Source organism: Humulus lupulus, chromosome 1 (assembly GCF_963169125.1).
Source record: "Humulus lupulus chromosome 1, drHumLupu1.1, whole genome shotgun sequence".
NCBI lineage: Eukaryota > Viridiplantae > Streptophyta > Magnoliopsida > Rosales > Cannabaceae > Humulus > Humulus lupulus.
In genome coordinates, this window is record NC_084793.1 from 305,868,864 (window position 1) to 305,940,952 (window position 72,089).

Genomic DNA, 72,089 nt, shown 5'->3' on the forward strand with positions numbered 1-72,089 from the left:
ACCCCGGTGACCGTTTGTCACGTGGCTAACGGACGTTGTCCATAGCTTCGACTCTAGAGTCGTGAGGAAGGTTATGTTGGTGACTAATCACCATGCACCTGTCCTGATCAAACATATGAAAGAATCACCTATCAGTTAAGCCCTGGTGATCCTATCGTCACATGGCTAGAAGGAGCGATGCTCATTGTTGTGACTTTTAGCTAATGTCACCTACTTGTTGGACTGATAGTCCTGAATGGTTATTATGATCGTTGTTGATATTACATCATGTTTTATTATGTTTTCTTGCTGGGCCTTGGCTCATGGTGCTATGTGGTGCAGGTAAAGGAAAGGAAAAGCTTGACCAGCCTTGAGTGGAGAGCTTGGGCAATGTGATGTACATACAGGGCCGCTTGACCGCCACGGTCAAGGAGTTCTCAGAGGGACTAGGGGTTTACCCTATTTTTGCCGCTTAGGCCGGCAGGGATTGTAAATTTGGAACTGTAGCGACTCCTTTGTATTACAAACTACTTGTAAACATTTTGAAAGGCTCATGAGCAGGTTATTTACTTAATGAAATGTACCCTTTCCTTTTTGCTGGTTTTTCACCTTAACCTGATATTAACACTTAGATCACGTTTTTAACCAAAGGACTCGGGTAGCGGGTCAAATTTTTGGTTCACCGTTCTCCGTAACCGTTCTGGGGTAACCAGGGCGTTACAAATTTGGTAGCTAAGTGGGTAGAATTGTGGATTATGCTTTATGTGTGCATGAATATTGTGGTTATTTGGACCTGGATCTGATTTGGTTCGGAGTGTGAACCTCAGGGCTGAGGAGTTTAGTCAACAGTGGCGGATGAACTCAGATTATTTGCATCCACAATGGTTAGGTAAACCTGGCATTGTATTACAGGAGGGTTGCAGATGATAGTTGGGGTTGGAAACCTCCATCTGCCTCTAAAATTCGCAGAGATGTTCGCTAGCATGTGAGTAAACGGTGTTGGTTTAATATAAGGATACAGACAGATAAAGAGTATTAAATGGAAGGCCTAAAAGGCGTTATCTTCTGGTGTAAGGAGGAAAGTTTGGGTTTGCCTAAGAATTGTTTAGTGGATGGGAAAAGCTAATTCCATCCTTGGGTTTATGAAGATGAAAGGTCATAAATAAGAAGTTGAGCTAAGTACTTATGGCAGAAGGATGCCAGGAAATGGTATTCAGGCCAAGATATTGGCATGATGGGTTGGAAAGAACTCAGATGGTGATTTGATAAAAAAGGTTATAAATGCATAGTCTGGGCTGCGGAGACTATTAGGCTTCTAAGCTTGATTTAGAATGATAAGGTAACGACAATGTATGTCAGTGATTTTTGTGAGTTGGGTAATTCGGTTTGGAAATTAATATAGGTGGGTGTAGCTAGAGAGGATGACCCATATAAGGATTAAACTCTAGAATGATCCAGGGTGTAGGGCCTCTCCAATGTATGAGATCTTCGTCTGTATTTTGACATCGGAGTGGGCCATGTTATTTGAGATCTGGGAAATGAGGTATAGAGCATGAATGTCGTGGGGCAAGAGATGAAAAAGACGGTGCTTGCAGTGGTAGAATGTAGTAAGGACAGATTCTCGGTTATCGAGGTAAATGAACCCCAAACAATGCTATGGCACCTAGTTTTTGACAGGAAAGGGTCTGATCTACAAGATAGTCGTCAGGTCAGTGAAGGAAACCCAATGAGGTTATTTAGTGTGCACCTAAGGCAGGAGATGCCACCTGGTAGGATGTAACGACCCAAATTTCCTAATAAGGTTTAGGACCTTGATTAGGAGGCCAGGAGGGCCATAATTGATTTATTGTGCTATTTTATGATTATATGCATGATTATGTGGGTCATATTATTATATGATGATAAAGGCATGCATGGGGTTATATACTCTGTTGTGAGGGTATTTTGGTAATTTGGCTCATTGAGAGCGTAATTGCATACTTGTGTGTATATTGGTAGGCTAAAGTTGAGACCACATTATTATGTGGGTATGTTTGCAGCTTGTGTCTCGAGGCAATCCTAACAAGCGGTTTAGCGGGAAAATCACAACAGGGATTTATACCCGGCTCGGGGTAAGCCTGGGGATGTATCTGGGAATTTGGAGAATATATTGGAGACGATTTGATATTGAGAAATATAATTGGTGATTAGTTGGGTATCGAAAAGTAAGCGGTAAATATTAAAGACACTAAAGGAATTAGCGGGAATTGGGAGTAATGACCAAAATGCCCCTAGAGTGATTTAAAGGTTTAGCTATCATTAGGAGGGCAAGGTGGTCATTTGGCTTACTAAAGGATAGGCTATATTCTGCTTTATAATTTTAGTGGAAGTTGTAGATAGACTCAGAAGCTTAAGGAAAAGAAAGAAAAACATGACACTTAGAGTTATATCTCTCTCTCTCTCTTTCGCCTGGGTCATCTCTTCACCATTTTTTGTGAGTTTTGGAGCTGGAATTCCAGAGTAAGCTTAGGATGGAGCTTAGGGCTAAAGACCTTGGTGAAGCTAGAAGAACTAACAGGGTTTAGCCAGTCAATTGAGGTAAGTTTCAAGGTTTCCTGATGTGTTTTTCTGGGTTTTAATGAGATAGTTTCTAAGTTTGAGTTTTGGATGGAATAAAGGGATATGAACCTGAGGAGTTGAAGGGCTTGAGGCTGGTTGGATGTAGGGATAACTTAAGGTCGAAATCCTCCATAGAAGGTAACAAGTTCTGGCTTTGATGTTCTAAGTATCTGAGTTTCTGGTTGAATCTTTCAGTTCTTGGGTTCAATGTCTGTTTTTCTAGTTTGACGATGCATGTGGTTAAGTCTTGTGTTATTGAGTTGCATGGGCTGAGATATAGGTGATGGTAGATTCAATTTGATGTGTAGTTGAGGGTTGGAAGGGTTCCGGTTCGAGGAAAGTCGAAGAAGGGAAAACAAAGTGTTGCTGGTCTGTGACTAGCACTGTAGCGCTAGCCTTTGGGCGCTACAGCGCTAGGCTAGGGCTTTCTGGGCGTTTTGGTTCTGTTTGTAGCGCTATAGCGCCCTCCTTAGAGTGTTGTAGCGCTACCCTGTCTCCATAAAGGGGTTTTTGAGTTTTTCCTTAGGGTTTTTGCCCGGAGGCTCGGGGTTTGATCCCACCACCCCGTTTGGTGGAATTAGGGCTTCTCGGGGGCTCGGGATTGGTCCCGAGGCTAAGTTTTGGATTTGTAGTTTGGTGGTGATTTTGATCTATGACTGTGACTAGGTACGCGCTAAGGTTCAGACGGGATCGTGCTTGAGGATCAATTGAACGAGCTAGCAAGATCTAAAGGTAAGAAAGCTGCACCTGATTATGTGGTTAGGTTGGGACTAAGTGTTCCCTATGTTTGTGTGCATTGTTATGTGAATGTGATTGACCATGTGAACATGATGGGACTAAGAGCCCCTATATTTGTATATCATGTCATAAGGTGGTATTATGCCATGGGACATGCGATTACCGGCCTAAGGGTGTCGGAATAAATATTTGCGCACAGGGCGCGGCTCAGCCACTGGTAGCTGAGGCAGCTAATTTATCACTGAGCTCGGTTAAGCTGGCCGGAGTCAGTGAGTATTACACTGGGGGCGGCCTAAGTGAGCCGAAGATAGTGGGTTAAATAGAGGGTGCGACCTAAGGGCGCCGACCCTGAGTATTACTTGATGGATGTGATAAACTGTTGATTATGAGCGTGAATATTGTGTTATGGATATGATTTGTTGACCGTCTGGATGACAAATTGTTAATCTGTTGAATGTTATCACTGATTGGATAAATGTTATGAAATGCCGAATTCCTGGTTGTGCATTGTGGAATATTTGATTAATGATGTTGGTCTTGCTATGATATCATGCTTTCTTGCTGGGCCTCGGCTCACGAGTGCTACGTGGTGCAGATAAAGGCAAGGGTATGCTGAATCAACCATGAGTTGGAGAGCTCTGGGGGCTGGGGGCGAGGTGTACATTGTCAGCTGCTCGGCTGCCACAGTCGGGGAATTGTACAGGGACGGAAACCTAAAATGTGTATTTTTCCATTAGAATGGCTTGAATTATTTATAACTTTTGAGATTTGCTGTAACTGAGTCATCTAAACCCTGTTTTGAGTTTCCCTGTGTTAAACTGTCATTTTTAATGAAAATAGCCTGTTAGTGACCAAAATCTTTTGTTCCTAATCTGTAGATGACGTTGGATTCACATTTTGTTTAAATGACTTGATTAGCAAGTCTTGCACTATTTTTAAACACACAGTGTAACGGTCTTGGTTATCCAGGACGTTACATAGGATGTCAGGTCAGGGCACGACTTTTACATGGAATGATTCGATGTGTTGGGATGGATTTCCCATGATTAAGGAATGGAAGACTGGAATGCCTTGTTACATTCAAAGCCCGAAGCCGGTTCTTCGAGGATGATAAGTTGACAGGATAGTTCACGTTTCTGGTTATATAACGAGCTGGAAGAGTTCAGAGTGGGGAAATGTCCCAAGAAAGATTTATATATAGAGAACATGCCTCAAGGGTACTGTGCGAGAAATTGAAAATATTAGTATTTGTTGGGGAGGAACTAGAAACTTCTGGCAGAGGAATTGGGATACAAGTAATCGAGAGGTTCGTGGTGAGAGCAATAGAGCTCGTCATATGGAAGCCTCGACATGAGTCAGAGTGAGAGTGAATCTGTTAAGAGACAACCATGGATTGTAGGGGATATCACTTGGAGTACTTCAATCGGACTGAATGGAAACTAAGTTGACCAGTAGAGAATTCAGATGGGTATACAATGAAAGATTGGGTGTGCTTCAAGGTCGGGCTACAGGTAGGTTCGGTATCAGGAACATTTTGGAAGATAGTACTAGTTTGACAGAAAGACTTACTAGAGCAGTTGAAGAAGTTTGACCTCGGATCAGACAGAGCATCATATTGTGGAAATTATTGGTGTCGTCTATTAAGGATGAGGAGTTTTAAATGCCCGGTTACAAGGCAGGACAATGTCTCTAGGAATTGATCTACGATCTGGTTATTACCAGATGGGGATCAAGGAAAGAGACATTTCAAGAATTACTACTTGTACCGAGTAGGGTGTGATGAATTGGTAACAAAAGTTCTTAACTGGTTCAAGCTTCAACAACATAGGTAAGTTTTTCAAGTAGAAAATATAAGAACGGTGTGGACAAGTCTCCTTCAGATTTACGGACGGTATGTTGGATTACTCTCCAGTCAGAAGTCGGAAGTGAGCGAGTATTACGCTGATAATGTTGGTACTGAGGAAGCAGGGTCACAAGTAAGGCTCCATGAAGTGTCAGTTTGGTCTCGCCAGGGGTATTCAAAATAGTGCTACAAGAAGAAGAGTGGTCAGGTATGAAGAAATTTGATTTGAAGCCACAAAGAAGCTACTGAAGAACGTCTGAAGGACAAAAAGCACAACAAGACTGGCAAGCGCGTCATCTACCACATGAGTATTTTTGCAGACAGCTGCACCAGAGATTAGAGAAACAGTAAAACTTGAAGTTAGATTGAATGGATAGTGTTAGATCAGAAGTTCAGAAGACAGGGTAAGAATTGATTAGCACTTGGTGATGCAAGGATATGCGTGTTATGGTTGGATATAGAAGGGTAGCATAAAGAACCTAACTTCTGGTAAAGATATGAAACTGTGAGGGTGCATCACAGGTTGGGGCACGCCCAGACTCAAGCTAATGTGAGGATGGATCAAGTCTCGCGGAAGGTAAAGTGGGAACATGGTCGATATACCTGAAGCGTGTTTGGTATCTTAGGGTGCTTAACCTAGGGTGCTCGAGATCGATCCCACTATTGTGTTTGGTGGGATTCGAGGTCCCGGAGGCTAGAACTTTATCCGGAAACCCTTATACAATTATTGATGGAATCCTTTATCATGGTTGTGACTAGGTGTACGCTTGGGCTCGGGGCAGGATCGTGCTCGGGGGGCCGTCTTTCCTAATTAAAGCACTTGGAATTAGAGGTAAGGAAACTGCACCTGTATATGTGGATAGGATGGGACTAAGTGTTCCCTATATTTTATATGGATTGTTATATGATTGTGATAAACCATATGAATATGTTGGGACTAAGAGTTCCTTATAATTGTATAAATGTCATGGGGTGGTATTATGCCGCTGGGACATGTGATAAACGGCCTAAGAGTGCCGAAATCAATACTTGCGCACAGGGCGCGGCTCGGCCACTAGTAGCTGAGGACAGCTTAATAATCACTGAGCTCGGTTAAGCTGGCCGGAGTCAGTGGGTTTAACACTGGGCTTGGCCTAAGTGAGCCATAGACAGTGGATTAATTAGATGGTGCGGCCTACGGGCGTAAACCCTAGTTATTGCTTGACATGTATTCTGTTGTTAATTGATGTGTATGATGTGCTGAGTATCTGGAACTAGATCATTGGTTGTTGACCGATGAGCTGCCTTGAGTGTATGCTATGGCTTGCTGGGTAATTGATTAATGTCTTGTAAATCATTTGATTATGCTATGTGAGTTACTTAGCTGTTAATACTAGTTATGCTATGATGTTATGTTTTCTTGCTGGGCCTCGGCTCACGGGTGATATGTGGTGCAGGTAAAGGCAAGGGTAGGATGAGTTTACCATGAGTTAGAGAGCTCTGGGGGTGAGGTGTACATTGTCAACTGCTCGGTTGCCATGGTCGAGGGATTATACAGGGACGGGAACCTAAAACGTGTTTTTTTCCATTAGAGTGACTTGGTTATTTATTTGTTTTGGAAAATTCTATAATTACGTTATCTAAACCTTGATTTGGGATCCCATGTACCAAATGTTTGTTTTAATGAAAATTATTAGTTTATAACCAAAATCTTTTAAACCTAACATGTTTGTGTCATTAGATTCACATTTTTATTTAAATGATTTGATTAGCAAATCTTGCACTATTTCAAATACACAGTGTAATGGTCTTGATTATCCAGGGCGGTACAGTGATGGTCCTAACTTCTATTCCGGGATGCCCTTAGGGCTTTACCGAGCTTCGGGCCACCAAAGCTCATTCTGTCTTCGCCTATTGGGCCTGAACTGGGCCTTAAGTCCCTTTAGGGTGGCCCATGGACTCAGAATGCCGATCCGTACTGTTGGGGAGAAACGGGGATAACAGTAATCTATCCATATACCAAAAATACGAAAACATGTTGTTTTTAAGCCTGTTTTACATGCACGTGAAATATATTATTTTGAAATTTTTTTCGGCACTGTAAATTATTCAAAATTTTCTGAAAATTAGTGGGATGTCTATTATAGCTACAGTGTACACCATTATTTTTTTTTAAATTGATTATAATTTCTTAATGCACTAAAAACAGAAACGCCTACTAGTAGGGACAAAAGGCATGCCCCAATTGTAGAATTTTCCCATTTATATAATTCATCATATTCTAAATTATAATGAGAGTGAGATATAATTTGGCGAAGTTTGCACTGCACATCTGTATAATTCTTTTAGAAAATATATTAGTAACACTATAATCATGAATGAATGAATATATATACATTTGATGAGAAGCTGCCTAGGCATACCCACATTTTCATATGCTTAGAGTACTGAGCACTCTCAATGAGTGCTCTACTCCATCATTTAAAATAATTCTCCAAAATACATATTTTTCTATTTTACCTCTAAGTTTTACATTATACCATACATCACATTTTCTATATATTTCTCTACATCATTTAAATATTATATCTTTAAACATATTTTATTAATTAAAGTAAAATAAAATAATTGAAAAAATAATAATAAATATATATGGGAGATTTAAAAATTATAAAGAAAAATAATAACATTAAGATATTATATAAATGATATATAAATGTTATGTAAATGTAAATATAGATTAATTGGAGTTTGTGCATAGCTATTATAAATATATGTATAAAGGAGGTGATGTAAGATGTTTTTGTGAGTTTTAGTTAAGTATTATAGAGAAAGTGTATTACAAAATACATTACCAAAACATATTTTTTTATAATTTACCTCAAACTTTTACATTATACCATACATCAATTTCTTTATTTTTTTTCTACATCATTTAAATATTATATTTTTTAAAATATTTTATTTATTTTAAGAAATAAATAATTAAATATAATAATATTACACTCATATATATATATATATATATATACAAAAATTTATAAAAAAATAATAAAATATTTATAGCTTTATATTCTTTTATATAAAAAAATATATAAATTTACATCACATTGAAATTTTATTTAATCATTTTTTTCTAAATATTATAAAGAATAAGATATATTTCTTCCTTCGTTAAAAGTGCACGTAGCTTTGGACTCTTGTATAAATTATTCCCTTATATATAAGTTTCATAATAATTACTCTTCAAAATCCATTTATTAAGCATGAATTAGTGTACGGTTAATTATTGTAATGTTTGATATATGATTTAGTTGTAATGACAAAAATTGAGAGAAGAAAATAATAAACATTGCTTGTAAATAAAGTAATTCTGATCACAGTACGGCAAGTAGCCAAACAATATAAAAAGAACCATCTTTATCAATCGCTATCAAATTTTCCACGACCGTCGCCAGTAGTCTTCTCCGGCGCCGGTGAAAAAAATGTATCCTTTTAATCAAATGCCGATGTCGGTCTCCTCCTTGTTCTCCGCCTACGCTTCCTTCTCCGCTACCATAATGCTCGTAAAATCAATGGTTAACGAGCACATTCCTGTGGAGCTCGGAGCCTACATCTCCTCCTACATAAGCAACCATTTTAGGAACCCTCTCAACTCCAATCTCACCATAATCATTGATGAATCTTCCGACATGCTTCGCAACCAGGTCTTCGACGCAGCCGAGCTCTATCTCCAGACCAAGATGAGCCCAGCCACGTCCCGGCTTCGAATCAGCAAAGCCCCCAGACAGAAAACCATCACCGCCGCCATCGACATGGGCGAGGAAATTATCGACGTATTCGACGGCATCCGGCTAAAATGGCAGTACAACTGCACCGAGCCAGAATATAAAAGTCCGCATTTTCTGCTGAGCTTTAACAAAAAATATAAAGAGAGAGTGTTGGGGTCTTATCTTCCTACGGTCCTGGCTCGAGCCGAAGCAATTAAAGAGGAGCAGAAGGTCCTCAAGCTGTACAGCCGTGATTGTCCGTCCTCCATGGATGACTATAACTCTCGCGGCGGCGATTGGGGTTCGATGATTCTGGAGCATCCATCGACGTTCGAGACCTTGGCGATGGACCTAAAGATGAAGAAAGCAATCGTAGAAGATTTGGATAGGTTTGTGAGGAGAAGAGAGTTTTATAAGAGAGTGGGGAAAGCTTGGAAACGAGGGTACTTGCTTTACGGTCCGCCTGGAACTGGAAAATCGAGCTTGGTGGCCGCCATGGCTAACCATCTTAAGTTCGACATTTACGATTTGGACCTTGACAGAGTATTCTCCGATTCGGCATTGAGAAGGATATTGTTGTCAATTTCTAATCGCTCCATTTTATTGATAGAAGATATTGATTGCAGCGTTAATTTACAGAACCGCGAATATTACGAGCCTGCCGGAGATAGTTTGGATCGGAAAAAGGTACGTCACGTACTCACTAATTATTAACCTTTTTCATTGAGCATTGATGACGCCTTGTAAAGGAACAAAATCAACCGCTCCCAATTAGGTGTGTACATATCTATTCTATATAATAAGCCTTTGGAAAATTCTTGAATTTAATTATTTTTTTATTAATTTTAACATAATATTCTTTAATGGAATATACATTTAAAAATAAATATTTATCAATTATATTAATATAAATTTGAATATTATAAAACATCATTATAATAATAATAATATATAGATAATTGATAAATGGCACCACTGCTGCCCAACACTACAAGTAGATGACATACAGCTATTGGTAATCTAATATCAAGTTCCACTTATTTGAATTTAATAAGTGTTATGAGATATCACTAACCAATCATGAGGTGACACTTCATATGGTGTTGGACACCTTAAGGTGCCAAATAACAACACTCTAATATATAATACAAGACTCGATATTTAATAACTATATTAATATAAATTTAAATGTTATACAAAATTATTATGATAATAATATATAATACAAAACTAAATATTTAATATTTATATTAATATAAATTTAAATATTATAAAATATAATACATAATCTTAATTTTTATTAAAAAAATTATCAAGATTAGATATTTAATAATTATATTAATATAAATTTAAATATTATAAAATATTATTATGATAATCCTATTTTTTTTACTAATTATATTAATATGAATTCAAATATTATAAAATATTATTATAATAATATTTAATACAAAAATAGCTATTTAATACTTATATCAATATAAATTTAAATATAATAATAATATATAATACATAATCTTAATTTTTATTAAAAAAATTATCATTTATGTTTAAAAAAGTTATCATATTATATATATAAATCGTAAACAATGTTTTGGTTTAATTTTTCATTTAATATGTTTATGCTATTCTTTTATATATAATATTATTTATTTATTTGAAATATTTATATGACAATGATATAAATTTAATAAATATAATTAATAAATTTTATAAATAAAACTAAGCAAACATGTATTGTACGTTGCTTGTATCTAGCATATATATATATATCTTCTATATAATAAGTGTGTAGATACTGAAATTCTTGGTTTTAAGGGTTTTTTATTTTTTTAATGTTAACTTTAACGAAATATTCTTATATTTAACAATAGTTTATAAACATTCAAACTTAAATAAAATAAAATAAATAATTAAAAAAAATTAAAATATGATATTTTTTAGATATTTTACAATGATAGTTATTTAAAAATAATAAATAACTAAACAAATTAAGATATGATGTTTTTCATATATTTTACAATGATAATTATTTTAAAATAATAAATAATTAAAAAATTAAAAATATGATATTTTTGAGATATTTTATAATGATAATTATTTAAAAATAATAAAATCATAAGTTTTATAACTTAAATAAAATTTAATTAAACTTAAACTTACTTATTAGAATAATATCATGTTAAACATATAATATAATCTACTGTGAATTAGCAACAAATTGCTTCTTTAAAAAAACTAGCAAGAAACTTAAATTTAAAATCCACGTATAATATTTAATATTACATTAAACATATAATATATAATCTCTTGTTGTCACTCCCAAATTCAGAAACTAGAACAAACATAAACTTAAACAAAAATAAATAAATTATTTAATTAAAATAGGATATTTATTTCAAAATTTATATGGCATTAATATAAATTGAATAAAAATAATTAATAAATTCTATAAATAAAACTAAGCAAACTTGCATATTGTATGTTGCTTGTATCTAGTATATATATATATATATATAACAAATATTAACATCAATCGACAATGTTAATAGAGTAATGCTAATGAGTGGTGCATGCATAGTGTAATTTAATATCGGGTCTCGCACATTTTAATTTAGTTAGTATTATAGGATATCGCTAACCAATTATTGAAAAAAAATCGGAAAAGAAAAAACAAATAAAAAATCATACCCAAATCTATTCGAAAAGCAATATTTAGTGTCTTAAGTAATACTTGTCTTGAGTTTATGTTAAATCATTTAAAACTATTACGAGTCTCTTTTGTGTAGCTTCTATGGAGAAGTTAAGAGAAAGAGATATGCGATTCAGAGGGGTAGAGGGAGAGGCGGTGTTATGGCTGTCATTTTCATAGAAAACCAAAAGAGAGAGAAAAGAGAATAAGAAGAGATGGGTGCAAAAATAATGAGAAGGGTATTTTCAGAAACAAGGGGAAAATAGCACTAAAATGTAATATGAATACACCAAGGGATTTTTTAAGAATAATTAGCATTTTTGCCCATCGGACTTATAACACTACCAAATTGTACCCCCTAAAATATACAGCATGTTAAAAACTCCCTCTAAAATATATCAGTTACAAAAACCTAGTCATTTCATTAGGTTCCAATCCATTTTGTCGTTTAAACACTGATGTGGCATTGTAAATTTTGATAAATTAACAATTTTGCCCCCGAACTTTGACCATTACCAAATCGTGTCCATTTTTATTAGAAAAATGAACTATTTTTTTTTATAGAGTCTAATTTTTGTATTAATTATTTAAACATCAATTCAAACCTAATAAATTTTATTAAAAAAATTCAAAATTAAAATCAAAATAAAATTAAAATAGTAACATTAAAAAGAAAAACGTTAAATCTTTGAAAAAAAATCTTAGTATTAGTTCAAATTTATAATAATTTAATTTATAAAAATTCAAAGTTAAATGAAATTAAAACCTAAATACCAAACTAAAAAACTAAATATACATATACATTCAAATTCAAATCACATTATAGGTATCTTCTTTCTTAAAAAAAAAAAAGAAAAGAAAAGAAAAGAAAAATTGTAAAAAAATAATAAATCGATTGGAGTCCTGCAACTCAAAATCCAGCATGAAAGAATAATTTCTTTTTCATTTATAACAAAAATAAATAGGTTTCTAATATGAGTCTATTGAATTAATTAAGATTTTATTTATATTTAATTTGTTTATTACATTCATATTTGAAATTTTAATATCTAGAGTGAATTTTAATTTGATACTTGATTTTTTATTTCATTCATATTTGTTAAATATTTGTTTTTTTTTTTAATCTAGAGTGAGTTTTTAAGATTTTATTAGAGTTTAACTAACTTTTATTTAATTTTTTTAAGATTTTAATTAATATTTGATTATTTTTATAAGAATTAATAAAAAATAATTTTTTTAAGTTTAAATTATTTTTTCAATAAAATGGGGCACAATTTTGTAATAATCAAAGTTAAGGGGGCAAAAATGCTAAAAATCAGAGTTTAAATGGAAAAATGGAACGGAAGATAACAGAAGGACTATGTTAACGTAAATGGAAAAGTTCAGGAGGGATTTTTAACATGATGTATATTTTAGGAAGCACAATGTGGTAGTGTCATAAATTTAGGGGGGCAAAAATGCTAATTATTCTTTTTTAATTTGAAGCCCCTATGATGCAAAAATGCAAATTATTCTTTTTTAATTTGAAGCCCCTATGATGCATAAAAACTGTAATTTCTCTTTTCATATTACTTATTAAATTAAAATATATGGAAGCAAACCCTAAAAAAATGTTTCACTCAATATTGAATCACACAAATAACAAAATGACACCATAATGTAGTGTTGGATATCACTAGTGCCTTTTAACAATTCTTTTATAATTAGAAAAAAAAAAGTTTGATACTTACTTTTTTTCATCTTTTACCCCTCTTTAATTGATTATTTACAAATATACCTTTTTCTACAAATTAACATAAATATTTTTATATAATTTTAAAACATAAGATTTATTTCTTAATACACCCCTCTCTAACACATTATGAATTCAAAAAATTGGGTTATCAAAGAAACTAAAATTATAAACAATAGAGCTAATAGAAGAAGAAATTATGGGGGTAGAAGATTGTGATTCCAGTAGTGATTTTAATTATCACGAGGTAATATTTTTTTAAATATTTATTAATTATTAATATTTGCATTTTATTATATATATATATAAATACTCATCAAAAAGATGTTGTGGTTTTTTTTAATGACTTTCATTGTTAAAATTGTTTATTGGATGTGATTAAGTATTTTTTTTCTTTTAGAGATTTGAATTAAATTTTATTAGAATTAATAATAATGTAGAGTGGCGCGAGAAAATAATTTTTTTAATGGATAATTTTGTACTTATTCAAAATTAAGATAATTGTGGCAAAAGTACCCAATGTTTGGGTTTTGTACGCGGCATAGTCTCAAAGTTTATTTTTAGTGGCAAAAGTACCCAAAGTACCAAAAAGTGTTATTCCGTTTGGATTCCTCCGTTAGTTACATCTGAGTGTACACGTGTCACTTCGTGATTGGTCCAACTCAATAATATATTAGGGATATTTACGGCATAAGTACCCAATGTTTGGGTTTTGTACGCGGCATAAGTACCCAATGTTTAAAAATAATTATGATTTGGACCAATAAAAATATGGCACGTGTCTGCTTAACGGAGTCTAACGGAAGAGGCTGACGGAATTACAGTTTTACTTACTTTTGGTACTTTTGCCACTAAAAATAAACTTTGGGTCTATGCCGCGTACAAAACACAAACATTGGGTACTTTTGCCACAATTATCCCTTCAAAATTTAAGAAGGGTTTGAAAAGAAATTTTATAAATTTTATGGGGGTTCAATTAGAAAATAGGCGATGAGTGAAAAAAAAGTACAAATAGAAGCACCATAAAAAATAATAATCAAATGTTAATAATGTATTTTTTTCAACATTTCATTAAGAAAGTATTTTGCTTATATAATTTTTTTAATTCATTTTTTTCCTTAATTGAAACTAATTAGGGAGAATTTACATATATTGAGATATTTTACAATTTATTTTTACTTTTAAAATAAAATAAAAGTAAAAATATTGTGTATTTTAAAATCATTAGAGTCTTTGATTTATTTTACTGTAGATATTTAAGTGTTGTTGATTTCATTAACTATACTTTGTGAAAGATTGTAAACAACATTATGAGCATTAAATCTATAAATAATATTCAATAACAACATTCAATACTCATTCACCAAACTAAGATCACATTTATTTAGAGTATTTATTGTACAATGAAGAAAACATACCTCCTATGTTTCCAATCCCATCTTGAGTCATTTCCACCCTTAGAAATCACAATGCAAAATGTAAGAGAGGATTTATGGATAGCAAACCCTTTTCCACAATACCACTACACACACTCTTGGCAACTATATGCCTTCACACACTTATATATCCACTTACCCTAAGGGGTATTAGTAGGTTAATAAGATTTTGATAGTAGTGGTGGACTATAGTTTAATGGGCCAACATATAGTCATTGGGGTGCCACCATGTGCCTCTGATGCAATTAGAAGTGTGAACCATCCCATTATGATTATTGGTAATTAATAGACACTTTGTTTAGTGGTTGTGATTATGGAATAATGTATATGATTATATTAGTTCATCATAATAATTCTAACACTTTGTTGATATATAACTAAAAATTCTTATTCAAGGATCACACAAATTATTAAAAAAAATAACAGTAAAATTTAGAGTAAGCATTAAACAATTTCCAACCTTCTTTTTTTTTTTTTAAAAAAGAATAAATTCTCTATTTGTATTTTATACTGTATACCAAGAAAAAAGAGAATAAATTTTTTCATTAGCTATACTTTGTTGATATATTACTAAAAATTCTTATTCAAGAATCACACAAATTATTAAAAGAAATAACAGTAAAATTTAGAGTAAGCATTAAACAATCTCCAACCTTCCTTTTAAAAAAAAAAAAAAAAGAGAATAAATTCTCTATTTGTATTTTATACTGCATACCAAGAAAATAGAGAATAAATTTTTATACCCTACTTTTTTCTATTTTATTTTGATACCAAGAAAGAAATTAAAATACTTTTTGAGACTAGAAATAGAAAAGATTTTTTTTTTAAAAAAATTAATACAAAGTAGAGGGGACTTCAACAGGTCTTAAAATGGAAAAAGAACGAAATAAGGAATTGAAATGAGGTGTTCCCAATTTATTACAGTTATACCAGTCATATTTTTTTTGTCGCAAAATTATATGTATTATATTCATGACTTTTAACCACGCAATTATATACAATAAAATTTGATTATCATATAATATTAATTGTTCCTAATTTTTATGAGCTTGCACTATAAATATAAATGGGATTTTTATTGAAAAAAAAAAAATAAGTTTTATCTAACCATTAAAGCATGATCTAATCTAATGGTTCTTTTACTTATTTAAATGTGAAAAGAAGAAAAACCATATAAGTAAAATTTAAATGGGTGGTTGCACACGTGTTAATTTTTTTACACACATGTAAAATATATTACTTGAATTCTGATTTTTTTTTTTTTGGAAAGTCAGTAAGTATTATATTGCTCAAAACCAATTACAAAAAACAACTAACAGCCAAGACCAATTAATTACAAGCTCTATATAGAGCCTCCACCCAATCTTTATCTATCCTAGTCAAGGACTTAGAATTCATATATTGTATTCTATTACAAACAGTATATGATATGTGATTAACCATCGGTAGTTTATGGTCCCAAACAGCACTATTCCTACTCTCCCATATGGAATAAAGCGTGGCTGCCAACACACTAGTATAAACTCTTCTTCTCCCTTTTGATATCTTTTGCTTTTTGAGGCTAGTGATCATTGAATTGAGGTTGCTCCTCTTCACCTTCCAGCCAATCCAGTTGGTAATTTCGACCAAGACTTTCTTGCTAAAACAGCAAGAGAAAAAAAGATGACTTTGGGATTCATCTTCTTCTTCACACAAGGAACAAACTTTATTAACCTTTAGACCAAACCGAAGTAACCTGTCATTAGTTGGGAGTCTTTGCTTCAATGCAAGCCAAATGATGATTCTATGTTTAGGGATACAAAATCTATCCCAAAAAAACTTATATTTCCACTTTCCAAGAGGGGCCTGCTGCATTTTTTGATACAAATCAGCTATAGAAAAATGATATAACTGAAAACCCGTCTCATCAAAAAACCCTTTCAGCTTCTCCTTCACCTGAATAATCCTTTTCCAATACCAACTTGTGTCAAGAGGGGCATCATAGTCCCACCAAGTATGGTTCTTAATATATACCGAGTTCACTCACTTCACCCAAAGGTTATCCTTCTTGGAAGAGAGGGCCCAAACATGTTTCTCTAAAGCACATAGATTCCAAAGAGCAATATCTTTAAATCCTAATCCACCATCATTTTTCAGCAAACACAATTCAGCCCAAGCCACTTTCCCCGGACCATTAAACTCATCTTTCCCTTTCCAAAGAAAAGCTCGACAAATTTGATTAAACTGTTGAATAACTGCTTTCGGAAGAATGACTATTTGAGACCAGTAATTATTTATAGTGAGAAGAACCGAATTGATCAAAGTAACTCTGCCAGCATAAGACAAGTTCCTACTACTCCACACACGAATTCGGCTTGTCATTTTATCCACTAGACTTTCACAATCAGCTTTGCTTATTTTCCTAGAGCAGATTTTCATCCCTAGGTACTTAAAAGGCAGCCTACTACAATTAAAACCAGAAATATCAGCAAGTCTTTGAAGAGAATACGATTCCATACCTGCTCCAAAAAATTCAGATTTCTCCACATTAGCCCGAAGCCCTGAAGTTTTAGAAAAAAGCTTGAAACCTCTCAACAAAAGAGTGGCTGAGATGTAATCTCCTTTGCAAAACAGTAAGAGGTCATTCGCAAAACATAAATGGTTCAGTTTTAACTCCTTACACCTTGGGTGAAAACGAAAATCCGCATCCTCGGCAACTTTAACAAGAATTCGAGATAGGTACTCCATCCCAATGACAAATAAAAGAGGCGATAAAGGGTCGCCTTGCCTAAGCCCCCGATGAGAAGAGAAGAAACCATTTAATGAACCATTCACCATTAGCGAGAATCTAGGAGTGGTAACACAAACCATTATTAGCTCAACAAACTTTGACGGAAAATTTAAAGCCTCAAGCATTTCTCGAATAAAGTCCCACTCTATAGTGTCATAGGCTTTTTGGAGATCAATCTTGAATAAGCAAGCTGATTTAGCCCCTCTTCTATCATACCCTTTAACCATGTCTTGAACTCTGATTTTGATATGGTAAATTATTTAAAAATTCTCAAAAATTGGAGGGATGTCTGTTAGAACTACAATATATATCATCATATAAAAAAATTGAGGTAATAATTTCTCCAAATATCAAAATTAGAAAAGTCCCTGCCGTTAGGGGTAAAAGTGTTACTCTTACTATAGAATTGCTCTAAAATAGTATATATATTAAGAAAAATTCTAAAGGGGGGGCGCCACTTTTGCCCCTACCCGCATGGGTGTCTCTGTTTTCAGCTAGTGGAGAAATTATAACTTAATTTTTTTTTATATGATGGTGTACTTTGTAGTTATAGTAGACATCCTACTAATTTTCGAATATTTTACTGTGTCGGAAAACAAAGTTCAAAATAGGGATTTGCACGCAGATAAAAAAAACAGGCATGCGTACAACTGACTATTTGAACTATGTTTTCAGAAATGTAAATTATTCGAAATTTCTCGAAAGCTGCTATAACTATAATGTACACCGTTGAAAACAAAGACGCTACTGATAGGGGCAAAAGTAGTGCCCCTACTATAGAGTTCCCCTGGATATTTTATATATGGCAAGAAAAGTAGCTCAAATAAAATTGAATTCAATTATAGAAAATGACAAGAAAGAATACACACATATATATTTGGGGAAATTATATTTTATATGAGAATTTTAATAGAGTGTGTGGCTTTTTTTCAATAAAAGTTAATCTATGGCTTTTTTTAAGAATTTTCACTTTTATAGGTTTATTTTCTCATATTTTTGTATAAAAATTAGTTTATGTCATAGTTTTACTCTTAATCAAGTTTTATTAATTTGGAAGGGTGTGTTTGTAACTTGATTGTTATTTTTTTAGCTTATTTATTTTTTATATATTATTTTTATATTACTAATTTTATATTAAATTTTTCTCTAGATGTTTTGTAATTTTTTTTTTTGTAATATGAATTGTGTTTAAAATTATTTTTTATTTATTATAAACATTTTCTTCTTTTTTTTTTAGATTGTATGTTTCCTTTTCCAAATTCTGGGTAAGGTAACCAGTTACTTGATTGATCTTTGACAGTTTTGTAAAAAAAAATCCTAGAGCTAGGTTAAGTAACATGTACCAGGAGGGGTAACCAGTTATCCTGAGAAGAGTAACTTTCTGCCATCTGATTGGTAACCTGTTACCATAAGAGGAGTGACGGGTTACTCATATTAAATATGAAAATAAACATCAAATTTGAAAGAAAAAGAGGAATAACACTTCATTAAAAGAAGAAGAAGAAGTAACTATGATTTTAGTAACATAGGTAACCAGTTACTATAAAGAACCCAGCAATATATACACATATCAGAATGTGAAGGTAACTAGTTACCCCCAGAAATATACACACAAAGAACGTGATGGAAACCAGTTACCCCAAAAAATATACACACAAAGAACGTGAAGGAAACCAGTTATCCCCATAAATATACACACAAAGAACGGGAAGGTAACCAGTTACCAGAGATCTGAAGATAGAAAAAAAAAAATCAGATCCACCCCATTTCCCTTCTCTCCCATCTTCTTCATATATATTTTTTTTCTAGATTAGAATGTTCCCATCAGGATAACTGGTTACCCATTCACGTTTTCATATTTTTATTAGTTTTCTTTCCAAATTTTGGCGTTCCTATAAAAGTTACAGTAAAAAAAGAAAATGCTGAAAAAATTGATTTGAATTTTTTTATATATAGTAGAAAAAACTATAAAAAAAATTACAATAATAAAAGATAATAAATAAAAAAAATAGTTAAATAATTATGTAATGTTAAAATATGTGTGAAAAAAGGAAAAAATGGAATGAGAAAATAATAAGTGCAAAAAATGAAGAAAAAAGAAGGAAAAAAACTTAGGAAAGAAAACTAAAAAAAATATGAAAAAAACAAAACAAAAGAAATGATGAAGGAAAAAAAACAAATGAATGAATAAAAATGAAAAGAAGAAGAAGAAGAAAAATAATGGACAAATGGAAAGAAAAAAAATATGAATGAAAAAATTGGTAGTAAAAAATGAAAAAAAAAATGGAAGAAAAAAAAGAAAGAAAAAAAGCTCATATGTGTGATAAAAGAAAAAAAATGAAAAGAGAAAATAATAAATACAAAAATGAAGAAAAAACAGAAGGAAAATAATGAAAGAAACTGAAAAAATATGAACAAAAAAAACAATACAAATGAAAGAAAAAAATAGATAAATGAATAAAAATAAGAAAAAGAATAATAAAAAAATGGAATGAAAAAAAATGAAAAAAAAAAAAGGGAAAAAATGGAAGAAAAATAAATAAGGAAAAAAAGAACTGAAAAAATAATTAAAAATATAAGAAAAAAAATTGAAAAAAATAAAATAAAATAACCTTCAAAATCAAAGAAAATATAACTATAATAAAAAATGTGGCATTGACATATTTTAGTTAGCAACTAATTGTGTTTAACATACTTCAATTTTTTCTTTAATAAATTTTCCTATACAAATTAAAAAAAGTATAATTTCCATATCTTTTAACATTGATGTTATAAAAGCCATATTTTATAAAAAGTCCCTATATATTTATAAATTTGACCTTTAGTTATGTCAAAATGTTGATTTTGTGCATGCAGTTTACACTTTCGGGAATATTAAACTCCATCGATGGTTTATGGTCAAGTTGTGGGGACGAGCGCGTCATAGTGTTCACAACAAATCACAAAGATAGTCTTGACCCTGCATTGTTGCGTCCCGGTCGAATGGACATGCATATTAACATGTCATATTGCACCATAGATGGCTTCCAAACATTAGCATCCAACTACCTTGGACTCTGTGGTGATCATCCCCTTCATTCTGAAATCGAAGCCCTATTAGCTAGGACGAAAGTGACACCAGCGGAGGTGGCGGAGGAGTTGCTCAAGAGTGATGAAGTTGATGCTGCTCTAGAAGGGTTTGTGAGCTTTTTGAAGCAAAAGGAGGCTAGTCAGACACATGATGAGGCTTGTGAGACACATGAGGTAATGAGCATAGAGCAGAGAATGGTCGATTTACCCAAGCAAAAGAAACATAGTGTTATTAGAAGAACGATGAAAAAGATTACTACCTCTTGAAGAAACGAATGATAAAAAAAGAGAATAATATCATGTGGGTCTAAATTTCTATATCATCTCGTCTCATGTGTGTCGCAATGATAATAAAGTGGCACATGGATTGGCGAAGCGTGCCCTTTAGTTATACAATGAACTTAATTGGATACTATTCCTTTACATATTTGTAATGCCGTATCTTTTCAATCTTAATAGTAATTGTTGTGAAATGTTATATATGTAAGTGTATACAGTCACAAATAAGTAATGAAATGATAAGTATGAGTACCATCTCCACAAGGATTGAAAATTGGAAGCTAATTTACAAAACTAATTACCTATAGAATGGCATCAATGCAAAGCTAAAATGATGAAAACAAGTAAAAAAAAATAACAAACAAAAACTATGTGAAGAAACAAGCTAAAATTACTAAATTTGCCTAATATGCATGTTTGAGAACAATGCTACAAATAAATGCTATAGCAAGAGGGCTTTGTCAACCATGAATTCAAATATGTCATAAGCTTTTTCTAAAGTCATTATGGTCTTGGTTTTTTAATTAAATTAACATATACCTATGCCAAATTGATCAGTTTTTTAATTAAGCTTTTTCTAGTAATTCTTTACTAATTAGTTATATCTCTGGGCATGACCCCATGGACTAAGGGTATCCTAACCGTGTAAAAATCTTCTGTGTTGATTTTTATTTTTCGCACTTTTTAATATTGTCTTGATAATATGATCAGACAACTCTTAGAGTTGCTTCCACATATTCACCATTTTCTCAAACAACTTAAAATCCCTACTGCATATTATTTAAGTTGTGTTTGTTTAATCACTTGGTAAGTATAAAAATTGGAATTTCAAGTATAATTGTATTTTTTTAATTGTAGAATCACATATGAATAAATATTACAAATATTAAAATATATAGAAATATTATTAAAACTAAAAAAATAGGGTAAATAATCATTTGGTACCATGTGTATTATTGAAATACAAACTTGGTACCTTATGTTTTCAATAATGCTTATACAGTATTTTGTAATTTGAAATTGTACATATTTTATACCCTAGAATCAAATGTGATCAATAAAATTTTCTCAATAGGACCAAACTACTCTCAGTTATATCTAATTAAGTAATTAAATTTGAATATGAAACTTATATAATTAAGGGTAGCTTGGTCATATTGAAAAAAATTTATTGATCAAATTTGAGTCTAGGGTACCAAATATGTACGATTTCAAATTATATGGTACCCGAATTATTGAAAACATAGGGTATTAAGTCTACATTTTGATAAAACACAAGGTGCCAAATTAATATTTACCTATATTTAAAATGAATAAAAAATAGAGAAAATGTCATTTTGACCCCTGTGTTTTGCACGAATACTCGATTGACCCCTATGTTTTGTTAAGTGGCAAAAAAGACCATTTGTTTTGCAAAATGGAACAATATGATACCCTGAACCCGATTTTAGTGAAACAATTTTTCAATATGACTAAAATATTCTCTCTTTTTTTTTCCTGTTTTTGTCCCTTTAATGAATTTTCTTTTTTCTAATATATGAAAATAATTTTTCATATTATAACTTTTTATTTGTAAAATAAATTTTAAATAATTTTTCAATGTTAGAATTATATATTTTTATGTTTTTATTAATTAATTAAAATTGAGATAAAATTAGTATAAAATATGACTTTTGCAACTAAAAAATTATTTAACACTTAAGTGTAATATTTCAAATTACTTACTAACTTTTGCCACCAAAAAATCTATTTAATAGTTTAAGTATAATCTTTCAGTCTACTTATTGACTATTGTCGCCACAAAAATTACTTAATGACTTAAGTACAACTTTTTATATTACTTAATGACTTTCGCAGCAAATTTTCATGATGAACAATTGTGGTGAGGCAAATAGATATCTAAATGATGTAAGTGGTCGAACAACAAAAAGTGAACTAAAAATTAGAGTAAGACTAATTGTTCTGAATGTGTAAAATAAATTTGGTCTAATCTAATCATTGGAAGGATTATGAAATTTGTTTTTATTAATGTTACAAAATAAAATATATTTGTTAAATGTTAGTGCCGACCAGAACTGTCAAAATGTCAAAGTCAACACACACGGCTAAATGGCACAATTCCTTGCTGGGAAAGCTTTTCAAAAAAATCAATATAAATTAAAAGTAAAATAAAATAAATTCCAGCTCAGCAAGCTCAACAACACACGGCTAAATGGCACAATTCCTTGCTGGGAAAGCTTTTAAAAAAAATCAATATAAATTAAAAGTAAAATAAAAAGGAAGATTCCTTGCTGGGAAAGCTTAGCAAAAAAATAAATATAAATTAAAAGTAAAATAAAATAAATTCCAGCTCAGCAAGCTCAACGTGTATAAAAGTACCTTAAAATTTCTCATATATTTCAACTCAGTGAAGTAAAAGACCAAAAAAAAAAAAAAAAAATCCACAACCTCGCTGAGCTACTAAGTACTAACTCAGTTCCACTTTCCCTCTCCGGTGGACGGCGGCTCAGCCCAGTTGCCGGAGCAAAACCAAAGATGTTTTCTTCGTTCAAAGAAATGCCCACGTCAGCATCGACCTTGTTCTCGGCGTACGCCTCCGTCGCGGCCTCGATGATGCTGGTGCGGTCCATGGCGAACGAGGTCATCCCAGACGAGCTCCGGTCGTATATATCAATGGCCGTGCGCTACCTCTTCACGCCTCTCTCCTCCGACCTCACACTCGTCATCGAAGAGTTCTCCGGCATGGCTCGAAACCAGGTCTACGACGCGGCCGAGCTCTACCTTCGCACCAAGGTCAGCCCCTCAACCTCCAGACTCCGCGTCAGCAAATCCCCCAGACAGAAGGCCATCTCCATCGCCATCGAGAAGGGCGAACAGGTCTCCGACGAGTTCGAGAAGATCCGTCTCAAGTGGCAGTTCGTCTGCACCGAGCCCAAGAACAACCACTCCGGTGAGGAGCGTTTCTTCGAGCTCACTTTCAACAAGAAGTTCAAAGACCGAGTCCTCGACTCGTACTTGCCTTACGTTCTGTTTCGAGCAAAGTCTATCAGGCAAGAGGAGAGATTCATCAAGCTCTATAGTCGCGAGTGTTCGTACGATGAGGTTGAGGACGGTGGTTGTAGAGGTGGTGGGCTTTGGGGTTCGATCAACCTGGAACACCCGGCGACGTTTGAGACCTTGGCTATGGATCCGGATATGAAGAAGAAGATTATTGACGACTTGGATCGATTCGTTAGACGAAAAGAGTTCTACAAGAAAGTGGGCAAGGCATGGAAAAGAGGGTATTTGCTTTACGGTCCGCCTGGTACTGGTAAATCGAGCTTGATCGCCGCCATGGCTAATTACCTTAAGTTTGATATATATGACTTGGAGCTAACCAGTATTTACTCCAATTCTGATTTGAGAAGAACAATGTTAGCCTCCTCGAATCGTTCCATTTTGGTTATTGAGGATATAGATTGTAGTGTGGATTTGCAGAACCGGCAAAACCAGGACGAGGGATTTGAAGCATCAAACACCAAGGTTAGTACTCTAATTTCTGTTCTTAAAATTAATTTGATTATATATATATATTCATTCATTGAAGTTTTCTCAGAAATAATTTAATTTAATTTCATGAAACCAAATTTATAGACCTATGTTTGGCCTTGTTTGGTTTGGTATTACCAATAGTTCTAGAGGTGATTTTTCAGGTAAAAACAAATAATAATAATAATAATAATAGTGCTTATGCATGAACCAAAAAAGAAAAAGAAAAAGAAAAATTGCTTTATTTGAAACTGCACTTTATTAACTATTAACTATATCACATCAAATCATACTTTGATGATAAATTTTATCACTTTTAACCATAAATAAAAAATAAGTAGGATAGAAAATAGAGTAGACAAAAAGAAGGAAACTGAGACTTTTTTTAGTACTTTTACTTGTTGTTATAAAATTCAGAAGAACTAAATAATGGTAAATTTATATGAATAATAAATTAGAAAAGTTCTTTCATTTTTCTTTCCTATCCATAGATCGATGAGCCAAAAAACAAACAACACCCCTTTAACTTTTTTCTTCCACTTTTTCGGCTACCAATCAAACAACTTTTTATTATTCTTCTGCCTTTGTTTTTTTTTTCTTTCCTCTTGTGTTTTCTGAATACAAAACATACATAGTCATAGTGTGTCTTTATAAAATATAAGACATGCATAGCTCAGTGGTTTTCTATATCGGATTAGCATATATGATCTGAAATCTGAATGGCGTTATATTTAAAGAAGAAAAGAACAATATGAATTATTGTTATTATTATAACAAAAGTAAGCATGTGATAAGAATCGCAATGAGTGCTTTTTTATTAGGTTCAATCAATGATAAGAATATGGATGACTACAATTACAGATGACACTTTCGGGGCTTTTGAACTTCATTGATGGCCTATGGTCAAGCTGTGGAGACGAAAGAATCATTGTTTTCACCACAAATCATAAAGATCGACTTGACCCAGCATTGCTTCGTCCTGGTCGAATGGACATGCATATCAACATGTCTTACTGCACCAGAGATGGGTTTAGAACCTTAGCCTCAAACTACCTTGGCATCCATGGCAATGGTCATCGCCTTTGCTCTGAAATTGAGGACTTAATGGCCAACACCGAGGTGACCCCAGCCGAGGTTGCGGAGGAGCTAATGAAGAGTGACGATGCCGATGTTGCTCTCCAGGAACTTGTTAACTTCCTCAAACGTAAGAAGATTGAGATTGTTGAGAAGAAGAAAAAAGAAGAAGAAGAAGAAGAAGCAACTAATAATAATGTCAATAAGGAGAAGGAAGAGGAAGAAGAAGAACCAGAGGCAGTTGATCCACCATTGCCGAAGCGGATTAAGCTAACTGATCATAACAATGTAAAGAGAGTTTCGTCGGTAAACATTAGGAGAAGAGTTGTAAGAGGAAGAAGAGCCTTTTAAGTTTGCCTACTTATTTACGGTGGTTCAATAAAAACTTATCAGCATATATATATACATACATACATATATATATATATATATGTTTCTGTATATATTGTTATTTTGGTGTAATATTGGCACTTTTTATTAGTGCCTAGATTTTCTTGAAAGTGCTATTAATTTTTGCAATCAATAAACTCCTGAATTTACATTCAGCTGGCAAAATGGCTGATCAATTGAATGTATTTTTGTAATTTTAATTTGTTTTTAAAATTATTTAAAAGTAATTACAACATTAATCTTTGGGAAAATAATTAAAAGAGAGAAGAAAGAAATTAAAACATTATATATGGATGAGTTTCTCCTATAATTAATATTTTTGATTCATGGCCCACCAAATATATTCTTTTGTCCTTTTTTAAAAAATTGAAAAAAAATATAAGTGGTATAAAAAATTCATGGCCCACCAAGTCTTTGGAGTCATATTGCTACCCAACGTCCTAATTTATATTATATATTTAATTAGTTCATCAATTTGTGAGTTCAATAATGTTTAGTATTCTCTTTTTGAGATCTCACCTTATATCACCCTAATATTGCTAGATTAGTCTACCTTTCCAGGTACTATCTTTCAAAGTTTCCATTTACTTCTTCCTTGTGAAACTGCATTCATACTCTAATATTAATCATGGTTGTGATCTCACATATTACAAGTCTAGTTTTAGTATTTTTTTTTAGTGATTTTCTTATTTCTTAGAAGAGTAGGAAACAAATTATGGTCTCTCAATCTTCTATTGAAGCAGAATACTGTGCCATGTCATCGACCACCAAAGAAATTATTTGGTTATGTTGGTTACTTGTAGAAATGAGTGTTATTTTGTCTTTCATAACTTAGTCTTTCATAAGTGTACCAAACATATAGAGATAGATTGTCATTGTCCTCGTCACCACCTCAAGCATGACATCATTATTTTTCCTTTTGTTCCTTTTTCTTTGCAAATTTCGTATTTCTTTACCAAGTCACATCCCAACTTAGTTTTTTAGTTGGCAAACTCTTAATACTTAGGGCAACTCCGATCATGAACACTAAAATAGTATTGAACCAACATCAAAATGAGGTAATTTTAACACCATATTTTTTTCCAATCCAACCATAACACTAAAAATTACAACAAAAAATATATTCAACATTATTATATTATCCACAAAGTACACATTATATTATTATATTATTTTATCTTACAAATTAAATAGTATACATATATTTATATATATAAAATATTAATATAAAACACAAAAGCAAAAAAAAATTTGCCGTGGTGAACAGTGCCACATCAATAATGACGTGACACTGTTCATGTACACCATTTTGCAGTCTCATTTAGAGTCCTATTAGAGTGATAAATGATGTAGGATCAACACTAAATTAGTGTTTTGCAGTACCATTGTAGTTGATCTTAGCATTATGAAATTGAGGGAGATGTCAAAGTAAATATTATTATTTTATAAGACTAGTTTAGTCTTACAAAGTAATTTTAGTCATTTTAATGTTATGACTTAAATATAAATAGCTTGTTTTTCCTTTTATTGTATTATAACCTTATTTTTGCAATAAAGAGTTATCATTTTTCATCTCTTTGTCTTTTCTGTTTTTGTTGGAGTTTTATCAATAATGACAACAGATTGCAATTTTTTTTTATGAAATTACATTGAATAAGTAAATTATCAAATCTAGATGATGATGAGCCAGATCATATGGTTACTAGTTCTTTGTTGATGGACCCATGTGCTGACATTTGAAGTAATGAACCTTTTGATTTTTTTCGAAGTAGAAGAGGTTTTTAAGTTTGTTTTCAGAAGTTGCTTTTCATCTTTTTTGTTGTTCTTTTTTTACTTCTTTTGTAAATGGCATGTTGACCTACTTTGATTTAATTATGTGATGGTATATTTTCTGTCAACCTAGAATAGACAGCTTTATCAATACTCGAAGGCAGTATTGAATGATTAGATTTATATGTTCAAGTTGCATATAAAATTAATAATTGTTCAAGGAAAAGCTTTTCTTCTACATACAAAACTAGTATTTTAAGTTATAATTACAAAATTGAAGCCTCTAAATAAAATAAAACTCTGTATATATGTTTCTCTGAAATAATAATAATAATAATATTTTGCAAAGAGAATGAATAAGCTCTTTGAAACTAAAGCGGTTTTTATTTTTTTATTTTTATGTAAATTAAATAATAAAAGAATCATCAGTAAGCCTATTACAAGTATTCTCCAATTTACAAACTATATATGCAAGTAAAAGAAGAACATGTCTATGTTAAACAGGGTAGTTGACTCTGGTTGTTATAACAGAGTTTAGTTTAATTAGTGGTTAAGTTATCGTTAACTTTGTTTTGATTTCCCGCTCTTTTGTTCTGTTGTAATCTTTGCTATGTAAATAATAAAGTTCTCAGATGTTGATTGATTTTGAAGATGGATTTGCTACTCTAATGACTAATTCAAATTACTTGTGGAAATGAAAGAATCTTAAACTCTATGAATGTAAGCATTAAACTAAAGTATCATCAATTTTAATGCTTCAAGTAGATTTATTATAGATCTGAAAGTATACAAGAAATGTTTACAAAAACTCCATACAATCTATAGTGTAGAATATAGTATGATTGTACAATACAATCAAGAAACATACAAGAATCAGTGAAAGAACAATATTAAAAGCAAAACTTCGGCAGAGCACACTCTTTGAACTCCCTTCAAAGACTTGACTGAAATCACTTCAGTTGTTGTCTGATCCAAGCTTATGCTTCCCTTCTGATCTTCAAAAACCCAAAAGTGATCTCCAGCTTCTACATCAACCTTTTGCTTGCCCCTGCAACACAAAGTCAAGACCAAGAACCAAGATCTAGGGTTTTTCTATCAGAATTAGTTTATTCTGTTATGCCCAATGATATATTTATAGAAAGAAAGACAGGACTAGGTGACATCACACTGTCACGTGTGAACTGTCAGTTAGAATAAAAAACACTGTTAGTTAAACTAACAACTAACCTGTCAATTCAATGTTAACAACTCATAATATTGAGATAAAACAGATTATATAACCCAGACAGAACAAGATGCATAATTTTTTACAACCAAAAGCAAGAGCTAAAAACTGACATTAACATATTTGATGCTCATTTTCCTCGTTTACATTTTCACTTTAACTTGGTATCATGCCTTATCAATCCTACTTTATTTTCCAAAAAATTTCCCTCCATCTTTCCCCAAAATGTTTCCCTCTTTTCTCAGCTTCGACCTTGAAGGCCAACAATTGAAGGCTCTCAAGGCTCCACCACAGCTCCACCTATTGCAACCTTCTCCGCTCTCACAGCGCAACAACAACAGTCTATGGCGCTCTCTAATGCCCTCAACCATGCTCTCCTAGTGAAGCTTGATAGAATGAATTTTCTTGTATGGCAAGCTCAAATGGAGAATGTCATCCTCGCTAATGGCATTGATGACTTTCTTGATAGCTCCAACGAAGCTCTGCTCAGATGGTCTCTGGTACTACTGGTCTCAATCCAGATTTTGTCCAATGGCATCAGAAAGATCGATTGATTCTCCCATGGATCTATTCCTCTCTCTATGGCCCAGATAGTTGGTCACACAACCAGTGTTACTGCCTGCACTACAACAAATTTACTCGTCTTTCTCCAATGCAAAAATAATGTAGCTCCGCCTGCAACTCCAAACATTCAAGAAAGGTTCTTTAGCGATGATGGATTACATTCTCAAAGTCAAGAATCTCAACTTGCTCGCATATCAAAAAAATTCTTTAATCGAGATCCAAAACTAAGCCAACTTCTTTTGAGCAAGCTTTCAGTCTTCTTATGGCTCATGAATTACGTCTTGAACAACAAAACTCCATTGACTAAGCAAAAATATTGATCTTGTTTTTCGTCCACTATATATATTACCTTATAAATAAGTATTTCAAAGCAATGTGGATTCTTTCTCCGTGAATCAATAAATTTTAAGAATTCATATATATATATATATAAATATATTAGGCGAATTCTTCAATCCCTCACAGGACTCAGTCCTTCAGTGTGGGGTCTAATTTTTTGACAATTGTCCAAATTTTATAAGAGTAAGTCTTTTTTTCACATTTGCTTTTAACTTGCAATGACCGGTTGTGTGAACCGGTTGGAAAGTTGCTGGTGATGTGGGTATAAAAAGTAGGGGCAAAAAAGTAATTCTCTGTCCAAAAATATGTACAGTTGAGGACTTGATCGTAAATTTAATATGAATTTGAGAGATATTTACGATTTTGGTAACGTAAGTATTGTACTTCCGCCAAGTGATTTATATGTTATGTTGAGTGAGATGCAACAATAACCACGTAAGTAAAACTGATATATATTTTGTAGTTGTTTTATAAGATTTTTTAAACTTTTTTCCCTCGAGAAGTTTCATTTATTCAATATTGGGATGAATGAATCACTAACTCAATTAGGTATGGAAAAATGTTATTTAGATGGTTGATTAATTAGGAGAGTCAATACTTACTTGCTTGCTTGATTGTTGGGGAATACATGAAACATCTTGATGGACTGTAGGTCAGACTTAAGGAGAGTGTTCTGGATGTTGGATGCATTGTATCTCCTCTCCCATTCGTTCCGCTCGGTGGCCAGCCTGATGTTGTCATGCATAATTCGGTTAATGTGTTGCATTTGCTCAAGATGATTGTCATCAAACGACGGGAAGTTAACGCTGTTATTCATTGAGAAAGGTGTGGAGTTCATTTTAGAGAGAAAAATAGGATAGACAAGTATACATGTAGGGTGGTGGAGATTGAATTGAGGTCAACACGATCCCTACACACATATATATACATATAGAAAACACAAGCATGGAGGAGTGGATCAAGTAAGTGTAAGGTGAGGTCTTTCTGTAAATGGTGGAGTTGTTAATGCACTGTCACTTATCAAAAATAGGGTTGCACATCACTCAAAATTACATAAAGTATGCTATTATTAGAAACATAAGGAAGCAGTCACGTATTACGTGGGAAGAATTAGAATTTGCGTTTCAGCACGTCATGGTCAAGTGAGTTGTGAGTGGTATTACGTGGGAGGACCTTTCGGAGCACAATACCTGAGAAAAATAAGAATGGAGACGGAATTGACTTCCATTTTGACATTTTTTTTCATGTATTTTAACTTCCATTTTGACGGAATTGATATTATAATTTCTCTCAAACAAAAATTCAAATATGAGGTGGTCACCATTATATATGATCGGGCACTGAATACTCGAGTGCACCATCACAAAAAAAAAATGAAGCCAAACAAAATTTGTTGCCTAAATAGCCAATGCCCAAAACATATTGAGTAAATGTGTTATAAGAACTTACCCGAAGAACTCGACACAAAGATGCAGTGATTTATGCTTTACATCAGAAAAGTGGGCACTCGGTCCTTCAAACTCACGGCAAACAACATCGCATGTAGAATCAAACACCTCCAAACCACGCCGGAAAAAATTACCAAGCTCAATCGAAATCCCCACTACTCCAAACAAAAAAATCTACCCCGAATTCGTCAGGGAGAAGAATGGACAAAATGGGAGGGAATTTTCCTTCCAAACAGTTATTGTTTGGGTTCAGAGGGACTTTTCCTTTTGAAAGGAGAAGAATGGCCTAAACGGGCGAAAACACGAATTAAAAAAAAAGGTGACCAATTACTAAGGGGTGACTAAGGGCATAACGGTACTTTGACACCCAATAAACTCAGCAACTAAATCTGACCATCCATTTTCTAAAACAATAAATCTAAATACTCAAAATCAACATAGGACTAAGACCTTCAAAACAAACCGAGGGATGAAATAATTCCCCATATATATAAGTTCCAACAATATAAATAATAAAGTTTTCGGATGTTGATTGATTTGATCACAACTTATTTTCCTCATTTATATTTTCACTTTAACCGTCTAGACATATGAAGTAATAAAGTTTTCTCTGTTCTTTTGTTTGATGGTCATATTCACCTTACTAATCTTACTTGTCATTTTTAGTTTTGATTTCATGAAAAAAAAAATAAAAGAAAACGTAATCTCATCATATTTTTCGAGCTTCTTCTTATTGATATATATCGTCTTTTTATTGGTCTTTATCAGAAAATTATCAGCAATGAAATTTTGGTCGAAGCAGAAACATAACAAAACCATTACAATGTACATTTCGAGTCTAAACTAACTACTTTTTTGCTAGTTGCACCCAGTTTTTAGTTTTTTTTTTTTAATTTCGAAAGAAAGATTGAAACTTTTAAAACAAAAAATAATTACAGAGTCGGAACAAAAAAATTAAAAAAATATATCTAAAATATGACTCAAGATATGAGGTCTCAAGATTATTTAACACTCACATGCAAAGGCAAAGGGCATACCTTGTATGTGGGAAGATTAACGTCCATTTTCAACTTGATCAAATTAAAAATTTAACAAAATTTTCAAACTAAAAGAATTATTTACCCTGTTATGTTTTGGTAACTGATTTTAGTTTGGAAATGTCTAACTTTTGTGTGTATGTAAATAGAAAAAGGTGAGTTACTTTGTGAGCTTGTTGCATTCACCTCTTGACAAACATGAACTTTAAGAGCACTCCCAATAAATGAGTTAAAATATATTATTCTTTATAATATAGAGAAAAAAAATAGTTAAGTAGTATTCCAATGGATGATGTAAAGTTATATTTTTTTACATAAATGAATATTATTTCTCTATATGTAGTGAAACACTATTCATCAAGTTATAAATATTTTATTATTTTTTTTTATAAACTTTTGTATATATATGAGTATGATACTATTATATTTAATTATTTTATTTATTAAAATGAATAAAATATTTTTAAAAATATAATATATAAATGATGTAGAGAAAAAATAGAGAAACAGATGTATGGTATAATGTAAAAGTTTGAGGTAAATTATAAAAATATATGTTTTGGTAATATATTTTGTAATACACTTTCTCTATAATATTTAGCTAAAACTCATAAAAACATCTTCCATCAGCTCCTTTATACATATATTTATAATAGCTATGCACAAACTCCAATTAATCTATATCTACATTTACATAACATTTACATATCATTTATATAATATTTTAATATTATTATTTTTCTTTATAAGCTTTCTCTCTCCAAAAGATGGAGTAGAGCACTCATTGGGAATGCTAAATTATTTAGGGAAATTTGATAAATTATACTTACATTAGCCAAATAATTAAAATTTGAACTAAAATTTACAACCATATGATACAAATGCTTTTCTTTATCTTAATACCAAAAATACCCCTCTCATAAAAACCTAAACTTTTCCCCATCCATTTCCCTTTCTCTCTCTCTGCCAAAACTCCTCACTCCCACAAAACCATCGAGCAACCCATTCTCACCCTTACCCGACGCATCTGTCTCCCTCACCCACCCTCACCCGACGCATCTCTCTCCCTCACCCGACGGTCAGAAAAACCCAGACCACCGGAGACCAAGCCTCACCCAAACACTAACCCAAACCCAGACACTCACCTAAACCCCAACCACCACCGGAGACGAAGAAAAACCCAGACCCCGTCAGAGACCCAACCACCTCTGTCAAAGTTTTAAGCAAACTATCAAACCGACACCCTTACACAAAAATGCCTAGGGTATGTGTTTTTTTCAATTTCTTTTCCATTGCAAAATGTTATAGTATGTATTGTTTGAATTTGACTGTGTGAAATCTGAGAAACCGTAAAATTTTGATTTTTTTTTTTTGGGTTTTTTGAGAGGTACGATAGTGGGTCGATAGGGGTACGATAGCGTTTGTGTTTTCTCATAACTTCAGGTTGAAGATGACTGTACGATAGTGGTTCGACGTTGGTACGATAGTTTTGTGTTTTCTGATAACTTGAGGTTGAAGATGAAGGTACGATAGGGTACGATATTGGGTACGATGTGTGCCCGATATTGGGAACAAATTGTTTGGTTTGTTGTAGAGGTACGATAGGGTACGACAGTAGGTCGACATTGGTACGATAGTTTATGTATTTTTTCATAAATTGTGATTGAAGATGAATGTACGATAGAGTACGATATTGGGTACGATTCGTGCCTGATGTTTTTTTTTTAAATTTCCAATGGTGTACGATGTGAGGTACGATGGTGCACGATAATGTTATAGTTGTTCCTGTTTTTATTTTTTTTAGTGGTGTTCGATATGGTGCGATAGTGTCCGATAGTTGCTCGATAGTAGATTGCAGAATATAAAATTTGATGTTTTTTTTTTGTTATTCTATTTAATTGGGTATTTATTTGTTTTATGCAGAATTTAAGACCTCCACAACTGATAGTTCCAGTAGAAGAACATTTTACAGGACGTATCACTTGGCGAGGCAGTTGGTACTTTGCAAAGATTAAAGCAAAATTTACTGAGTGTGGTTTATTGGATAGGGTGAAGGAATCCCCTTTCAAATAGTTCTTCATGGCGGAACCATTAAATTTTTTTGGTGTCTTAGTCCATCAGCTGTTGTTGCACAAATTCAGAGGGGAGAAGACTGACGAAGTCCATTTTTATATTGAGAAAAAACGATGTAGATTTAGCCAATTGGAGTTCGCTTTAGTTACTGGTTTAAATTTCGAGGCCGGACCGTCTGAAGCTGAGATTAAAGCGAAGACCACTTCGGATCGGTTGATTTTTGAGCACTTCAATGGTCATTCCCCAGTGAGCATAGGGCAACTGCGCAAAACTTTTGAGAGTTGTCAAATAGTTGATGATGTGTACAAGATGAGTTTGTGTTTATTAGTAGAGGGTGTTTTGAAAGGTCGTGAGGAGAAGTTGATGGTTTGGACTGACATGCTGAAGATGGTAGATGACGTTGACTTCTTTTTCCAGTACCCGTGGGGTAAGATATCATACCAGAAGTTGTTACAAACTTGTCAAAAAGAATTTGTAGAAATGAAGAAGCATTTACAGAAGAAGATTGAGAAAGGAAAGACTCAGAAGGAGGCCAAGTACTCTATTTATGGGTATGTTGCAGCATTGCAGTATTTGGCTTTTTAGTCCATCATTGAGTTGGGTCAGGATTATGTTGTGAGATTAGGCCAAGGCATTCCAAGAATGATCAACTGGCAGAGCAAGGAGAAAGTAGAGATACACAAAGAGCAACTTATTAAATTGTTTGCCAAAAATGTGAGCTTTTACTTTACTTTTTAAATATTTTGAATGTTCTATATTTTTTTTCTAGATATGCAATTCTATGGGTATTGCACAATAGGAATACGATAGGGTACAATTTGAGTACGATTGTGGGGTTATTTTGTGGTTTTTTGTCAATTGTTTGAAAACTGGCTAAGGGTACGATTTGGTACGATGATGGTCCGATGGGGGTACGATATGTATTCTTTTTTAATGTAGTTCTCTATTGTAGAGGTACGATATTGGTACGATGTTGTACGATGATGGTACGATAGTTAGCAAGTAATTCTCCCTTACGTTAGGGGTACGATTTGGGCATGATAATAGTACGATATTAGTTCAATATGGGTACGATATTGTTATGTTATGGGTACGATAATTGCATGATATGGGTACGATATGGGTATGATTGAGGTACGATTGTGGTACGATAGGTTACCATTGTTCACCGATGACAATTACTTATTTTTTATATTGTTTTACTTTCCAATCTAAATATTCATTGTTTTTTGTGGCAGTTGACAGTATACTCCTACCTGTGTGCCTGACCTGCTGAAGAACAGTATGTGAGGACCCTTACAGACAATGAAGCCCCATTGTATGTGGACATGGGGTTAGAGGAACTACAGGTGGGTGCCGATGGACAGCCTACACAGGAAGCCTTATAGAGTCAGGCTGAAAAGCTTGCTGAAAAGTTAGCTGAGCAAGCGGAAGCAGCAAATATTTTTAAGGAGGTTCCACCACCTCCAGCACCTGAGGCACCTGAGGTTCCCCCATCAGCACCTCATGCCAGCACCTCCTCCCAAGCTGAGCAACCAGGCTACTCTATGATTTTGGCCAGGTTGGAAAAGGTTGAAGGGCAACAAAGTGCCCTTATTAAAGGTCAGTCTAAGATCTTGGGTCAATTGCAGAAGCTGATGACAATGATCGAAGATCTTAGTAGGCCAGCTCCAGATCCACACCCTCAGTCCACTGAAGAAGGCCCTTAGTCTCCTATAGATGAAGACATTCTCCCTAACGATTACAGACCTGATGATGTAGATGATCACATTTTTCGCACACCAGAGGATATGCAAATTACTGTAATCGGAGATACTGAAGTACAATTCTTAGACATAGCTCCACCAGCACCGGAGAAGAGGAGAGAAAGAAAGAGGCCTAGGTGATTCGATGAGTACACTGCAATGAAGAAAAGGAATAAGAAATCGAAGACATCAATGAATGTGGATCCATTGAGGGTTGTTGATGGTAAATTACTTATGACCTTTCACAAGTGGTTGCTTGGCACCATTGGGAATAAATATCTGAGGGAATGCTTCTCAAGGACACACGATGCTGCTTGGTTCCTAAAACTGCATACTCCAAGGACATGGCTTTCTGACTCTGTAAGTTTTTTATAACTTCATAATTAAATAATGTTAAAAATTTATTTAAATGTTTCTATATGTAGTGGTACGATATAGGTACGATTGATGTACGATGGTAGTACGATAAATATAAGTGTCAAATTATAAACTGTTTATATTGTCAATGGTACGACGGTATTACGATAGTGGGTACGATAGTGTGCAATACTGTAGTTATTTCCATAATGGGTACGATGATGGTACGACATTAGCACGATAGGGGTACGATAGAATTTGTTAAGTAGTTACTATAACATCGTAATTTTAGAATTTGTAGTGGGACGATATAGGTACGATGGTAGTACGATAATAGTTAGTTTCAAATTGTTAACTTACTTTGTCAATGGTACGATGATGGTACGACAGTGGGACTCTAGTGGGTACGATGGTGTATAATACTGTAGTTTTTGCTATAAAGGTACGATGATGGTACGACATTAGCACGATAGGGGTATGATAGAATTTGTTAAGTAGTTACTATAACATCGTAATTTTAGAATTTGTAGTGGGACGATATTGGTACGATGGTAGTATGATAATAGTTAGTTTCAAATTGTTAACTTACTTTGTCAATGGTACGATGATGGTACGAAAGTGGGACTCTAGTGGGTACGATGGTGTATAATACTGTAGTTTTTGCCATAAAGGTACGATGATGGTACAACATTATCACGATAGGGGTACGATAGAAGGTTTTATTGTTGTTATTTAGTTACTATATTCATGTACGATTGGCGTACGATAGTTACTATATTCATGTCTGATAGTTTTTTGTTTATTTATTTTGGTATGATAATGTGGTTACTGACTTAATTTTCCTTTAATGTAGCATTTAGATGCAGCATTCCATCTCATGAGGAGGCGTCTACAATTTTATCCTGAGGTGTACCCTCAGAACTGTGTTGTTATGCCTACAATTTTTCCCAAATCATTGAAGGCTCGGTGGGACGCTTTTCCAGATTCTGACTACTCTAGCTTTAGTTGGGATGACAGTATATTGGACCTGGTTAGGGGTGATGCAGTCCAGTTCTTACCGAGTTGGCAGAACAAGGAGTTCATTTATTTTGCTCTCTTCTTGAAAGACCAATTTCATTGGGCAGCTGTAGAGGCAGACCTAAATGGGTGGATGTTCAACATCTTTGACTCCAGTATTGGAATAATTTCTTAAAATGATTTGATCAGTTTGATGGTTGACTGGTGTAACATTTTCCCGTCGGTCTTGCGACAGTCCGATTTATTTGAGAACCATGACGTTATACTCGCGCCTCAGTTGACAACATCAGAGAGTCATGTCAGACCCTTCTATTGGAAACTCAGTCCACGTGAAGTCGTACCACAAACAAAATCCAGGTGAACTTTATTAAATATCACATATTAATTATTATTTCTTAATTACAAAACTTTATTAAATTATTGTTTATTTTCTAATGCAGTGGCGATTGCGGATGTTACGTAATTGAGCATATTGAACATAAGCTTCTATAACTACCATTTGATAATATAACTGACAATAATATGAAATTTTTTAGGCAAAGGTGGTGTGTAGACTTATTCTACCAAAACTTAATTTGAACGGTCTTAATTTTTTTGAATTGTATAATTTTTTTGATTGCTCTTTTTGTAATTACTACATTTTAATGTTTTTAATCTTTGCAATCGTACTATCATCGATCACTATCGTACTCTATCGTACCCTCACATGTCTCACAAATTTCACGAAACTGTACTGAAACCATACCATCGTACCACTATCGGACACTATCGTACTAAATAAAAAAAGTTCATTGTCATGACACAATCGGACCAATATCATACATTATCGTACCCTAATGTCGTACATTAACTATCGTACTACATCGAGCAACGTCGTACCATATCGTATGATACATTTAAATAATCATACAACAAACGATATCGTACATTGTCGTACCGGCATCGTGCACTATCGGACCAACACTGGATTATTACATATTTAAGAGTTGCATAATGGAGAAAAAAACAGAAAAAAACCTGCAAAATCCAGCACATAACAAATATTACTAGATCAAGCAGAAATAAAACATAATAGGTCAACTAGAATACAAACAAAACAATTTAACCTCGGTACTTGCAAGACGCTTTGTTGTGCCCTTTACCACCACACTTGCTACAACATTGTTGTATCACAACCTTTTCTCCATTAGAAGGATATCGATTTTTCCTAATTTGTCCGACCTTTTGCTTCTTCGGTCGGCCTACAGGTTTCTTCTCGATCGGTACTCCAACTTGGATGTTCTTAATGTCTTCAGGCAATTCCCAATCATCCTCATCACCAACTGGCATAATTGTCCCCTCATATGTGCTCTTCCAACACTCTCTTGTGTAATATTGAGAGCACAATGCGTACATGCTAATATTTCGTTCTTGAGCAGCAACACATGCATGTGGACAAGGAATCTTCATGATTTGGAATAGGCCGCAACTGCATGTTCGTGCCTCCAAATCAACTATACCACCGCTCTGAACTGTTCCTCCGGGGTGGACATTAAATGTATAAGGTCCAGCTCTATCGACGCTTAAGAACCGAGATTTCTCAAATTGACATGACAAGTCCCCCTCCATAACTGGTGATAGAGTCGTGCTACACTTTTCAGCGTTTTCCTTTCGAGTAGCAAACCATGTTTGAATAGTGAACCTGATGAATTCAACAAAAGCAGTGATCGGGAAGGCTCTTGCGTCCTTAGTTTTGCTGTTGAAACTTACTTGTCATTACATTGTAACGGTCCCCTGGAAAGTACGCACGAACCCATCTTTCAAATCCAATGCCCTCAAGATATAGTGCAACAGCACCATCCATTGCTTTTATCTTCTCAAATTCTCTTTCAAAATATGTCTTCTTATACGAGTATGCACAACTGTAAATATGATTCGTGAAGCAATCAGTCTTGAACTTGCTAGCTGTAGAGTCCCAGAATTTACTTAGCTAGTTAGATAGTAGTAGTAGTAGTAGTAATAGCTAGTATTAGTTATAGTATGTTCATTACTGTGGATTTTGGTTCAAGCCGGGACTTAGTTGGAAACTCCTAGCAATAGTTATGGATTTTATAAGTTTAACCTATAGTTTAAGAATATTAATTATAACATAAGGTTTGATTAATATTGCTGGTTATTAATATGATGATTATTATAACCTAAGGTTTAGATAGAGCCAATAGGATTATGACACTTGTCATATACATGATTATTAAGGAGTCCTTATTTTAATAAAGGAAATATAAGACTTAGTCTTCACCAGAATCTGTTAGGAGCATGATATTTATTTAGATATTTAGACTCACAATTTTATTTATTTGTGATTTAGATATTTTATTTATTGGTGATTTAGATAATTAAATAGATTTTTTTTGTAATTTTAGGATACTGTAACTTCCGACCTAATTAAATAATTTTAGGATATTATTTATTTCAATCTGATTGTTGCTGGTTTGCGTAATGTGCCGCGGCCTGAGTGTGCTTCTGGGCAAGTTTTTGCCTCTGTCTGAGGGTGAGCCGCGGCCCATCAGGGCATTTTTGGCCAGAAATGGGTTTTTGACTTGGGGATGCTATCTTAAGGTCTCGGGGTCGGTCCTACTATCCGGTTAAGTGTGGATTGATGTCCCGGAGGCTAGATATTGATTTGGAAACCTTTGCTTTCATTTTCATTGATGGTATCCTATATTTTTGGTTATGACTAGGTGATCGTTAAAGGACCAAAGGACTGATCGTTCTCAAAGGTTGTTTCTTTTGTTAATTCTTGCTCGAACACAAGGTAAGAAAACTGCACCCCATATGTGACATGCATGGCTATGAATGATGCATGTTGAATGTTTAAATGTAAACATTGATAGCATAATGAATGCTTGGCAATCTTGCCATTTGCATATGATTATTATTGAGACATGCTGGTTGATTAAGTGTGATGCATGTGATGCACAAGAAACATGTGATTAAGGCATGCCATGAATGATGAATATGAGATTGGTCAGAGCTTGAGTCTCTGTGTTTGTGCATGATCATTATTATGCTCGCAATTGTTAATTAAGCATGTTGATTGCCTCATCTTTGGATGTGTGACATATGATACATATTGATACACATTGATAGCATTGCTTACTTGTGCATGGCACTGACTAATTAGTAAGATTTGACAAAGGTGTTAGTATCAACTGTGAAGCTGTGACTCACTAGTCAAGTTCGGCAGTGGTACTGGGCATTGGTCACATTGTGTTGACTCACTAGTCAGGACGACCTTAGCGTGTTCAACGCAAGCCATGTCGATTAGACCTAATCGACCTTCTGCATTGAATGATTCAAAGAGCATTAATGCAGGACCGACCTCAAGTTCGATGAATACAAACAAGCGCTTATCTAGCCAAAGGCTAGTCATTTAGAGCCAGGGCCAGCGAGCCCCATGATTGTTAGGTCACATGGCTATGGGCACCGGCCCCAGTGACATGCTTGTCAGTCACTCATTTGATAAGAGTCATGGCAGGAAAGCCTAGGTAACGGTGTCGTTACACGGCTATGGGCACTGGGCCCCTAGTGACTTGTTTGTCGGTCACTCAGTATGGTTTAACAGGACCTCAAAGTGATATTCACCCATCTGATTAAAGCTATGAGCTCTGTATGATCATTTTGATCATCATATGCATGGCTTTGGGCACTGAGGCCCTAGTGACTTGCTTGTTGGTCACTCAGTATGGTTTACCAGAACCTATTGAAGGTTAGAGGCTTACCCAACAGCCACCCTTCCATTTGAATTGGTGACTCGCTTGTCGGTCACTCAACATGGTTTATCGGAACCTCAAGTGTTGCGACACTCATCTAATTAGGATTGACTTGATAGTCCTCCAATCAGAAGGCCAGGATTTCTTATCCTGGATACCCCAGCAATTGTTTGAATTCATTTGCATGCTGAATAGAGCTATGAACGCTAGGCATGCCAGATATGATTTGATAACATGATATGACTGTTTATGAGCGTATGAGTTTTCTTGCTGGGCCTCGGCTCACGGGTGTTTTGTGGTGCAGGTAAAGGAAAAAGGAAGCTGGACCATCCTTGAGTTGGAGAGCTTAAGTGATGACGTGTACATATACAGCTGCTCAACCAATACTTGGGTGAGGTTTGAAAGTGGAACTAGGGCTGAACCCTACTTTGCCGCTTAGAACGGCCTGTTGTAAACATTTTCTTGTAATAAACTCTAAAATTATATTTTTGGGATCCCAATGTATACAGTAAACGTTCTAGTGAAACGTTATATCTTAACCAAAGTTTTTAACCCCTAAACCGCTAATCATGCTTAGTTACACGTTTATGCCCAAACGACTCGATTAGCGAGTTTAGCACTGTTTGCAATGTGCACTGTAGCGGTCCCTGGAGTTAGGGCGTTACACCAGCTCTGAGTACAAAAGTTCAACAAGTTGTGAGTAAGTTATGTCCTTCTCCAACTCGAACGTTAAATTTTCGGCTCCATTAAAAACCCAATCTCTACCTTCACGCTCCCAAACACCATTATACATTAAGTACGCGAACAAAGTTGACCCTATCATGTACAAAGAAAAAAAAAATCAGTAAATGGCAACAAAATGTCGAAATTCAGTTCGGCATTTTTTAGCATCGTACCAGTATCGGGCCATATCAGGCGGTATCGGGCAAAGTTTTATTTATGTTTTTGATCACTTAAAACAACTAATATCGGGCAAGTATCGGGTACCATCGTACTATTAGGTCCGCAGTAGCTTAAAAACAAAAATCAGACATATATCGGACTATTATCGATCCATTATCGTACTTAAAGGGCGTATAGATTCAAAATAATAATCTGGCAACCATCGGGTAGCCATCGGACCTTTATGACCATCGGGTAACCAAAACTATCGGATTGCCATCGGACCTTCATCCCTAACCTTGAAACTCAACAACTATTGTGCCCGAATCGGGCTTCTATTGGATACTATCGGGCATTTCGAAAAAAACTCAAGGAACAAAAAAAAATGCAGATTTTCACAGAACACGATTTTCACCCAAAAAACAGCAAAAAATACCAGCAAACTACAAATCCAACATCTAAACAGCATTCTAAATCATAAAAACAACCAACAACAACAAGAATCAAAGAAAATCACTTACCTATTTAATCTCTTCACTATGAGCAAAAATAACACAAAGCTTGGTGTTTCTCCTCCAACAATCCACAATGTCCGAATGTGTATCTTTCTTGCAAGATTTTAGTATGAAAATCTTGTGTAATACGTATGGTGAAGAGAGAGTGAGAGAGAATGTATGGTGAAGAGAGAGTGAGAGGTAAAGAGGAAGAGAGAGAATAGAGAGGAAATGTAAGAGATTTTGTTATGAGAGGGGTATTTTTGATATTAAATGAAAGATGAGCATTTATATCATATGGTGGTTAACTTTGATTCAAATTTTAATTATTAAGCTAATGTAAGCATTGTTTATCAAATTTCCCAATATTTACAACTCCATTATAAAAAAAACTCAACTTTAAACAACAATGGCGAAACACAGCTTTAGTGTGTCGTTTGCAAAAGCTGCTAAGAAAGTAATGGGAAAACTCCAAACCGTTTCTGAAGACTTCTCCTTAGCAACACCACACTACCGCGTATAGAAGTTGACTTGACTTACAAATGATGAATTTATTATTATACCCTTGAGGTGAGGCTAGTTTTGTAATTTGCAAAAGCCTTTCTCATATTTTAGCCATTGGAGTTTGCTAGTTTCTTCTACTCTTCTTGTTTCAAAGTTCACACTTTTAGGAGGAGAACAGAAAAGGGGTATAGAGAATAGAGAATTCTTCTGATCTGATTCTCTAGCCAAACTCAAACTGTAAGTTTAAGCTTTTTTTTCTTTCTTTCCTGATGTGGGTTTTGCTTGCTTAGTTGATATTTATATTTATGGATATGATTGTGTTAGTGTCTACTGTCTACTCTTTCCTGAAAAGCTGATTTGATTCAAAGTGAAATACCAGGGTTTAAATTTGCTAGGAAACTGAGCAATTAACAAAAGCCCTTTTGTGAGATTTGTATAACCTGTTTCAGACTCTACTCTACTCTGTTGTTGTTATAATTATTATTAAAAACAAAACTTATGAAGATAATTTTGAACTTTGTGTGTGTTTTTTAATTCTTTTCTATCTCTGGTGCAAGGATTATTATGTTGTTTCTAGTTCTATTACTATTTATGTAGGTTGAAATGGATTAGGAATTGTTAAATTTTCTTTGAAAACTACCTTTCCAAATGTCCAATTCCATTAAGACTACAGTAACATTGCACTGCACTATTAATCAAAACCAAATAATTAGGAGCATAGAAGAATTTGACTTGATAGTTTGACCAAATTAGCAAAAGAATATTGATTTTCTTGAGCTCTTCTGAGCAGAATGGAGTATTTTAAAAAAGAGAAACACTGAATTTATTTGAACTTTTCCTTACCTATTAGATATCTTCAAGGCAAAGACATGGTTGATGCTGTTGTATCTGTGTTCTTGGAAAAACTACTAGAAGCTCTATCCGAGGGGAGCCGGGTTCTGATTGAATTCAGAGATCAATTGGAAACTCTACAGAATGAGCTTCAGTTAATGCAATACTTTCTCAAAGATGCAGAGAGGCTCAAGAGGAAAAACCAGACACTGTGCCAACTCATGGTCAACTTGCGAGAGCATATATATCAAGCTGAAGACATGCTTGCCGATTGTCAACTCCAGCCAATGGATAATGATTCATTGTCTAGTTGTTGGTTAATGCGTTTCAATCCTTCAAAGATACCATTCCAGTATCAAACTGGAAAGCGCCTTGAAAGAATGATTGAGAAGATTTTCGAAGTCAAGAAGAACATATCAACTTATCTTGGAGTGCCACTTTTGAGCCAACCAGGGAATGATCCACACAACGACCAAATACCAAGATGGAGCTCTCCTGTGTATGATCATACCAAAGTTGTTGGCCTAGAAGGTGATACAAATAAGTTAAAGAACTGGCTTTTGGAGGGTGACAAGGAAATATTGGCAATTGGAGTTGTGGGGATGGGGGGGTTGGGTAAAACAACTATTGCACAGACAGTGTTTAACGAGAGGGAAATGGAAGATTATTTCGAAAGGAGAATATGGGTTTCTGTATCTCAAACATTCACTGTAGAACAAATCATGAGAAGCATGTTAAGGAACTTGGGAGATGCCAGTGTTGGAGATGATGCAGGTGAGTTGTTGAGGAAGATAAACCTGTATCTTCTGGGCAAGAGATTTTTGATTGTGATGGATGATGTTTGGGGTGGTGATATCAGATGGTGGAGTAAAATCTATGAAGGACTGCCAAAGGGGAACGGAAGTTGTATCATTATCACTACAAGGATTACGGAAGTTGCACAAAAGATGGCAGTGAAAGAATCAAGAATGCATAGACCCAAGTGCCTTAGTAAGCATTACAGTTGGCTTCTGTTTAGGAATGTAGCATTTGCAGCTGATGGAGGTGTGTGTAAATATCCAGAATTGGAGGGTGTTGGAGAGGAAATTGTTGAGAAGTGTAGGGGTCTCCCTTTAGCAATCAAGGCAGTTGGAGGAATTATGCTTTGTAAACCACCGCGTTTCCCTGAATGGAAGCGCATTGCAGACCATTTTCGAGATGAGCTAGCCGAGAACGATAACTCTGTCATGGCTTCACTCCAGCTGAGCTATGATGAGCTCCCATCTTACCTCAAATCCTGCTTCCTCTGCTTGTCTCTTTATCCTGAGGATTGTGTCATAACAAAGGATCAATTGGTCCATTGGTGGATTGGAGAAGGTTTTGTACCGCTGAGATGTGGTAGGTCAGCTACTGAAGCTGGTGAGGATTGTTTCACAGGATTGACAAATCGGTGTTTGCTAGAAGTGGTTGACAAAACTTATTATGGAGCAATAGACACTTGTAAGGTTCATGATATGGTTCGTGATTTGGTCATTGATATAGCGAAAAACGATGCATTTTCAGGACAAGATTATTCAAATTCTCGCCATTTAAGCATTGACACCCCCATAGCAAACCAACAGTTAATCGCCAATTCGAAGTTGCGGGCACTGTTGTCCACAACCAAGAGCGGGGAAGTGAACAAGATTGCTCTAAACATAGCAAAGAAGTTCTGCGACTCTCGCTACTTAAGAGCCATTGATCTTTCAAGATCAATCTTTGAAACCCCTCTAACAGGTCTGCTTAGTCAAGTTGGTTCTCTCCAACACTTGGCTTATCTCAGCCTAAGCAACACTCACCCATTGGTTCTACTCCCACCATCTATGGAAAAGCTTCACAATATGCAGGTTTTAGATGTCAGCTACTGTCAAAACCTAAAGTCTATCCCTGATTACATAGTCACATTCAAGAAACTGCGGGTGTTAGACGCAAGCCACTGTGGTTCACTCGATTGCCTGCCTAAAGGGTTAGGAAGACTGTCACAGCTCGAAGTGTTACTTGGTTTCAAACCTGCAAAATCTAACCAACCAGAGGGTTGTCGCATAGGCGAGTTGAAAAACTTGATGAAACTCAGGAAACTTGGGCTTCAACTCACTCGTGGCGACGAGATTTTAGACACTGAAATCCATTCTATGGTGAATCTACCAGAGCTGCAGCATCTGTCAATAAGTTGTTTCGACAGTCATGGCGATGATATCATAGCCAAACTAGACAAGTTCTTTCCTCCTGAACAGCTCCATGAACTGAGTCTCAAGTTCTATCCGGGAAAGATTAGTCCAATGTGGCTAAACCCCATTTCACTCCCCATGTTGAGGTACCTCTCAATATGTTCAGGCAATCTTTCTAAGATGCACCAAGGCTTCTGGGGGGATGATAACACTTCTGTTTGGAGAATTGAGGGACTGCTATTGGAATCTCTCTCAGAGTTCGAAGCAGAATGGCCAAGGGTGAAGCAAGTTATGCCATCACTAAGGGTTGTTAGTGCCAGTTGGTGCCCAGAATTGGTGTCTTTTCCTATTCAAGATATTGGGTTTAGAGGTGGCGTTTGGAAGAAGGAAGAGACCACCAACTAATGCAATTGATTTCTATTTTTTTTTTTTGTTCATTTTACTTCTTTGTAAATTAGTGTACAATTTATTTTGTAATATTTTCTGATTTTTAATGTTTGATTATTTTGATAGCAGAATTGGATTGGATAGTATTAAACAATTTTTGTTATATGCTTTTGTTATGTATTCGAGAGAATATTGAAAAAACTTAATAAAAAAACATAATTAATTTATTTATTGTGGAATAATTTAGTTTGTTTAAATTTTGAACTTTATTTTATAACACAATTGTTAAACAATCGAGCTCGAGTTAAGCAACTAATTAGAGCAGTCACAACAAGTGAAGCATTTTATTTTTATTTTACATCATCAAATCTCCATTTTTTTTTTATTGGGAAAATTTAATTAACAAAAATTCAGTTTATGGGAAAATTAATCACATATTGGAAATCAAAATTAAAAAAAAAAAACATCAGCAAAAGGAGGGGTACTATGGTAATTAACATAGCAAAAACTCATCATCTGAAACTTGAGTTCATATCGTGCCTTCAGCCAAGCCACCTCTTCTCTTTCATTTTGCCCGAGCCACCACCTCCCTGTCCTCCACTTGCCCACCTCACCATCTCCACCATCATCTCCCGCCACCCACCCTCACCACCTGCGATTCACCTTAGGCGCACACCTCCGTGAAACCCGGCCAAGAACACCCAGCCGCACCATTGATGAGCACAACCCCAATCCACGCATCTTTGCACGATTCCATTCGCGAGACCCCAAATCCAAAACGACGGGGATAGGTTGAGGTGAGGGATGTGCTAGTGGTGGTCGGAGGCGAGGGAGAAGGGTGGCGTTTTGGATGAGTGCGATTCGTGGTGCTCGGAGCTCCGCAAAATGACGGGGATGGCTGGGGTTGCGACGAGGTTTTGCGCGCAGGGGATGGGGGGTTTTGGTGGTGGTCGAAGGCAAGGGAGGAGGTTGGTTAGTGGTTAGATTTGTTTTTTTTTTCTTTTCTTTCTTTAGATCTGTAGTAGCTGGTTACCTTCACGTTCTTTGTGTGTATATTTCAGGAGGTAACCGGTTACCTTCACGTTCTGATGTGTGTGTATATTTCTGGGTTATTTATGGTAATTGGTTACCTATGTTACTAAATCATACTTACTCTTCCTTTTTTTTCCTTCAAATTTGATGTTTCTTTTCATTTCTAATACGAGTGACTCGTCACCCCTCTTATGGTAACTGGTTACCCCTCTTATGGTAGAAGGTTATTCATCTCATTGTAACTGGTTACCCCTCTTGATACATGTTATTTAACCTCTAAGACTATTTTTTACATAACTGTTAAAAATCAAACAAGTAACTGGTTACCCCTCTGGATAAATGTTATTTAACCTAGTTGTAGGATTTTTTTTACATAACTGTGAAAAATCAATTAAGTAACAGATTACTTTACCCAACCTTTGAAAAAAAAAATGCGCAATCTAAAAAAAATGAAAAAAATGTTTATAATAAATAAAAAATAATAATAAACACAATTCATATTATTAAAAAAAATTAATAAAAAATTTGCAAAACAACCATGGAAAATTTTAATATAAAAATAGTTATATAAAATTAATATAAAAAAATTCCAAACATACCCTTTCAAATTAATAAAAATTGATTATAAACAAACATTTATACAAAAATATGGGAAACTAAACCCATAAAAATAAAATTAAAAAAAAAAAGCCATAAATGAACTTTTGTTGAAGAAAAAAAAAGTCATATTTTTGCCCAAACAATTAAAAATCCCATATGACATGTAATTTCCTCAATAAATAAAGACATTCAAAGATTTTTTATGCAACCATATGTGGCAATGAGAATATAAATATATATATATTAGAGTTTATATATATAAAGAAAAAAAATAATAATTACAATTTAAATAAATTAAACATAGGATATATATTAACAATCACACTAGTTACCCTGAATATAAAACAACTTAAGAGAGAAGTTCAATTGAAAAAATAGAAGTGAACGTGAAGGAGAGAAGGAAAGAGAGAGAGAGAGAGAGAGAGAAAAAATATATGATAAATTAATAAAAAAAATGTTTACAACATGAAAGTAATATATAAATGTAGCACAACACTATACCACATCGGTTGCAGATGCTTTTGTGACCAATTCTTTAAAAATATGCATATTATTGTACTTATTAGTTTTTTCATTTTTCGGTTTGGTTAGGTTATAACAAATTTTAATCAAATTAATGTAAAAATTGAGTTGTAAAAATCTAACTTTAACCTGTCAAATTAAGAAAAAAAATTTTAATCCATCCAATGTTTTAAGCAATTTGGTCAAATTAACCCGCCCAAATCAATCTTAAGTTTTTTTTTAAATGTTCAAATAATTAGTTTTAACAAACTTAAAATATAATAAACATATTCCAAAGTTAGACATATTATTCTAAATTGAAATTTTTTTCTTGGCAACTTTCTAAATTGAAACTTTAAAACATTATTATAACTTCATGGTTAAATTTTTTTTAAAAATATTTAATATTATATATAATATATGTAATAATATATATAATATATGTATGTATAAATAAAAAAAAAACTCTTAGTCAGTTTATTCAGATTATATTAGATTGATTGGTATAATTTACAAACCACCAAATATAATAATTGGACGGTTTGAATTTTTGTAGTTATTCAGGTTGTATTTTTTGTTCGTTTGAATGTTTCGCACAACCCTACCTACTGTTAATGCTCTTATAACACACGAGTAGAGCTGTAAATATGGGTCAGGCTTTCTAGCACGGCACGAAATCAGCACGAGCTTAGGAGGCACGAGCACAACACGACACGAAAAAATATGGGCTTGGGCCAAGCACGTCACGAATTGAAAATTGGCACGGCACGACACGACAAGCCCAAAGGCACGACACGAAAGCATGAACAAACTAGCCCGAAAGCACGACACGATAAAAAACCCGATATTTTGACATTAATAATGATAATAAATTTTTATTTGTCAATTATCTATAAATTAAAATGATAATAAAAGTCTATTATTTTTCACAATGTTTATATTTTTATAATTATATTAATTTATTTTAAGATTTGTGAGTTAAATTTTTTAGCATTTATCAGTAGGTATTCAAATTCTAATAATTATTTTTGATATAATTTTGGGTGAAGTATTATTAAAAAATATATAAAAATATCTAAAACTATAATTTAAATAAAGAAATGTATTTGGATTCAATTCTCCATCTCACATTTTTTAACAATAATAAAATAGGTCTAAATTTGGGCCCGAATAAGAAAAGTGGGCTGGCCTGACACGGCATAACATGGGCCGGACCTATGGGCCGTGCTGGGCTTCCTCTTTCAAATATGAGCTGAGCCGGCTCGACACGAATTGAAATACGGGCCCGGGCCAGCCCACATTTACATCTCTACACACGAGTCTCTTGATGTGACACTAATACCCCTACCTTCGTATAGCCCTTGGGCCTCATCTATTTGAGCCCAATAAACTAAGGCCTGTTACACTAAGGTCCATTCACTCCAATCGTCCCTGTTATAACACTCCCAGCTTCTCTCTAGATGTTGTTGCAGTGGACCAGTGGAGTTTTTGCTTTACTCTCTCGTTTTTCACTGACTTTTTCCGACGCCGTGACTATCACCCACCGCCGTTAACCACGCCAGCATTTGCTTCACGCTCAGCCGTTTATTTATTTCACGCCGTTAGTATTCCATGTAATTTCCCTCTTCATTTTCTTTCGCATAAATTTTGAGTTTTGTTTATAGTTAGATTTCGCATTTGAATATTTACGTGTTGATGATGATGTATTCAAACAAAGAAAATGTTGATTTTTTTTAACTAAATCCTCTTAATTGGTTGTCATTTCTAATATATCTGAGCCTGAATTCTTTCCGATCAAGTATAAACTTGACCTAAAACTTAATCCTGCCATTGTTTAAGAAGCTTTCTCGTTTGGTATGTTTCAGTTCAATTTCTGAAAATTCAAAGATGGATCCCGATTCAGTCAAATCGACTCTATCAAATTTAGCTTTTGGAAATGTAATGGCCGCCGCTGCTCGCGATTATCAAAAGGTTGGATTCTCCCCCCATAAATTAGAAGAAAGTATAGCTATCAGATCTGTTATTGTTCTTTGTTTTGCAACTTTTGAATATTGATGTATGGAAGCTGAGTCTATAAATTCGACATGCTGAGTTCATCATTTATTATATTTATGATCTTTAGACGATATTTTCGATCAGGTACACTTTTCTCCGTGAGTTAAAGCATGTAATTTTATGGTTAGTGAGCAATATGGATATCTCGTGTCTCTGTGTGTATAAGCAATGGAATTTATATCAGTCGGGATAAAAACTACTAGTGCCAATTTTCAAAGTTGGAAACTGCCCAGTTAGGATAAAAGCTCTAGCTAGGTGTCAATCTCCATTATTGGGAACTGATAGTTGGACCTATTATCACTTTGTGATTCACTGTCACAGCATCACTCCATATTAGTTTGTAAATGCAGCCTGCTCAGGTTCCATGAAATTTTCTATGCATTTTCTTTAAAGGTGTGCCATACCCACGTGTAGATTTGTGAATGTTGCAGGAAGTGCTTTCTCAGCAAAAGGCACAGACATCAAGCTCTGTCAACCAGGAAGTTGATCTTGATGAATTGATGGATGTAAGTGCCTTAGACTTCCAATCCAACTCCCATGCTATAAAATGATGGCTTTTTATTTATGTTTATTTTCATTAATGTTTAACTTGAACTGGGTGATCTTACTTAGGATCCTGAGCTGGAAAAATTGCATGCTGACAGAATTGCCGCTCTAAAGGTTTGATTTTGGTTTCCAACTATTGAGTTTCATCCGTGATGTACAATTTACAGGGAGCTTTCTGAGGATTGTAAGTATAAATTCATTTTTTCGGATCTTGTATGATTAGAAAGAAGTTGAGAAGCGAGAAGCATTAAAGAGGCAAGGTCATGGAGAATATAGAGATGTCAGTGAAGGGGATTTCTTAGGTGAAGTTACTGGGAGTGAGAAAGTGATTTGCCACTTCTATCACCATGATTTTTACCGCTGCAAGTAAAGTACCCCCCCTCCTCCTCTCTGTATCTCTCTCTCTCTCTCTGAAACTTCGTATAGCAAAAATTGATGTACTTATGAAAATGCTTCTTTCTAGGATTATGGATAAGCATTTGAAGTCCCTTGCTACAAGGCATCTCGATACAAAGTTTATCAAGCTGGATGCCGAGGTTAGTGTACTTGAATATTTGCTTTATAATTGAATCTTTCATATTCTTTCAGCTAATTCTACTTGATTGCGACGTACTGTTTTTTGGTGACTTGTTACAACTGTACTTATGAGGTACACCATGATTAATTAACAGTCTTGTATGAAACACAGAATGCACCATTCTTTGTCACCAAGCTAGGAGTCAAAACTTTGCCTTGCGTCATAATGTTCAGGTCAGATTATCTGAACTACTTGATTTATTACTTTCTGTTTTTTCAAGTTTCTTGTACGACTTGTAATCAGTATTCGATACTTACAGTGGGTTCTTGGAGGTTATTGATTGTTCCGAGTGACAAGCCAATAACTAGAAACAGTAGTTGGTGTGTGTCATTATTTAAGAATGCTTGCCTGATTAACTGAGTTGAGGTTCTCTTTCAGAAAAGGGATTGCAGTAGACAGGGTGGTTGGGTTTCAAGATCTGGGCGGAAAAGATGATTTCACCACAAAGGCACTTGAGAATCTACTTATCAAAAAGGGTAATTCTTTTTTTTTTTTCATTGTGTTTGCGGTACTTATCCCATGGCAGTGTCTAAAATCTGTATTCTGCAGGTATTGTTAGTGAAAAGAAAAAAGATGACGAAGACGATGGGAATCATGAAGATAGGCGCCGGACAGTAAGAACCTCTGTAAATTCTGATTCTGATTCCGAGTGAAAATTTTACTAAGCTATCTTGAGCCTTTCATATGAATGTATAATTTATTTGCACTAGTTCATTTTTTGACCAAGCAAATGTTGTTAAACTTAACCGTATGAAGAATTTAGTATTAGAAGGCATGAACCACCAGTTTTGTGATTATTCTTTTTTTTTTCCTCTTTTATACTTTTATCTATGTATCTAATGCTTGTATTTCGTTTTCTTCAAATATTGGGTTATAAGTTTATACGGCTGGCATTTCAGTTATAGATCAGTTATAGATTATTATATACTATAGTTTTGGGTAATTAGAATTGTGTTGGTCCAATATGAGCATGTAATCTTGTCAAAACCAAGTAAATTGGTTCCCAGGATGCCGTAAGGCTGTGGCTTTTGGCCATGTCTATGATTGCAGTGAGGATTTCACGGCCGCAGGAAAGATATTACGCCAAAAGTCAAGGTTAAGAAAACTTGAGTCGACAGACATTCTAGAAGGGTTGCAATAATTAGGAGACCAAATGTGACACATAGAAAGGAAATTTAGAATTTCTTAAACGTTGATTTGACATTACACTGTAGCTGTTGATGGTCAATGTCTCAGGATTAATTTTTTCACTCGAATCAACTTCCTATGATCGCCTAAGTTCCCACTCAGTTATAACCAAACCAATGCACACCACCCTGGTTCTCACAATGCACACACCAACACTCAATGGCCCCCCCTACAGTTACTAAACCCACTAGCACCAGAATCGATCATAGACCACACCTCCTTATCGTTCACATAAGCCTTCATGCACATCAAGCCTTTAAATTGAGCAAGCTTGCCCCTGGTGAGTCAGGGCTCATCTGCAAAGGTCCATCCTGGTTACAAGCATCACCATCAACAATCTCCTAGGCAATCAATGTGCTTAACTTCTTTGTTTGGCACTTTCTTGCCATGCATGTTGCAAAGGAAGCACTCTGCAATCTTCCCTTTGCCTTGAGTAGTGGATGTGTTAGTGGAACCTTTTTACTGTTCCTATTCATCGCTCTTTTGACCACCCTTGTGACTCTAGGGCTTGATGCCTTTCTTCCCACCATTCAACTATTTTGATTTCTCACTTTGTGAATTCAAAGTTGTGTACTTGTAATCCACCAATTTCTTAACAATAGTAATGGTCGTAGGCAAATTTACCACAACAATAACGAGACTTCAATCCAGTAAAGTTTGTGTCATTATTGTATTAGTAACCTTCTTCTTCAAATTAGAGCAAAAACCATCAAGAGTATTAACTAATTTTATAAATTGACAAAATCGTCACTTATCTTCTAGAATCCATGAAGGGCATGTGGCTTCAACCGCTTGTTCCTTTCTTGTGTGTGTGTGCAACTATTCTTGGATTCCCGTATGTGAATCCTTTCTTGCCTTAATAGTGTGTTTTGATTTTTTAGATGCCAAGAGAGTACAAATGAGTTCATCCCATTTTTGTTATGTTACAACTAGTTTAAACCTCCAATACTCAAGTTCATACAATTTTTTTTTTTTTACATCCAATTGGTTTTTCAAATCTAGTTTGTGTATCACACCTTCAAAATTTTTATACTTACTGAGCAGATATATTTTAGAAGACTCAACTAACGTAAAATATATTCACTACTAAACTTTATTAAAGGAAGTTTTGTCACACTTTTTCTTGTCATTTATTTTTTCTTAATAATCACTCAGAATGAGGAAGTGTCTTTATTATATGTAAGAGAAGCTTCGTTTCCTTTACCACTCCATCCCAAAAAAACTACTATAAGCAGAAAAATCGTTATAAATCGACACAAATATTGTGCGCATCTTGAACATAATATTATTTGTGCATTTGTCTTCTCCAGCTAATAAAATAGTTATTAAATCATAAGACTCAAATTTCTTATTTCAAGCCATCAAATTAGATCCACCACTAGTGAATGATTCTATTCATTCTTAATCAACTATGAACAAGTAATTCTAATGGATTTGGTGAAGGGGGTGAGAAAATAGTACTTCACATTATATTCTAACAAATTTAAGAGATGAAAAGTATGAAATTAAATTTTTTGTCTTCAATCTCTATTCTCTACAATCTCAAATCTTGATTAAATTTTAAATTATACTAATTGATACACTTGTGTCCCTCTAATATATATATGAACCTAAATATGATTATTTTTCATTTGGCACATTTTTTTTTAATTCTTGTAATTGAGGATTGAGGAAGCATCAATATCGTTATGTACACATGTTTGGTACGTATAACAACCAGAACATGTATAGTTCTACACGATAATGTTTCATTTTATCACATTTGTGCCAAAAAAATTAAATAATATTTTTGACTAGATCTTTTCCATGACTTAATGGATCAAAGTATTATTATTATTATTATTATTATTATTATTATGAAGACTATGAAATTACTTTTTGACAACAACTTTGGGCTTTCAATGACATTACCGCCCACCATAAATTGTATAAAACCCACAATAATTGCTTAAATCAATCTCAAACAGGATTGTGTCTTATTTCAATTAGAATCTCAATTTTTTATTTATATATTAAGAAAAATCATTTCAAAAAATTAGCACTTTAACCCCTCTTTATTTTTTCTTCCAAAAAAAAAAATAATTACAGCTATTTGGATTAGATTGGCGGTTAAGCATCCTTAATTTGACTTATACGTACGCCATGGATTTGGCTTCTCACACGTTCCAATTTTGCTACATCACCTTTTCAATTATTGTAATAGTTATAAGACTATTAAAAATGACTTTTTTTTAAAAAAGATTCTAACCTTAATCTTTGAAAAATTTATTTAAGAGCAACTCCAACGTGAAAGCTTAAATAAGAGGTTATTGACTAAGACTCTGACAGGCAACGTGGTCAAGTATTAGAGTCATTGGTTACTTCAACAAAATTAAGGCACTGTTGTCTGCAGAGACAATAGTGTTTTTCTTTTTTTATTATATATATATATAAATGTAACATTTTACATATATAACAAATATGTGCATTTTATTACTATTTTTTTATAATCGTTTGTTACATAATTTTTTTATTATTATTTTTTCTATAAATACTCATTTATTTCATTTAATTTTCATACTATTGCATACATCTTCTTCCAAATTATCAATATCACAAAATTTCTTTTCTTATCAATGGATTCCTAAAATTCTCCAAATACCAACTCCCAAAATCTAAATTTTCAATATTCTCAAGTTTTTCAAAATTCATCATTTTTTCCACATACCAATCCCCAAAATCTAAATTTTCAATATTCTCATTTCAATCAAAATTTTCAAAATACTCCTTCTACTAATCCTCAAAATCCAAAATTTCAATATTCTCAATTTAACCAAAGTTTTCCAAATTCTTTAAATTATCTCATGTCCTCTTACCCTTACCAAAATTTTGGCTCTTTTGAGACACCCCAACAAGCTCCATTCTTCACACCAACAAATTTACGACCATATGTCTTTCATATGTCTTCCCTACACCAACCCGAGTGGTTTCAAGAAATTACAGGCCAAGTATGGAAAAGTCTAGTATTGATTTGAATCGTGAAACATCATCGACATCTGTCTGTGAAACCCAACCTGAACATGATGTTGAAGGGTTGGAAAATGTAGTTCTACACAATGAAGATGAATCAAGGCATAAAGGTAAAGTCAAATGGAGCAAGGAAGCCACTATACTTCTGATAAGTGGATGGCTTAATACATCTAAGGATGTCATTGTGGGGAATGACCAAACTTCTACACATTTCTAGGCTCGGATCGCAGAATACTACAACACCAACCAAAAAGGCGAGCAAGCAAGAGCTGGAAGGCAATGCAAATATCATTGGAACAAGATGAATCAAAAGGTGGCGCGTTTCAATGGGTGTTATAAACGAATACAACAAGCACATCACAGTGGTTGGTCTGATGAGCAAATTCTTGAGAATGCACATCAATTGTACAAATATAAAAATAGCAACTCAAATTTTCTGCTTGTGGATTGTTGGAGATTGCTAAAGGATGAGACAAAATGGAATACAATGTACCAACCAAAAGGTTGTAAGAGAACAAATGTGTCAGAATGAGGGGCATTTACTTCTTCTTCCAATGCAGATATCAGTGATGATGAAGTACGTGAAGTGCGTCCTACTAGCCAAAAGGCAACAAAGAGAAAAGGGAAGGAAAAAAAGACACACATACTAGATTTATAGAGATTAGTGAACGGAAAGCATCTGCATTGGAGAAATTGGTGGCGATAAAGGAGAAATAGGCAGAAGATAATAGGATGACAAAATACATGGATTATCTCATCGTGGACACGTCGCATATGACTCCTAAACAAAAGAAAGATCATGAAAACATGTGTACTTATATTAAGAATAATATCCTGAAGTTGTAATTGCTATATCAACAACATTATTATTGTTGACGCGGTTCTTCGCCAACAGGTAATTAAGAGAATGAGAGAAAAGGATTAGTGCTAAATGTGAACCGAAATAGATATATGATCTTAGAGGAAAAAAAGGGTGACTCAAGACACGGTTTTTAAGTGGTTCAAAGGTTAAAATCCTTCTACTCCACTAGTCAATATTATTGATCTATACTGAGTATTTTGTTACAAAGTATTTCTTACAGGAAATAAGTTTTTCAACCCCTATCAACTCCCAGGGTCTCCATATTTATAGGAGAAGGCACCTGGAAGTTGGTAGGGAGGTCATCCCGTGACCTTCTTACTTGTCGTATCAATTCTGTGACATTCATGATTAATTACTAAACTTGACACATAAGTGTGGTCAAATCAATAGGTAAGGAAGTAATGGGCCGCACGGCCCAACCCCACCGTGGGTGTCTGAATACGCACGTTCCTGCTGCGTGTCCGAGAAGTCAGGAGGATATCAGACATGTGATGCCTGATATATGCACGTTTACCTTGTGTGTGTTTACTTCTCAAGGGGTCATAGCTCCCTGTTCAGCTCGTACCGCGATCTCCATGCTGGACTCGACCTTCGGCCTTCAGAGGGCATGCTCCAGTCTTGGACAATGGAGGCGGGCCCTTTGGGCTTCCTCGAGCTAATGACAGAAGCTCCGGTTTCAGGGGAGTTCATGAGATAACTACGATTAGCCAGCAGCTCGGCTTGCTAATCAGCCCGTGGGAAAACCAAGGCGTACAATTATGTATTTTATTTTATTTAAATAAATTATCTTTTATTTTAACGGCTATATTTTAACGATTTCATTTTAACGGCTACATTTTAATGATTACATTTTAACGGCTACATATATATGTTCCCGTGTCTATAAATACCAAATTTCAATCTTCCTTTTACTCAACTCTCCATTCAATCCTTCATTTTACTCTCTCATTCATCTTTCATTCCCAAATATCATATACTACTCTAAGTTCGACAATGGATTCGCCAAATTCTCCGAATCCATACGACAATATGAGTATAGAGTGTACTGACGATCATAATTGCAGAGTGTACTGACGATCACGATGATCAATATTTCAAAGCGCTCGTGGATGGGGGTAGCTCAACAAGACAAGGAAAAAAGAAAGCCCACATTGATAGGGGTCATGTAGAATGACACCAACGTTTGTTCGATGCCTACTTTTCTGATGAACCGGTGTATACAGAATATCAATTTCGAAGAAGATTTAGAATGCATAGACACGTATTCCTACGCATAGTGCAAGCTCTAGAAAATCATTCAGAGTATTTCCATATGAGGTTTGATGCAGTCGGTAGAAGGGGGCTTTCGCCATTATAGAAATGCATCGCTGTTATGCGAATGTTGGCATATGGAGCACCTGCCGATTATGTTGATGAGTATGTTCGAATTGGTGAAACCACAACTATTGAATGTCTAGTCAATTTCGTTCGGGGAGTGAATGATATTTTTGGGACTGAGTATTTAAGACAGCCCAATGCTAGGGACATTCATCGCTTACTTCAAATGGGGGAGGTGCATGGTTTTCCAGGCATGTTGGGAAGCATTGATTGTATGCACGGGGAATGGAAAAATTGCCCATTTGCATGGAAAGGCCAATTCACGCGAGGTGATTACGACAGACCAACAATCATGCTCGAAGCAGTTGCGTCCCAAGATCTTTGGATATGGCATGCATTTTTTGGTGTTCCAGGATCCAATAATGATCTCAACGTGTTAAATCAATCCCCACTATTCACTGATATCTAACAAGGGCAAGCTCCGAGAGTTGAGTTTACGATAAATGGCACATAATACAACAAGGGGTACTATCTAGCAGATGGTATCTGTAACGCCCTGGTTACCCCAGAACAGTTACGGTGAACTGGAAATTTGACCCGCTACCCGAGTCCTTTGGTTAAAAACGTGCTTCTAAGTGCTATTAACAGGCTAAGGTGGAAAACAAATAAAAAATAAATGATATATTTTATTAAATACATAAAACTGTTCATGGGCCCATAAAAAACATTTACAAGTTATTTACAACTCAAAGTGGTCATTACTGTTTCAAATTTACAACCCGCCGACCTAAGCGGAAAAAATAGGGTAAACCCCCTAGTTCCTCTGAGAACTCCTTGGCCGTGGTGGTCAAGCGTCCGCATATGTACACATCACCACCTAAGCTCTCCAATCAAGGCTGGGTGAGCTTTTCTTTCCCTTTACCTGCACCACATAACACCCATGAGCCAAGGCCCAGCAAGAAAAAACAATATAGCATGATATAATATCAACAATGATCGTAATAATCATTCAGGACTATTAGTCCAAAACAGGTAAGTGACAGAGGAAAAGTCACTAAGGTGAGTACAACTCCCTTTAGCCATGTGACGATAGGGTCACTGAAGCTTAACAGATAAGTGAACCTTTCAGTAGCTTAAACAGGATAGGTGCATGATGACTAGTCACAAATATAACCTTCCTCGTGACCCTAGAGTCATAACTATGGAACACTGTTCCCTAGCCATATGACAAGCAGTCACCTAGGCATTAGGCCCTAGCTCTGAGTAACTAGTCTTAGACTAGCCAAGCGCTTATAAGTTTCATCGACCTTAGGGTCGATCCAACATTAATGCCTTAGAGTCATTCAACACTGATATCGATTAGATCTAATCTTCATTCGGCCATACGTTCAGGACGCTTATGTCGTTTCTGACTCTTAGGTCAGTGATACGTGGCCAGTGTCGTCCTTGACTAGTCAGTGCCATACACAAGTAAACAAGTTCCACTAGCATTTAATATGCAGTCAATGTCCACATTTATCAACCAACATGCCTTAACAAAAATCATGCATGTTATATACACAGGGTGTCGTTTTCTTACCTCTGATTCGAGCGAGAATGAATAAAAGAACGACCCTTGAGAACGATTTGACTTTTAGTCCTTTAGCGGTCACCTAGCCATAACCAAATATGGGACACCATCAATAAAATGATTAACAAAGGTTCTCAAACCAAGATCTAGCCTCCAGGACATCAATCCCCACTAATCCGGGTAGTAGGAACAATCCCGAGGCCTAAAACCAAGTTCCCGGGGCAAAAACACTCAAACGGGCTCAAACCTGCTCAAGGGTTGTGGCTCTAACACCTTGGGCCGCGGCCCCCAGCCACTCCAGGAGCAAGGGCCGCGGCGCCCAGCAAGGCCAAATCACTCCACCTGTTTCTTTGAGCTAGGGTCGCGGCGCCCAAGAACAGGGCCGCGGCCCCCAACCCAGAACCATCCCTAAACTCGGTTTCCATCATCCCAAACCCTCCAAAAACATACCTAAACACTTTCAAATCCACAAATCAAAGTTCCCAAGCTTCCAAATGATCCAAAACCATCAAATCCCGAGGCTCAAATAAACCAAAACTCAACGATTCACAAAATCCAATTCGAAGCTTATAAACGGTAAAAACTTAAAACTTAAAATTTAGATTACCTTTGATTGGATTGTTTCTCGTAAAAACATTTGGTCAAGAAGCTTCTAATATTTCCTAGGATCGTTATGCCTCGACCCTCGCTTGATTCCGACTCCTAGAACTCGAGATTTCTTCGAAAATACCTCGAACGGTAAAAAGAACTACGAGAAAGGAAAAAGAGGTTTTCTAACGTACGATTCTATCTGACAAGCTACTTCAAGCTTAAGTAACCTCAAATAAAATCTAGTGCTCAGGGCCCCAAAAACCTTCCTAGGAACATTATAGTCAAAACTTCTAGAATTTTCTCCTGATCTCAATAACTCCCAATCTATCATCAAATAACATTCTCATTACTCAATATCCCAATAAAAGACTCCCGTTATGACAAAACCGCTAATTCATAATATAAGACCGTCTCATGCCGAATAGCTCGAATATATCTCCATAATAATGAGATCTCATTCACAAATCACAATATGCACCCAAAATATACAAATATACCCTCAACGGACCAAATTACTAAAACACCCTAATAATCAAATGTGGACCCATATGCATGCATATAACATCATATTATAATATAATTCACATAAACATGCATATTATCATTTAATGGCGTAATTAAACAGTTATGACCCTCTCGGCCTACTAATCCAACCATTACACCGCATTAGGGATTTCGGGGCATTATAGTATCTATCCAGAGTGGGGTATATTTGTTAAAACTATCCCACTGCCTCAAGGAGAGAAAATAAAATTATTTGTTCGATGCCAAGAAGCGGTACGCAAAGATGTTGAGCAAGCATTCATGGTACTTCAATCTCATTTTGCTATTGTACGAGGACCAGCACGTTTTTGGCAAAGAGATGCTCTCGAAGATATTATCTATGCATGCATCATATTGCACAACATTATTGTTGAGGATGAAAGAGATGCATATGAGAGTTTGTTAGATTTTAATTATGATGACGGCCCCGTCGACACCCCAATGGTTGAAGTATTGTAGAGACCTATTTCTGACTTCCCGACAATGCTTCAAAGAAATGCTGAAATTTGTGATAGAAACATTCATCGCAATCTTCAGGCGAACTTGGTAGAGCACATATGGTCAAAATTTGGAAATCATTTTAATTAGCATTTTTTTTAATTATGTTAGATTGATTAATTATGATTATGTCATTTTATAAGGGGTTTATATCTTTTTGGACCCTGTGTTTTGTCTCATTACTTGTTTGGACCCTGTGTTTTGACAAATTATTTTTTGGACCCTATATTTTGTAAAATGGTTAAAATAGAACCCTAAACCCGATTTTGGTCAATGTTTTCTCAACTAAAATCACAAATAATTTACCAAACTAACAATTCAGAACAAAAATAAAATTATTCAGTCTAAAAGTTGTGTTGTTATATTCAATTTTTTCTTCATCAATATTGAGTTTAGGATTTTATTTTAACCATTTTACAAAACATAGGGTCCAAAAAGTAATTTGTCAAAACACAGGGTCCAAACAGGTAATGGGACAAAACACATGGTCCAAAAATGTATAAACCTTTTTATAAGCTCCTTTAAATTTTGTGTAATATTTATTTATATTAATATATGGATTTAAAAAATTTAGTGTGACAATATTTATAATTACAAAATAATATATTAAATAATAATGTGTGTGACCATAGTTGACAACTTTTGGAGTGGCTTAGTATTGGAGCATTTTTATGGAAAAAGTTGCCAAAAGTGATGTGGATGAGAAAGAAAATAAAAAATTATATTTTTGAATGATTTGGACATATTAAACAACTAATGAGTAGCCACCATTGAAGTTGCTCTAAGTCTCTCCTAAACTAAACTTCTGACGTTGCCTCTTAAACACGTGCTCCTTGACTAAAGCATGCCCGCGCTAAAAGTTTAATACAAAGTATAAAGCACAAGAAACAAATTAATATATGTATTTTTTGTATTTAAATTTTGGGATTGATTTTTTTAAAAAATATATATATATATATGTATATAAGTTTAAGATTTGATTTTATCAATATTTTTTTTTAGGAAAGATTATTATCTTCAACAAATTCGTAAATCATGATCAGTTAGGAGAAATTAAGTTAATTAAAGACAACACATATTGATTATTGTAGTAGTGAGGAGGGCTATTGTTGCGAAATTTTTTTTAGGAATTGTTAAAAAATATGATTTTTATACTATTAATGTGCAATAATATAAGTATTATACTTTTCTTAATTTGTATTGGAAAAAAATTAAAATATAGAAAACACAATTAGTAGCTAACTAAAATATGGAAATGTCACGTTTTTTTTTATGAAAGTTATATTTTCAATGTAATTTTATTTTTTTTAATTTTTTCCAAAAATTGCAATATAGTAAACACAATTCATATTACAAAAAAAAATTGCAAAACAACCAAAGAAAAATTTAATATAAAATTAGTTATCTAAAAATAATATAAAAAAATAATAATCAAATTACAAACATACATTCTAAATTAATAAAACTTGATTAAGAGTAAAATTATAACATAAACCAACTTTTATACAAAAATATGGGAAAATAAACTCATAAAAGTAAAAATTCTTAAAAAAAAGTCACAAATTAACTTTTAAAAAAATCATATTTTTACACACTCTATTAAAAATCTCATATAAAATGTAATTTTTTTCAAGTTTCTTTTATGATATACAAGTGTACATAATCGTCAAACAAGTAATAAAGTAGTAAGTATTTTAATAGTCTCCTCAAAAAAAATTTAAGCTAAATATTATAATAATATCAAACAATTTGGAACGAAAATCAGTAAAATGATTTGATTAAGCTAAATGAACAAGGATATAAACTAATTAACCAAAACTAAATTAATATAGCAATCAAGTGATGAATTAGATGATTACTAAGAGAGTGTTTGACACCTTAACTAAAAAACTGTTTTTTGTTTTTAGAAACTAAAAACTGTTTTTTGAAAACAAGTTGGGGTGTTTGACGTTGTTTTCAGAAAACAATTTTTAAAAACAAAGTTACAAAAAACAGAAAATTTTGATAACAAAAAATTGTTTTCTGTTGTTCTCAACAAAAATTTGTCTATCTTTTTTTTTCTCATATCATTTATTTATTTATTATTATCTAACATCATTTATTGTCACATAATTTTCCCTCTCATTCTCTCTCTTCACTTTCTCTCACATGATTTTCTCTCTCATCACTTAATATATCCTCATTTTCTCTCTCGTCATTTCCTCTCTCATCACTTTCTCTCTACTCACTTCTCTCTCTTCACTTTCTTTCTCATCACATTCTCTCTCATTTTTTCTTGGATCAATTTCTCTGTTCTCAATTTCTATTTCTTCAAATTTTCTCTCCTTACTTTCTTACTTCTTATTTTTCATCATTTTTTTCAAATTATTTTATCTCATTATTTATTACAAACTTTTTAAATAGTTTTCTCTTTGTAAATATATTTGTTAATATTTTATTTAAGATTTGAAAAAATAAAACTAAAAAATTGTTTTTATAAAACATTAACCAAACACATTTTGTTTTTTGAAAACTACAAAAATAATTTTCAGTTCTCATTTTTTAGAACAAAACTTTAAAAACAAAAGAAAGAAAACAATACTAAACAGGCCATAATTCTCCCTAATACACAATTCTGGGTACAATGCGAGCAAGAAATACAATCGCAATTCTAGCTAGAGTTGACTAAGATATAATTATCTTGTCCTAATTATTTTTCAACAAAGTACCTTTTCCAATTATTTTAAGCCATTTTAATACTTTCTTAGCAGCAACTAAACAGTAAAGTCTACAAGAAATAACACATAAAATAAAATTAAATACAAAATAGCCACAAAGAACGCATATCACTTAAACTAATTCATTTTATTAGTTTAAAAGTGTCTTAAATTAATCTATGTTCTAGAGTTATCAATTTTGAATGTAAAGCAAAGTTATTGATGACATGTATGTGATATATATATGAAATATTTTTCAATGGTTACAACTTATAGATGGATACTAACAATTATATAATGATGTGACAATATAGTCACTTGGTATAGCAAATCACCAAGAGTTAAATATTTTTTTTCTACATTAATTTTGAATTTATTTATTTATTTTTGTCATAATTAATGTTATTTCCAACCAATGAGAAACAATAGCTATATTTAGAAATTGACATGCATTTAAAAAATAAAAAGTTTACAATATTATATTTTCATAATAACTACACGTTTTTCATTAGGTATTCTTTCTAAAAATTTGAAAAAAATCAAAATTTATCTATAGAAATATTAATTAACAACTATAAATATGAATTATTAATTTTTATCGAATAATTAATATTAAAGTAATTATTAATGAGTAGTAACAATTAAGAGTGCACTTATATATATATATATTATATAAACTTTTTCTTGGTGATCCATTTGAAATTCCAAATGTATAGGGTAATTTTTGCTATTAAAATTCGTAATATAAATTTAAACCACTTACCAGTCAAGATTTATCTTCTTAATTTTTTGGTTCCTTCAATCTATTGTTCTTTTCTCTAATTTTTCTATCATCTCTTACTGTTTTTTATTTTTTTTTCCTAATTTTTTTTCTATTATTTCTCTTGCTTTATACCTTCTTTCTTACACATAAAGTTTTTGAGATTTGAGTTTTTTTGTTTTTGTTTTTTACATGAAGTTTTTTAATATAATTCTTGTATTTTAAGAAAATTTTGATTTTGGCCCTCTCACAAAAAAAAAAAAAAAAAAAAAAGATTTGGCATGGTGTAGTGTTGGTGAAAGTGTGCAAGTGATAATGATAGCATTAATTAGGTAATATCTTTTGGCTTATTGTTGATACATATACTTCATAATGATAAATGGGTATTATTAATGTTTATGCATTATTAATTAATGCTTTGATTTGACAAATAAATAATAAGTTATTATATATTATGTGTGATTGAATATGAGATTTGGACATGTTTTGTGCTCATCATAATGTAATGTTTTAATTAAAAAGTTACATATATGGTAGTGAGTGTGATTGTCTAATGACGTTATAACCTATCTAATTAATCCTTATTATTTCATTAATTAATTGGTGATGTATATGAAATTCCAAATGCATTGGGTAATCTACTTTTTTTTTAATATATATATATATATTTATATAAAAACATACTTAGCTTTTCAAGATACTTGTGGACACTACTGATCATTTCAAAGGTCAAGTTTCCATAATTTTATTTGTTTAATGCTCAATTATTTATAAATTTAAACTGTGCTTGATATATATATATATATGAAATATTGAAATGTACATCTCCACTAACCCAAATGAGATGAATAATTTTTCCTTGCCCATCATGTGATTCATCTAGTTTGATATCATATATATAAATTATTATTGAGTATGTCACATGTGGATGCCTTCATTACCAGTTATCTTCTTTTTCTTTCATGAAAAGAATCAATATATATATATAACATCAATCAATCTTACAATTTTAATATATTTAAATAGCATCAAATTTTAGTGAAATCATATCTAATTTATAAATATATTTATTATTTTTAAAAGCAGAAGTAGGTTAATTACTATTTATAACACACACACATATATGTTATTATTTTATTTTTTTTGACATTAAGCCACACATATATGTTATTATATCCTTTGAATTTAATAGATAGATTATAAATATATATATATATATAATATTAGAGTATTAAAACTATGGACATTTAGGACTTGTGTTGATATTATTTTGTGTTTTTTATTTTCAAAATTGTATTTTCATAAATTAGAACAGAAAACAATTTTTGTAGTTTTAAAAAAATAACACGAGTTTAGTTAATGTTTTCTAAAAATAATTTTTCAGTTTTATTTTTTTTTAAATCTTAAATAAAAAATTAATAAATATATTTACAAAGAGAATTTTTTTTTAAAAAATTTGTAATAAATAACGAGATAAAGTAATGTGAAAAAAAAATGATGCAAAATAAGAAGAGAGAAAGTAAGGAGAGAAATTTTGAGAAAGAAAAATTAAGAAGAGATAAATTGATGCAAGAAAAAAAATGAGAGAAAATGATAAGAGCGAAAATAGCGAGATAGAAAAAAATGAGAAGAGAGAAAATAAAAATATATGAAGTGATGAGAGAGAAAATAATGAGATAATAAATTATGAGAGAGAAAATAAGGAGATCAAAGAGAAAGTGATGAAAGATAAATTAATAAGAGATAAATTGATGTGAGATAATAATAATTAAAAATGTAATGTGAGAAAAAAAATTGACAAAAAAAAATTTGAAAATACTTTTTTGTTTTGTTATCAAAATTTTTCATTTTTTGTAACTTTGCTTTTAAAGATTATTTTCTGAAAACAATGTCAAACACTCATTTTTACAAAACTTAGTTGAGCAAAAACTTGATTCCGGTACAATTTTTTAAGATATTAAATGAAAAAAATGATGATTAAGTTTAGATTTCTAGAAATCCAGAGATAAACATGATATTTTGCTTACAATTTAATATTTAAAAAAAGTATAGTTTTTCTCACCGTTTTATTTTTTTAGGTTTGAAATTAATTAAAACTAATAAAAAAGACGAATTTTTTTACCTTAAAAACGTTAGATAGTTTGATATACTTTGAATCAAATTTTCAAATAAAATGAACATTGAAGAATTGAAATAATAATAATAATAATAATAATAATAATTAAAAACAATAGCTAATCTCTTTGTTACATTGTGACAAAGAAAAATTCTACATTTTTATACGACTAAATATTCTACATCTTTATTACATTATGATATACAAAGAAATATTCCCCATGGATGCAAAGGTTGATTCCCTCCGTCTCCCTTCAGGTGAGTGGAACGTTCCCTTGATAAGTCAGTCTTTTATTAAGGAAGAAACATAGGCCATTATGTCCATCCCTTTGTGTGTCTCAGACAGAAGAGATCTTCTTGTATGGCATAATGCAGGTCGAGCAAGCTGCCCGTTTACATGGATTGGGCCAAGCTGAATCGTCTCAAGGCGCCCCTAAATGGTGGAAAAGGCTATGGTCACTTTGTGTGCCCCTTAAAGTTAAAATATTCATCCGGAAAGCTACTCAAAATTGTCTTCCAACCTTGAGTAATCTCCACCACCGTGGTATGGATGTGGATGAGACATGTCCTTATTGTTTGAGAGGTCCAGAGACAAGTTTCCATGCCATACGGGGCCGTTCGAGGTTGGCCTCAGTGCGAGACCAAGTTTGCTCTAATATTAGTTTTCTCTATTTTCGACACATGGATATTTATGAATTTATGATGGAACTGTCTAAATCCTTGTGTAATCGAATTGGAAAGAATGCTTATTGTTTTATGGAGATTATGGTTTCGCGAAAATAAGCTTGTTAATGAAGGGATTCTATTAAATGGCGAGATGGTGTCTCACTGGGCTCTTGATTATTTAAATCGCTATCAGTGTGTTAATAGCTCCAACAAAAGAACAGTCACCATAATCAAGCTATCATAAGCAGAGAGTCACTTCGGTGGAAGACCCCTCCTTCCCATCTTTTGAAGGTAAACACTGACGCAACCATCTCTTCCCAAGTCAAAAGAGTGGGTTTGGGCATGATCCTCAGGGACCACCACAATATTCTCATCGCCTCAGCTATATGGCCTTGTTTGGCTACCTTCTCCCCTATCATAGCTGAAGCTTTGGGCATCTTGAAGAGTCTCCAACTCTGCAAAAGTTTGGGATTATTACAGATTATTATGAAATTGGATTGTCTTCATGTGGTTCAAGCCATCAATAACAAGAACATAGATCAATCCTACATTGGTTCCATCATTAGGGATATCATTACATTTGTAATGAGTTTATTGGTGTATCATTCAAGTATTGTCCTAGATCGAGTTGCTAATAGTGTGGCCCACTCCTTAGCTAAGTTAGCTTTTTTTGTAACGTCTTCCTAATCCAAGACCGTTATACGATGTACTTTAAATAATGTCAGATTTGCTAATCAAGTCATTTGGATATAAGCATGTAACTAAGGTTAATGTCAAGAGTTAGGGTTAAAAAATTTAGTCAAAGGAGACATTGACTTTTCCTTTAAAAGTTTAATACATACATGTGATCCCAAAAGGTTACAAATAAATGTTTACAAATCTATATACAATCAAAAGTTACAACCAGCCGGCCTAAGCGGCAAAATCAGGGATACAACCCTAGTTTCTCCGAGATATCCACGGCCGTGGTGGACGAGTAGCCGCATATGTACACACCACCACCGAAACTCTCCAACTCATGGCTGGTCTAGCTTTCCTTTCCCCTTACCTGCACTGCATAACACCCGTGAGCCAAGACTCAGCAAGAAAACTTAAACATGTGGATGAATAGTAAGTACAGATTCAAAATACATATATAGCATGCACAGTAGTAATAACCCTCATGCATGCATACAATTATAAATAAGTGATCATTGGATCATACTTGGACCCTTGCCTGTAGCTCTAAGTAACTAGCCATAGAGCTAGCCAAGCGCTTTGTTTTCCAACGACCATAGGGTCGGCCAATATAATAGTACGTCCCTAATTGGGCCTAAGCCTCTCGACTAGCGCACAACGCCCTATTGCCGCCCTTGAATAATAAGTCAAGGCTTTAATCAAACATTCAGATAACCAGATAATGAGATACAAATACAGATAAGCATACTTCAAACAATACAAATATGCATACATATAAATCACGGTATCTTAACCAATCGAATACAAACACAGTAATAACTATGTTTCTTAATGGGGTTGAGCCCTACCTATGCAAACAAGGCAAGCATTCATTAAACAATTATCCAGATACAGAACATTCAAGCATAATCTAAATCATGTTCATTCTCAAGGCCCTATTCATAGTTGTTGACTGCGTTTTTAGCCAACGACGTGAGAACGTCAATAACGACAAGCCTTCAAGAGAAATAAAAACGACACAGACGGTTTAATAAAGAAAATAAAGAACACAGGAGATTTTTATAGTGGTTCAGCCCCGATTGTCGGTAATAGCCTAATCCACTTAGAGTTGTGATTTATAGATCCGTACTCAAGATCAGATGGACTGAGCCAACTGAGTTTCTTCAGTACAGATTGTGAAAAATACAAGAATTCTCTCTTATTTCAGCACTTTCTCTCTCTAGAATAGACAGACCCAATTTCCTCTCTCTAGAAAGAAGAAGCCGAAGGAAGCCCTTCTCTCATCCCATAAGTCTCTATTTATAGGCCTGAGATCCTCAACTGATATCCCCTTATAATAGGGATATTTTATTATATTTATTACATTTAAACATTCAAAATTTGAAATGTAACAAACCCCCCATTTGTGGGAAGAATGAGAGATTCCCGCATACGTTGCTGGAGTTGTGTCTGACTTAGTCTCCTCTAGCTAGTTGGTCCACCTCCTACTCACTACCCATGCAAGTGCTGGTTGAACATGCATGGTGGTAGGACATGTTTTTGGTGGGTTGAACGTGCATGGTGGTAGGAGATGCACTTCTCTCCTCTAACATGCACTCTCCTCTAGCATGCCATGTTCCTCCTTGAACCAATCTCCTTGGCTTCTCCTCGGACCAAGGTGGTCCGAGGCAACCTTCTTGGCACCTCACCTTGGAAAACATTGAGGCAACCTCACCTTGAACAACATTGAGGCAACCTCACCTTGGACATCATTGAGGCAACCTCACCTTGGACATCATTGAGGCAACCTCACCTTGAACAACATTGAGGCAACCTCACCTTGGACATCATTGAGGCAACCTCACCTTGGACAACATTGAGGCAACCTCCTTTAGCATCTCCCAAACATGTCCGATCGAACATTGTATAGGCTCTTCTTATCAAAATCTAAGTCTCCATTCTCTTGCATGAGACTCCTCCTCCTTAGCTATTTACCTTGGACACGTTCGAGCCAACACTTAGAAAACCTTGGGAGGCTTACCTCCTACACACCCTTGGGGTCTCCTAGGACCACATCCTCCTTGGGGTCTCCTAGGACCATTCCCCTTAACTCTCCTAGAATGCACCTTCCTATTTTTTGGGTATAACAATAGTTATAATTAACAATCCAGCCAAGCCCTAATCACATATATCACATATTGGTGCAATTTTCTTACCCTAGGTCCGAGTACAACGTAATAATAAGAACGACCCTCGATCACGATCCTGGTTTCGAGCAATTCTTCAGGCCATCTTCCTTTAGCTTCTTCCAACTTTTTCTTTAGTGAACTCTTTAGGGACTTGTTTACAGCTTTGACCTGGCCATTCGCCTGGGGATGAGCCACCGCTGAGAAGCTCTTTATTATCCCATTTTTTCCGCAAAATTTGGTAAATAAATCGGTATCAAATTAAGTACTGTTATCGGATACAATCTTCCTTGGCATCCCATATCGGCATATGATGTTCTTTACTACGAAGTCAAGGACTTTCTTCGAGGTTATCGTCGCCAAAGGCTCGGCTTCGGTCCACTTTGTGAAGTAATCTACGGCGACTACTGCATATTTCACTCTGCCTTTGCCAGTCAGCAATGAGCCTGTGAGGTTGATTCCCCAGACCGCAAATGGCCAGGGGGAGGTCATCATAGTTAGCTCGGAGGGTGGAGCTCGAGGAATTGTGGCGAACCGTTGGCACTTATCACACCTTTTGACGTAGTCGAACGAATCTGCTTTGATGGTAGGCCAGAAGTACCCCTGTCGTATGATTTTCTTGGATAGGCTATGCCCCCCAGTATGGTCTCCACAGAACCCTTCGTGAATTTCCTCTAAGATATTCTTAGCTTCGAGTGGGGACACACATCGGAGTAGCGGTATGAAATATCCTCTTCTATATGGCTTTCCATCAATAATGGTGTAACGCCCTGCTAATTAGGGTCCATTACCAAGTGTGTTTAAAACCAGTGCTGGACTTGCTAAACAAGTCATTTGGACTAAACATGTGATTAAGCCACTAAAGGTTTAGGTATTAAAACTTTTGGTCAACTTATAATCATTTCCATTAAGTTAAAAACTTGTTCTTTACATGGGATCCCAAAAACATCAGTTTAAAAACTAATTACAATACTCAGATTACACAATAAGCCAACCTAGGCGGCAAAAGCTGGGTTTAACCCTAGTTCCTCTAAGCATCTCGGTCGTGGTGGTCGAGCGGACTGCATATGTACATACCACTGCTAATGCCCTCCGACTCATGGCTGTTTGAGCTTCTCCTTACCTTTACTTGCACCACTAAGCACCTATGAGCCAGAAGACTCAGCAAGAAAACATAATCAACAGTTCAATGAATAAAACAACTATCAAACAGTAATAACTGAAACAAGTACATTCATCAAACCCAATTGGAGACCATAGAGTCACACAAGTGCATGTTGCACTTTCTTTCAAGTTGTTGGCATTCGATCCAGTCAAGGGCATGTCACACTCCCAGGGTGGCCCAGCCATGGTGGCCTGCATTCCACGTGCATTATGCCAATCTTAGCTTATAAACTAAGTTCCTTAAGCCCTTGACTTATAAGTCAAGCCACCACGTGCCTCCAACCTATAAGTTGAAGCCTTGGGTTTCTCAACTAGTAAGGCGAGTCTCCTAGAGCCCATCATATTCTCAACTAATAAGTTGATCCCCACTTAACACTCTAATAATACCCTAGTTTATAAACTAAGCTTCACAGTCATAACAGACAGTCACATGCTTCATATAGCATACTTATCAACAATCACAATGCA

The 72,089-nt window shown here is 34.1% G+C and overlaps 4 protein-coding genes across 5 annotated transcripts; all 4 read left to right on the top strand.

The window, feature by feature from the left end:
* The first annotated feature begins 8,607 nt into the window (after positions 1-8,607).
* LOC133780928 (uncharacterized) lies at positions 8,608-26,053 on the top strand. Its single transcript, XM_062220278.1, has 5 exons — positions 8,608-9,594; positions 20,394-20,867; positions 22,743-22,793; positions 23,262-24,407; positions 25,275-26,053. Exons 1-5 carry the CDS (start codon positions 8,623-8,625, stop codon positions 25,836-25,838), a joined length of 3,207 nt encoding a protein of 1,068 aa, XP_062076262.1. The 5' UTR covers positions 8,608-8,622; the 3' UTR covers positions 25,839-26,053.
* Positions 26,054-34,339: 8,286 nt separating this feature from the next.
* On the top strand, positions 34,340-34,918 carry LOC133780944 (uncharacterized). Its single transcript, XM_062220279.1, has one exon. It carries the CDS (start codon positions 34,340-34,342, stop codon positions 34,916-34,918), a length of 579 nt encoding a protein of 192 aa, XP_062076263.1.
* Positions 34,919-43,169: 8,251 nt separating this feature from the next.
* Positions 43,170-46,719, top strand: LOC133812677 (disease resistance RPP13-like protein 4). The gene is made up of 2 exons (XM_062246474.1): positions 43,170-43,321; positions 43,935-46,719. The coding sequence occupies exon 2, from the start codon at positions 43,954-43,956 to the stop codon at positions 46,504-46,506; it is 2,553 nt and encodes an 850-aa protein (XP_062102458.1). The 5' UTR covers positions 43,170-43,321; positions 43,935-43,953; the 3' UTR covers positions 46,507-46,719.
* A 3,344-nt stretch (positions 46,720-50,063) lies between these two features.
* LOC133812678 (thioredoxin domain-containing protein PLP3B-like) lies at positions 50,064-52,681 on the top strand. 2 transcript variants are annotated; one of them, XM_062246476.1, is made up of 9 exons: positions 50,064-50,221; positions 50,487-50,592; positions 51,108-51,182; positions 51,289-51,336; positions 51,446-51,588; positions 51,686-51,758; positions 51,911-51,972; positions 52,178-52,275; positions 52,349-52,681. In XM_062246476.1, the coding sequence occupies exons 2-9, from the start codon at positions 50,509-50,511 to the stop codon at positions 52,450-52,452; spliced, it is 687 nt and encodes a 228-aa protein (XP_062102460.1). In that variant the 5' UTR covers positions 50,064-50,221; positions 50,487-50,508; the 3' UTR covers positions 52,453-52,681. The 2 variants fall into 2 exon arrangements, with proteins under 2 accessions (XP_062102460.1, XP_062102459.1); XM_062246475.1 differs by having other exon boundaries at positions 50,068-50,234.
* The last annotated feature ends 19,408 nt before the right edge of the window (positions 52,682-72,089 follow it).

Coding starts and splice junctions, on each gene's coding strand:
- LOC133812677 (XM_062246474.1), top strand. CDS start 43,954: ATGGTTGATGCTGTTGTATCTGTGTTCTTGGAAAAACTACTAGAAGCT.
- LOC133812678 (XM_062246476.1), top strand. CDS start 50,509: ATGGATCCCGATTCAGTCAAATCGACTCTATCAAATTTAGCTTTTGGA. Junction 51,589..51,685: donor CATGATTTTTACCGCTGCAA/GTAAAGTACCCC, acceptor GCTTCTTTCTAG/GATTATGGATAAGCATTTGA. Junction 52,276..52,348: donor GAATCTACTTATCAAAAAGG/GTAATTCTTTTT, acceptor TGTATTCTGCAG/GTATTGTTAGTGAAAAGAAA.
- LOC133780928 (XM_062220278.1), top strand. CDS start 8,623: ATGTATCCTTTTAATCAAATGCCGATGTCGGTCTCCTCCTTGTTCTCC. Junction 22,794..23,261: donor CAAATAGATATCTAAATGAT/GTAAGTGGTCGA, acceptor CGTGTATAAAAG/TACCTTAAAATTTCTCATAT. Junction 24,408..25,274: donor TTGAAGCATCAAACACCAAG/GTTAGTACTCTA, acceptor CTACAATTACAG/ATGACACTTTCGGGGCTTTT.
- LOC133780944 (XM_062220279.1), top strand. CDS start 34,340: ATGGCGGAACCATTAAATTTTTTTGGTGTCTTAGTCCATCAGCTGTTG.